The sequence below is a fragment of the Crinia signifera genome, chromosome 6, assembly GCF_055691185.1.
Source record: "Crinia signifera chromosome 6, ASM5569118v1, whole genome shotgun sequence".
Lineage (NCBI taxonomy): Eukaryota > Metazoa > Chordata > Amphibia > Anura > Myobatrachidae > Crinia > Crinia signifera.
Window position 1 is genome coordinate 45,432,795 of NC_139222.1, and position 72,089 is coordinate 45,504,883.

The 72,089-nt window shown below is 45.7% G+C and overlaps 2 protein-coding genes across 2 annotated transcripts; one reads left to right on the forward strand and one right to left on the reverse strand.

Annotated features, from left to right (window-relative positions):
* Nucleotides 1-12,403: 12,403 nt before the first annotated feature.
* On the forward strand, nucleotides 12,404-17,172 carry LRRC18 (leucine rich repeat containing 18). The gene is made up of 2 exons (XM_083145376.1): nucleotides 12,404-12,523; nucleotides 15,923-17,172. Exon 2 carries the CDS (start codon nucleotides 15,927-15,929, stop codon nucleotides 16,680-16,682), a length of 756 nt encoding a protein of 251 aa, XP_083001502.1. The 5' UTR covers nucleotides 12,404-12,523; nucleotides 15,923-15,926; the 3' UTR covers nucleotides 16,683-17,172.
* A 23,259-nt stretch (nucleotides 17,173-40,431) lies between these two features.
* LOC146006941 (uncharacterized) lies at nucleotides 40,432-42,487 on the reverse strand. Its single transcript, XM_083145377.1, has 2 exons — nucleotides 42,430-42,487; nucleotides 40,432-41,707 (listed from the first exon to the last, which is right to left on the reverse strand). The coding sequence occupies exon 2, from the start codon at nucleotides 41,704-41,706 to the stop codon at nucleotides 40,768-40,770; it is 939 nt and encodes a 312-aa protein (XP_083001503.1). The 5' UTR covers nucleotide 41,707; nucleotides 42,430-42,487; the 3' UTR covers nucleotides 40,432-40,767.
* Between the last annotated feature and the right edge of the window lie 29,602 nt (nucleotides 42,488-72,089).

Genomic DNA, 72,089 nt, shown 5'->3' on the forward strand with positions numbered 1-72,089 from the left:
GCTCAAAATTTTTCATTTTCACAAGGAATGAAGGAGAAAAAGCACCCCAAAATCTGTGCCCCAATATCTCCCAAGTATGGCAATGCCTCACATGTGACCAAAAAATACCAGTTGGGTGCATGGCAGGACTCAGAAGGGAAGGAGTGATTTTTGGATTTTGCGGCTCAGATTCTGGTGGAATGAATGGTGGGTGCTATGTGGCATTAGCAAGACCCCCGAAGCACGGTGAAATTATGAACCTAATATTCCATAGATGTGTGGTATATTTTAAAACACTCCTTTATACATAGGCCGGGTTTGTCGGGGCAAGTGTCACACTGGAAAATAGTTTGCTTTCTTATTCCCTTTTTATAGCAAACTTTGCACCTTTTTTGTGTCCTGCCCTTTTTTCCAGTGGAGGGGATTTCATCAGGAAAATGCTGCCCTGGTACAATACGGGGGCCAGTACTAGAAGTACTGGGGCCCTCTGCCTGCTGGTTCCCAAATATTAGGCCCTTTATGACTTCCTCTTGAAAGTGCATAAATGTCCCCCTCTGGCCGGTAGAACGGAATAGCACGTAAGCGTTATACAGTGCCATCTGGATGATATACACGGCCACCTTCTTGTACCAGATTTTTGTTTTCCGCAGGGCACTGTACGGCTTCAGTACCTGATCTGAAAGATCCACTCCGCCCATGTACCTATTGTAATCCAGGATACAATTAGGTTTTGAGGTGTGGGTACTGGTACCTCGTACAGGGACGGAGGTGGTACTGTCTCCGTGAATTGTTGTCAGTATAAGGACATCCCTCTTGTCCTTATATTTGACCAACAACATATTTTCGTTGCATATTCCCCTGCTTTCACCCCTTCTCATTACTTGGGCAATGTGCGTTTTTGGGAGGCCTCTTTGGTTCTTGCGCACAGTACCGCAAGCTGCTGTACCTCTTGAACCAAGGGCCTTAAACAGGGGGATGCTAGTGTAAAAGTTATCCACATAGAGGTGATAACCTTTATCCAGGAAGGGGTGCACTAAATCCCAGACAATTTTCCCACTAACACCTACGAGGGAGGGGGGGCATTCTGGCGGTTCAATTCTTGAATCCTTCCCTTCATAAACCCTAAACCTGTGGGTGTACCCTGAGGTGCTTTCACACAGTTTATACATTTTTATGCCATACCTTGCCCTCTTACTGGGAAGGTACTGGCGGAATTTAACCCTTCCTTTAAAATGTATAAGGGACTCGTCGATACAAATAAATTTTTCAGGGATGTACACCTCTTCAAATTTGGCACTGAAATAATCAATGACCGGCCTGACTTTGAATAGCCGGTCAAAGGTGGGATCATCTCTGGGTGGGCACTGTGCATTATCGGTGTAATGTATAAATTTAAGAATTGTCTCAAAACGAGTCCGGGGCATGGCCATACGGTAAAATGGGGTGCTGTACAGAACATCTGTACTCCAATATTGCCTAATTTCTGGCTTTTTTACTATGCCCATATGAAACACCAGACCCCAAAACGTCATCATCTCTACTGCATCTACAGGGGTCCACCTAGCAAATGATGACGTGGGGTTTTGAGCAATAAACTGCTGGGCATATAAATTAGTTTGGTCCACCATTAAATTTATAAAATCATCAGAGAAAAATAATTTGAAAAAGTCAATTTCTCTGAGACCTGTGGAATCAAATTGGATTCCTGGCATGGCCAAAAACTCAGGAACCTGGGGCTCAAAATTGTCTGGTGGTGGGGTCCATACGAGATCAATTGTTGGGGGGGGGTCTCAGCTGCTCTACGGGGGCGTCTTTGAGGGGGTCCCTCATCACCAGAGGAGGAAGAGGAGCTTAAGACGAATCCTTCAAATTCCCCGCTTGCATCACTGGCTGTGTCAGAGTCAGAAGCAAGCATGGCATATGCCTCCTCCACTGAATACATTCTCCTGGATGACTGGGAGGACATTTGGGAGGACATTTGGGAGGACATTTTTATTTTTGTGTTACTGGTAGTGAAATGTTTCAACACGTGTATAGTGTAGGGGGGGGGGTACAAACTTTATTTCAACCTGGGGGGAATGTAGTGTGTAATGTGTATGTAGTGCAGAAAAAAAAATACTTTATACCAAAAAAAAAAATTGAAGGGGTAAAAAAAAAAAAAAAATTGAAGGGGTTAAAAAAAAAAAATTGAAGGGGTTAAAAAAAAAAAAGGTCCTGCGCCAAAAATTGAGCACAGATGTTGGTCAGTAACGTCCGTCACTGAACAGCGCTCAAAGGCAACAGGAATTTGATCAAAAAAAAAAAAAAAAATAGATCAACCCTGTGCCGAAAAAGCTGATCAGTGATGTACGTCACTGATCGGCGTACAGTGGCCACAGGACACCCACAAAATCACAGTGTGTGTAAAAAAAAAATTAAAAAAAGACCCCACAGCACTCACAAAAAAAAAAAAGGTGATCAGTGATGCGACACTGATTACCAGTGAGTGACAGCAGGTGCACAACCTTTGGTGCAACTGACAGTGCAACTGGCAGCAACTGACAGGTATATATAAAAAAAAAAAACCTCTGCGCCCCCAAAAAGTTGCTGATCAGCACAGTTATACTGATCAGCGCAAAAGGGGGGGTAGCAGACACAGAATATACACTCTCTATCACTCTCTGTCACTATCTCTCTCTATCTCTCACTATCTCTCACTATCTATCACTCTAGGACACTGCAGCAGCAGCACTGACAGTTATATGTATAAAAAAAAACTGCACCCCCAAAAAGGGGGGGTAGCAGACACAAAATATACACTCTCTATCACTCTCTGTCACTATCTCTCTCTATCTCTCACTATCTATCACTATCTATCACTATCTATCACTCTATGACACTGCAGCAGCAGCACTGACAGTTATATATATAAAATAAAACCCCTGCACCCCCAAAAAGGGGGGGTAGCAGACACAAATCTCTCTATCTCTCTACCTCTCACTATCTATCACTATCTATCACTATCTATCACTGTATGACACTGCAGCAGCAGCACTGACAGTTATTTATATATAGAAAACCCCTGCACCCCCAAAAAGGGGGGTAGCAGACACAAAATATAGCTCTCTCTGTCACTATCTCTCTATCTCTCTCTATCTCTCTCTATCTCTCTCTATCTCTCTCTCTATCTCTCTATCACACTGCAGCAGCAGCAGGAAGTCACAAGAAGTCAGATCCAGGAAGCATCCAGCACGCTACAAGCAGTGAGCAGGTGATCAGGTAAGGTATTTGCAAGGATCAGGTAAGTATTAGCAAGGATCAGGTCGGTATTCACGGCAGACAGGCACGGTGACCGTTCTGCACGCTATTCCAGACCGGAATGGCGTCTGCAGCGCAGTCACCGTTAGTTTAAATGTCGCGCCTTGGCTGTGATTGGTCCGTGGGTCCCACGGACCAATCACAGCCTTGGGGGCAGGTGGGGTGAGGGTGGGGTGAGGTGTCATCGTCACCGATGACCCCCTCATGCCCCCTGACGCCCGGCGGTGATTGACACCTGTGTTACCGAGCGTCTGATTCGCTGGTAACACAGGAAAACGCTGTGAATGGCTGTTCACACTGAACAGCCAATCACAGCGATCGCCGACGGGGGGGCGGCATCGCAGCCCCCCCTGGGCATGCAGGGACATGTCTGCTGTCAGGGACAGCAGACATCGTCCCTCTGTCACTGCGTCTCGAGACGCAGTGACAGTTTAAAGTCATGACGTACATTTATGCCATGTGTCGGGAAGTACCTCCCGGCCATGACGTAAATGTACGTCAAATGTCGGGAAGGGGTTAAAGACCCGTTTTTTTTAAATGGGTCTTTAAACGGGAGAAGTCCCTTTCACATTGCAGTTTTAACACAGCATATTGCCGATTTTTAACTGCTTTAAAACGGTACCAGCTGCAATATGAAAGCTCCACACTCAATTTACCGGTTACAAAATACTGGTAATTTGAATCGTGTTAAAAGCAGGATCCTACACGTTTCAGAGCCGTTTTTCCTGCAGTCTGAATAGCTTAGAATTGGTATTTGCTACAAATGATAACCACACTTGATCCCCGCCCACAAGCAGGAAAAAAAACATTTAAAATTACATTGTATGGCTCTCTATGGGTGAAACAGGTTCAATCTGCAGGTACAAAAATGGTATTGAAACTGCAATATACCTTTACAACATGCAATATGAAAGGGGTTTAACTGGCTTTTGACCCGTTTTAAGACACGTTTACAAAAACGGGTTGAAAGCAGGTATTTGCAATGTGAAACCAGCTTAAGAGCCATAAAGACCCTTTCCCACTGCAGCTTTTAAACGGTAAATTACCATTTAAATGCCGTTTTTGGCACATTCACACTTACCCGTTTAAAAACCTGTTTAAACTGTAGTAAAAATGAGGGGGGGGGATTTAAAAAAAAAAAAACGGCGTGGGGTCCCCTCCACTGCCATAACCAGCACCAGGCTGAAAGAGCCGGGGCTGGTATTAAAAAATCAGGAAACATGACAAATAGGGCTTCCCTGATTTTTTAAAACCAGCCCCAGGCTCCAGGTCCGGGGCTGGTTCCCAAAATACGGGGGACAAAATGACTAGGGATCCCCCGTATTTTAAGAACCAGCCCCAGGCCAAATCAGCCAGCAGGGTAATGCCACAGCCGGGGGAGACTTTTTATACAAGTCCCCCCGGCCAAAGCATTCAGCCCTCTGACCGGTCAGCCTGGCCAGGGGCCCTGGGGGAGTGGGGACCCCCCCTCCAGGACTTACCTGAACAGGCTGAAGCCTGGTGCTGTCCCCGGTGACCCTGTGCGGTGGTGACCAGGCTGATTGAAGTGTAAAAAAAATAGAATAAAAACTATTCTCTTTTACTGGGGAACTATGAGTCCCAGCAAGCCTGTCGGGTATTTGTCGGGTTTCCTGATTTTTTAATACCAGCCCCGGCTCTTTCAGCCTGGTGCTGGTTACGGCAGTGGGGGGGGACCCCATGCCATTTTCTTTTAACGTGTAAAAGGGGAACCCCTTTCCCACTGCCGAAAAAACAGCTTTTAAAAGGGGAAAACTCTGCTTTTTACCCGTTTAAAAAAAAACTGGTATTTTTAACCGGGTAAAGCAACCTGGAGCTTTCCCACTGCAGCTCTACCCGTTAAAAAAGGCTAAAGAAATGGCAAGTTACCATTTAAGAGCTGCAGTGGGAAAGGGGTATTAGTAAGAGCTACTATACTTGGTAAAGTGCTGGGAAATGGTGCTGATGATTCAATGTAACTGCATCTATTGCTGTGTACACACGGGGGCAATAGGGGCTATAATCTCTGGGAATATGGTCGACCATATTGCCAGTGATTGGGAGTGTGCCCCGGCGATTTATGGCGCGCTCCCACTTTCTGCCCCATTGTAATCGCTGGTCGCAGGAGCTTGCTCCTGCGACCAGCTAATTACCACTGCGGCTCCCCCAGCAGAGGTTCCTTTTCATCAGCGACCATCTCTGGTCGCTTGATGAAAAGGAGACACTGAGCAATATATTGCTCAGCAATATATTGCAAGCAATATATTGCTAGCAATATATCTCCCCCCGTGTGTACGAGCCATATCTCTCATTCCTTTTTTCCCCAAAAATGTAACAGTGTAATGTGAGCTACTGCAGGTGAAATGAGGGAGATTGGTAGACTAATGAGGGAGAGAGCGAGATTCCTGCTATTTCAGGGAGTCTCCTGCAGAATGCAGGAGGGTAGGAAACTATGCTCCATAGACCTAAAGAGCCAAAAAGCTTTTCGTAGTTTGGCCCCATTAGTTTACACTGTCTTCAGAAGGCATTAATTGCTTTAAACCCATCTAGACTTATTTGCAGGAGAGAGATCATCTAATCCCTCTCAAGAAACCTCCAACTGGCAGCAGAAACTGATATTTGTGCATGCACAGTAAAGTAACAAGCAGGGGCAGTGGTCAGAGCTGTCCCTACAAGTTAACTTTTATATATAGCTAGAATATATTCATACAGAATTAATATCAGTTGCGATATGATTTGTTAATATTCGCCACACTGTAAATGACTATACTAGTAACAAAACTCACTTTAGCTGCTGCAACAAGAAAAAGTTTCAGTTGAGGGAACTATTTACCATCGGGAGAAGGCTCCTTAATCTAGCAATAACTTTTACCTATTTAATGAGCCTGAAAGGTGGTAAAGCATGGAGAAAACTACTGCAGGGCATGTAATGTCACAGTCTTCTGATTGCTATACAGGCTGAGTATGCCGTATCCAAAATGCTCGGGACCAGGAAAATTTTGGATAACGGATTATTCCGTATTTTGGAATATTTTAATATTTCAATGATGTAATTTGAAGTATCTTGCATGTATGCTGTATAAACACATACAATAAACACAAATATATTTTATTACCACATAAAATACACACAAATATATTTTATTTGTTCAAAAAACAAGGTTTCAAAACATGAAACAAAATGTGTGTACTATCTCAGATATTGAATTTGAATGCCAAGCATTCATTTTCTTGTACATATATAGTGCCAGTTACATATCATGTCCTCAGTAGTGCTGTTACATATGTCCCCAGTGAGTTTTTAGCTAAACAAATTTTTTTTCCACTTTCTGGAAAGTATGGTTTTCGGAATAATTCGGATACGGGATACTCAACCTGTATTGCAATAGCAGTTTGTGATACAATACAAAATATTTTATTTAAACAGACTATTTTTTCCCCCATTGAAACATATTTATTATTTTTCTTTTCTATTTTTAAATCATTTATTTCTGTTTAACCATTTATGCATAGTTGACGATTTATCGTCTGCTCTCTCTGAAGGATATCCTATTAGCTTCTTCCTGCCCCACAATGCACACTACAGCTCCCCGCCCCTCCTGTCCGGGAAGCCTCCTGGTGTGGCCGGACCCAGGGGCAGATTTATTAAGCTCGGTGAAGTGATAAACTGTCTGGTTTTTATCACCGGCCAATCAGCTCTTACCTGTGTAGTTATGTGCTTGGTTTGAAAAATGACAGGTAGGAACTGATTGGCCAGTGATAAAAACCAGACAGTTTATCACTTCACCGAGCTTAATAAATCTGCCCCTCAGTGACCTCCTCCTTCCTAGCAACAGCGACTTCACCTTCTGGGTGCATGGAGGAGGAGTTCGGGAGTCACTGCAGCCGTCAGCAGCAGGAGGCTTCTAGGCTTGTGAGGTGAGGGAGACCTAGAGGACCCACTCACCTGGCGCCAGTGGCTTCACCAAAGACAGTGCTTTTCAGAAGAGCTGTGCTTTGCGATACTAATAAAATATGTTAATTGCGATAATTGGCGGCATGTATCTTGCATTGTTAATACATGCCGCCCTTGGTCACTTTGGTCATTTTCATTTTTAGTACAGAAAGCATTCTAGCTTGAACACCAAAACATTACGATTCATTTTAATTGAATACACAATGGGATTTGAACTGTTACGTTGTGTGACTTCTGGATGGGAATACCAACACAAGTCTTCCAGCACAGTGCAGTTGTGATAGCATTCTTGTATTATGCTCTGTTCTAGTAAATTGCTCTGCATGTTTGGCGATTGCAGTCACAGTCCATGAATGAAGGACATGAGGCATTGGCATTAATTTAATACACAAACCAAGTGTTGAATGCTCAAATGCAAATGTGTTATTATTATAGGGTTATGCTTACTGCTCTAAATTACCCTCTACACACTACTGTCTGCTAGATGATTAATGATCTCTCCTAACACCCTGAGGGTTATGTAAGTACTCAATATGCTCTGTGAGGATGCTTGGTTAAGGCATATATCCATTCAGGTGGAGCATTCTAAAGACCCCCAGTGTACAGGCTCTAAAACAACATTGCTGTAAACTTCATTGTTTGTCTGCTTACCAGCTTATCCAATGTAGCAGGAATCCTCAAAATCCATTTCTAGTTTAGGTACTCTTTACCTAGAAGGGCGCCCATGATTTTGATCATAGGCATCGCAAGGTAAAAAATCGCGTTGGTCGCATCACATGCGACCAAAAAATCGCATGTGTGGCGAGCGCAGCGAGCCACCGTGCCCGAAGCGTGCCGAGCGCAGCGAGCCCCGCGAGGGGACGCGGATACCTGTGAAGCCCGCGAGGGGACGCAGATACCTGTGAAGGTATCCGCGTCCGCTCGTCACGCTTCGGGCTCCGTGGCTCGCTGCACTCGCCACACTTTCTATTCTCAACTCCACGCCGACGTGGATAGTGGGGGTATGAAAAGGTCGGAGGACGCGTACCGCCGCCCCTCGTGGGCTCGCTGCGCTCGCCACGCTTCGGGTTCACGTTGATCGTGGGGTGGCGTTAACAATTGGGGGGGCCCAGGGTGGCTATTTGGGGTCTGTGGGCCATTTAACATTGTTCCCTATGTTAAATCGGGTCAATTGACCCATTTAACATTGTTTCCTATGTAAAATCGCGGTAATCGCGTCGGTCGCATCGCATGCGATTTTTTGGCCGCATGCGCTGCGACCGACGCAATTTACATTTTAAAACGCATTTCTATGTAAAATCGCGGGCATCGCATCGGTCGCATCGCATGCCATTATAATGGCATGCGATGTACATGCAATGCCCGCGATGGGCGCCCTTCTAGGTAAAGAGTACCCTAGTTTATACAGTTCAGTATTTAAAATCTATACTGTAGTTCAGTGGGCATGATTTATTTCAAAAGTTTCAAAGCAATAGACAGGTGGTAGCATTTTTTTCTTTTTAAAATCCATAATACTAATTAATTAGCTTAGGTTCATGAAAATATGTTGGAAAAAAAATGTCTTTGTAATTTTGTTCCGTTTTGTATGCTGTCCATTTGCTATGTGAGCATAAGATACGATAGGGTATGGATTGTATGGTCAACCTAAAGATGGACTACAGTCATTAGGTCAACACCACTAGGTCGACATACTGCAAGGTCGACATGGGTCTAGGTCGCAACATGGGACAAGGTCGACAGGTCATTAGGTCGACACAAGCATTAGGTCAACATGGTCTAGGTCCACAGTCAAAGGTCGACATGGGGTTTTTCAGGGTTTTTTTTACCCAAATGTCGACACAGTCGACATGGACACAGGATTAAGTGCACTGCGTCCCCTCGCATGGCTCGCCATGCTTCGAGCACACTATTTTATTATCTCACCACACCCTAGTGCAGGGCTGGGCAACACCGGCCCTCCAGATGTTAGTGAACTACACATCCCAGGATGCTTTGCATTAGTTTTGCTATGTGGCCATGCTGAAACTGATGCAAGGCATGCTGGGATGTGTAGTTCACTAACATCTAGAGGGCCGGTGTTGCCCAGCCCTGCCCTAGTGGATGGTAGGGTGTGGTACTATATAGTCTTGCCTGCCAAGACTATTTTTCTAATCGATATACACTACACAGGTGTGCGCATTGGGGTCGGATCTGCATCGAATGTAGAAAAAACATTTGATTTTCTCTTCAATTTCTATTTGATTTTGCTTCTAGAATGCCTGCAGTTGGGCCTCCTCCTCTCTTGAAATGCCCCTGCTGCTCCTTATAGGTAGGGCCAACTCTACCATTAGGCAATTGGGGTGGGGATAAAGTGGGGGGCAGTAACTGAAGTTTTCACAGGGTGCAGAGAAACCTTGTGTTAAACACTGGTAGGTATTATCCACGGTGTATGTGCAAGTTTCACTAACCTCTGTAGAGTCTTCAGCCAAAGTACTCTGCTTCAGGTTCGCTGGTAATGGTGGAGAAATGAAAGTATTGGACCAGGCTTATGGATATTGTGAAAGGCCTCAAAGAGGTTGTTTTATTAAACTGGATAGGTTTGGAATGAATTAAGGAACATTGCCTGCAAGGCAGGACCATCGTGATATCAGGCAATACAATCACTACGCAAATATTATATTATATTAATATTATACATAATATTATATATTATGCAAATTAGCAAAAGTCACAGTAATTATTCCTGCAATATTCTGACTATGTGAATCGTCTTTATATATATATATATATATATATATATATATATATATATATATATATATATATATATATATATATATATATATATATATATATGGTGCCGCTGTGCACCGAAACGGCCGTCGTGTAAAGGTCTATGGTGGAGGAGGACTGGCTCTTGTTTACACTATGCTGCTACCGCTAAGTATTTAATATGCTTCTTGCTGGACTCCTCTTTTTGTCTTTTTGTCACTTTGCACTTTAAAAATTATGCCATAAAAACGTTTTTTCAAAAAATCTGATGTTGCTGGCTATCAGTTCTATATATATATATATATATATATATATATATATATATATATATATATATATATATATATTCCAAATAAGCAGAGATCACTCACCAGACTTCTTGATGCTGATAGCTTTAGGATTTATTCAAAACATCTCAGTGCAAACTTTGCACTGAGATGTTTTGAATAAATCCTAAAGCTATCAGCATCAAGAAGTCTGGTGAGTGATCTCTGCTTATTTGTAAAATATATATGGGATAATTCTGGATGGATTATTTCTGAGAAACTGGCACCCCAGCATTTGGAGAATGGATATAAATGATGTGCTGTGCAGCCTCTCTGTGGACTATATATATATATATATATATATATATATATATATATATATATATATATATATATATATATATATATATATATATATATATATATACAGTATATGTGAAAAAAGCCAGCACTCTGTTGCATGTAAGAAGTACTTGCCCCCGTGCCTTCCTCTGCTGCAGGCTGTTTCCAGGCTGGCAGAGCAGGCCCTAGCCTAAATGATGCCCTAGGCAAGATTTTGGCTGGTGCCCCCTAGCACCGCCACTAGTTCCACCACTGACCCTGCTCCCCTTTCCCAGCACCATCAACCCTCATCATAGCAGTCATCATTTTGGTGCCCCTACCCGCAATATTTCAAATAGAAACAGTGAACACATTCGGTGCGCAGCCCAAACAGGGGTGTGTTCTTGGGAAAAAAAGGGGGTGGTAGACTGCGCTTATTGATGACAGAGTGAGGAAAATTAAAAAAGTAATTTAATTGCACAATAACATGCTACAATGTAGACACATAAATTACAATAAACACAATATAAAAAGGGGGAGAAGGGGAAGGGAAAGGGATATAAAATGCTGCATCCACTGAATTAGTGATATCACCTTTGTATGTCCACAGTTCAATGTGTAACCGGAGGATGAGAGTGTCCTTTTAAGTATGGCCGCAGCGGTGCTCAGATGAAACTTCTTCCAGATTTAATAAGGGGGTTGCATGCCTCCCAATTGGAAATACGAAGTAGTGATGAGACGTCCGCGAGATGACTCTGGGTGGGTATTAGATAGGTTCTCACACACAGGACACGTGGCATCTAATAGCTCCAGCCAACTAGAACATTCTCCACACTGCAATGCTTCCAAGCAGCCTCCTCACACACAGGACACGTGGCATCTAATAGCTCCAGCCAACTAGAACATTCTCCACACTGCAATGCTTCCAAGCAGCCTCCTCACACACAGGACACGTGGCATCTAATAGCTCCAGCCAACTAGAACATTCTCCACACTGCAATGCTTCCAAGCAGCCTCCTCACACACAGGACACGTGGCATCTAATAGCTCCAGCCAACTAGAACATTCTCCACACTGCAATGCTTCCAAGCAGCCTCCCTCATCCAGCAGAAGCTTACAAGCTTTGCACGCCACTACTGCATCCGGCGGATACACTATTTCATATGCAGATACAGCCTCACTCACACACATAATATAGGCATGCTGCATATCATTTTAATCAGAAGAAGCTGCTGGTGCCCTTAGGTATTCCAAACGCCCTAGGCATTTGCCTAGTTTGCCTATGCCTAGGCAAATCACAAATCACCTCCCACTAATATCTGTAATAGCATCAGATCCATTTAAATGACTACTTTCATCTTTCACTTTCTATTAATAGATGCATAAGCATAAAACACTTAAATCATTCTGAATACCTGCTATGCAAATTTTTACTAAATACTCTATGCAATGAAATGAGACAATTTTCTAATATATTAACAAAAATCAGTACTACGCAATATAAGTTCAGTGTCAAAGTTCCTGGTCAAAAGTTCCAAGGTACCTGAGCTCAGGGTTTAGAATCCCAATGTAAGAAGGGATGGATATACATATACATGAAACCCTTGGACCTGCACTTAGTCCCTTAAACACACAAGGACGTGAATGTATTTCTGAAAAGCAGATGTTGTTGCTCTCTCTTTAACACTACCATGTAACAGGGGCGTAGGGAGGGTGGTTCCAGTGGAGCTTATGCTCCAGGCGCCAGAAAGTTCAAGGGGCGCTGTACAGCTCTGTGTCCTGTCTCTCTTCTCCTTGCTGCTGCGGCTGCTGTGAGCTGTAGATTCAGCTGCTGGCAGGCAGGGGGAGCACCTCTCAGGCTGATATTAAAAGTGAAACTTACACAGCCTGAGAGGGGAGAGAGAAACCGAGGAGCAGTCAGTGAGGAGCAGTCAGTGCCATGGCCAGCCTTTGTAAAGTGAGTGGGTGGGGGCTAAGGGGACAGCAGATATATGTGTTCACTGTGTTCCTGGCATGATATTCAGGGAAGGGGGGGGGGGGTGTTCTATTTTTGTGTGACTTATGTCTGCATTACTAGGGCAGACTCCCTGTGACAACTGTGTGGGGGGTACCTGGGGATGGGTTCACTTACATGTACATGTGACATGTCTGCCTATGAAGGGGGGCTGTGCTGGAGAGGGGTGACTCAGATCCCCCTCCAGCTAAGCCCCCCCCCACACACACACACACACCACCCCCCCCCCCCCCCCCTAATTTATAGGCAGAATATCAGACATATTCAGATTCTGAATATGTCTAACATGTTTGCCTATGCGGAGGGGGGGGGGGGGGTGGAGAAGGGAGGGAAAATTTTGGAAACCCCCTCTAAAAATCACAGACACAGCAGAGACACAGCAGACAAATGCTTGAAAGCCTGGCTTATGTGTGAAAGGGGTATACCCGGGTTTTTCCCGGATTTGAGGTGTAGTGTGAAAGGGGGTCTGTTACTAAAATCCCGGGAGTGACCTGGGTTGAAAATCCCGGGTAAACCTGGACAAAATCCCAGGTAGTATGTCTAAAAGGGGTATTAGTTAACCCCTGTTGTCCCTGCAGTTTGTGCTACAAAGCCTGTATCTGTGAGCTGCATGTTTCCAGTGATTTCTAGTCACTGACATGCTGGGACATGTAGTTCCACAGCTGTGGGGTGCCACACTTGCACCAGCCCTGCTTATAGGAAATATTTCACTCCCAGGATCCCTAGTGCTGTAATCACAAATCACATCACAAGTCTTTTTTCTGATCTTGAGGTATAGACACAGGGGTTATCTTAGATTGCCTGTGCAGGATTGGTAGGCCTGGCCCCAACGCTTCTGTTGTTTCCATGGTGCTCCTTGAAAGAGTTGTAAGAGGATAACTGTCAACTTGCACAGGCACCCCCTAATGCTGTGCAAACCCTAATGAACACCTCCCTGCAGCTGGCAATACTAGCAATATCTTTTACAGATTGAGCTGCTCTCATTTGAGCTGCTCCCTTCCCGCTGTCTGCCAGCTCTCGCCGTCTGCCAGAATGGGGCACGCACGCACAAGACACAAACGCATCCCATTCCCGGCAATGGGACACGCAAGCATGTGAGACGCTCACGCATCCCAATCCAGCCATCTAAAAGCTCTTGCCAACTATAGCGATATGGCAAGCTGGTGGAAAGGGGAGAGCGGCTCCATCTGTACCAAAAATTTTTGCTTTTTAGAACTATATTCCATTAAAAGAATAGTGGGACGCTTGGCAGCTGTGCAGTCTGCCTATACGTTATTACAGGGTTGTCTTCCCTCCCAGAATAGTGGGGAGGCTCCCGAAAATTGTGTCCCCCTCCCAGCATGGGTGGGGCTAAGGACGCAAGTCTTATCATGACGGCTAGATCAGGCCCTGCCCCCTGACATGATGTGGATAGTCTCCTCTCCAGGCTTCTCCTGGAGAGGGGACTTTAAAAGTAGGCAAGCCTGCATTAAGATCACCCTGCACCTTATCCACCCATTGAAATGTGTGCATTTCTGTAAAATCATCATAATGGGCTACAAAGAAAATGTGAACGCATCACAGATGGGCGTACACGGGGGTGTGCACACAAAATGTACGGTGCTACAACCACCTCGATCGGCGAACGCGCCGTGCATTTTGACCCAAAAACAGGCAGACGCCAAAGATAGCTCCAGACCACCCCTAGAGATACCGCATGAGAGCGGACGCCTGGGTCTGCTAATTACTCAATACACATACACCTGAATGTAATAAGCAATGCTGCAGGCTATTAAGTGAAAACCATGATTTCACTACCTGCAAGCCACACACATCCCTCAAACACATTGGAAGCTTATCTTTCTACACTTCTCTACATGTAAAGGATGGTTTTAATTTTAGGTAAGATTCATTCTTAGACAGGGCTGGGCAACACCAGCCCTCCAGATGTTGAGGAACTACACATCCCAGCATGCCTTGCATCAGTTTCAGCATGGCCACATAGCAAAACTAATGCAAAGCATCCTGGGATGTGTAGTTCATTAACATCTGGAGGGCCGGTGTTGCCCAGCCCTGTTCTAAGACCTGCTTATATATGTCATGGTAGTTATTTTATAACCATTTACACCCATTCAGAAAGTGTTTTTTTATACTTTAAAAAGCAGGACACTCAATTCACAGGAGTCGACATGTGTCAACTTTTTCACTGTAACACAAACATACCAGTTTTTTATGGCTAAGAGGGAGATCCATCCGTGCACGGTGGCGTACGCTCAAGTGTACGCCACTCCCCATTGTCGGTATTTGTGACCATCCGTGTGCGGCTGTTCTGTGGTCAGACTTTCGCTCACCGCGAGCGTACGGGAAACGTACAATGAAACGGACCATACGTACGTTTCACCGACCGAACCAGAATAAGGCCCATTATGTCCATGTCAACATTGTCCATCAACAACATTGTGTGGATGTGTTCATGTTGACAGAATGACTACATACTGTACATAACTGGCCTTTCTCATGTAAAATAAATAAGAAACAAAGCAATGAAGAAGGCAAGTCAGATGCTTGGTTGCATAGGGAGAGGTATCAGCAGTAGAAAGAAAGAAGTAATAATGCCACTGTATAGGTCATTGGAACGACCTCATCTAGAGTATTGTGTTCAGTTCTGGAGGCCATATCTCCAGAAGGATATAAATACATTAGAGACTGTACAAAGAAGGGCAACTAAAATGGTGCATGGCCTACATCACAAAACATACCAGGAAAGACTAAAATATCTTAATATGTATACTTTAGAGCAGAGAAGGGAAAGGGGGGACATGATAGAAACTTTCAAATATATCAAGGGCTTTAACAAGGTACAGGTGGGAGACATTCTTCACAGGAAGAGGAGCAGCAGAACACAAGGACATACACTGAAACTAGAGGGAGGAAGATTCAGGGGAAATTTGAGGAAGAATTACTTCACAGAAAGAGTAGTAGATAGCCTCCCATCAGAGGTGGTAGAGGAAAATACAGTAGTACAATTTAAACATGCTTGGGATAGGCATATTGATATCCTTACAAAAAAATAAGGATCAAATATGGTTTGAGGTAACATGTTTAAAAAAGGGGCAGACTAGATGGGCCAAGTGGTTCTTATCTGCCGTCAAATTCTATGTTTCTATAAGCTAATACAAATCTTGCAGATTAATTTTAGTCCTATCATTTATCATACATCTGTGCTTTAAAAAGATAAGAAAAGGTCTAGTTTTGATATTTGTTGTCCATTACACATCTCGTAGTCCTGTAATGTGTTAAACTGACTATTAGTGCAATGTATATATCCATTCTAATTCAAAATCTCTAAAATATTTGCAACAGGAAAATGGCTAAAAAGAAAGGTGGCCCCAAGGGCAAGAAAATAACACTCAAAGTGGCGAAGAACTCCATTAGGATAACATTAGATGGCAAGCGAAGACTGGACCTCTCTAAGATGGGCATTGCCGTTATACCGAAGTGCTTGTTGAAGCTATGTGACGTGGAAGAGTTAGACCTTAGTAGAAATTTAATACACAAGGTACCTGATTGGATACACCGTTTTAAGAATCTGCGCTGGCTTGACTTGCATACCAATCAAATAGATAAGGTTCCAGAATCCATTGGGCAACTCCAAAACCTCCTGTATCTCAATATTAGCAACAACAAGTTAACAGCAAATGGTGTCCCTATGGAACTGAGTCAGCTGAAGAACCTGCGCCAGCTTAACCTGGGTCTCAATACCATTGATGCTCTACCTTCTACAATAGGAGCCCTGAAAGAGCTCACAGAGGTGGGCCTTTTTGACAATCATTTGACTGCTGTACCCCCAAGCATACACAAATTGCCTAAACTGAAGAAATTGAACACGAAGCGAAACCCTATTCCACTCCCAGAAGATGAAATGGAGGCAGAGAAACAGGAGAGTATACAACGAATTAAAGACCTTTTTCTGGTGAATGAGAAAGATTTATGCAGTCCCTGCGCAACTAAGTGCCAGATGGACAGGAGCAAACTGAAGAATTTTCTAGATCTTTCGCTGAAACCTGCTTTCACAATGAAGCCAAACTCCACAGCCAGAATAAATCCAGTCGAGTTGAGATAACTATGGGTAAAACATCAATACTGTGCCTATGGAGCAAGAAGAAAGAAATACTAAATTACAGTTTGGAAACAGAGGGGAAAAAACAGTCATCTTGTTCACAAATGTGTCTTATGTTTTGCTCTAATGTATGCCATTATTTTTGATTGCTATATTTTATTCTGTGTGCAGTAAATAAATATCTACTTCTGCTTCCATTTCGTTTTATTGGTGCTCCGTGCAAAAAACTTGCAGTTAATAATGTTTTTTTTTTTATGTTTAGCACAGTGGTTCCCAAATTGTTTGCTGTGACATCCTGGGGTGCCTCAGGTCCGTTGCAGGGGTGCCTTTGATTGGTGGTCCAAGACTAATTGAAATGATTTATGGTTAATGTACAGTAATAGGCAAAAGCACTGCCAATCATAAAATATTTTGACAAACAGAAGAAAATCTTGTCCCTAGCCACATAATTAAACCTTAAGGGATGTACACATCGCCGTCGATATGAATTCGATATCTGAAGGGTCAGGTAAGCAGGCTGCTCCAGCCTGAGACTTTAAACAAGTCCCGGTCCAGCAGGGCAAGTGCTAGGGTGTCCAGCGCCCCCCTGCAAACTATAATTTTGCGCCTTCCCATTTTTTTTAAAAAGGCACACAAATAGGGCATGGTATCATAAGTAAGGCACATAGTGGTATAAAAGTACCACCAATTCAATTACACCAAACAGTAGCACAATGTTATTTATATTACACCGCATAAAGTGCCCCGATTCACATTACATCACATAGCAAAGTCCTTTCTTCACAAAGCCCAAAGTAGTGCCCCTCAAACATAATGCCCACAAGGGTGCCACTTAGACATGTAATGCACACAGTAGTATTGCTCCTTATACATGTCTCCCACAGTAGTGCCACTTAAACACATAGTGCACACAGTACTGCCCCTTACACATACGGTGCACAGTAAGATGTTGGGGAAAGAGAGGAGGGACAAATACTGGGTAGAGAGATAAAGAGGGAAGACAAATGCTGTGCAGAATGAGGGGTGGCAGATGCTGGGCAGAAACGGGGGGCAAATGCTGGTCAGATAGGGGAGGTTACAGATACTGGGCAGAGATGTGGGTCATATTCTGGACAGACAGAGAGGGGTGGCAGATTCTGAGCACAAAGATAGAGAGGGAGGACAAATTCTGTGGAGAAAGGAGGAGGACAGATGCTGGGCAAAAGAGAGGAGGGTACAGATGCTGGGCAGAGAGCAAGGTGGGACACGTGTTGTGCAGAGAGACAGAGGAACAAATGCTGGGCAGAAGGGGGGCAGGTGCTGGGTAAGGAGAGGGGGGACAGATGGTGGGTAAAGATAGGGGGACAGATGCTGGGCAGAAGGGAGGCAAATGCTGGGGAAAGAGAGGGGGGACAGATGCTGGGCAGAAGTGGGGCAGATGCAGGGCCAGGGTAACAGTGGGCCTGATGGAACTACAGCTCCAGGCCCACTCTCCAAATTTTTAAGCTGAGGGCCAGGGCTTTCCAACGAGCATGGCCCCGTGACGCTAGCCCCCGGGAACCAGAGATACTACCAGGCAAAGCTAGAACGTTTTCCCCATAATTTCAACCCCCACCCAGTTCCAATGGCTGCCGGTTCCCTCTCCGGCATCACAGAAGCTTGAGGTTGATCTCAGTCAAACCCAAATCGATTGGGCCTTCAATCTGATACAGGCTGGTCCATATGGGTTCATTGGTTCTAGAGATATCGAGGGTAAACTGATTTTTTCATTTCTGAAATTTAATTTCATGGCTGTTCATGTTGTTTGAGGACAGATTTCTCTGGAACCAAACGGCAACGGGACCAAAATCCCACATGTAAATGGGTCAGTTGGTTCCAAAGATAAAGCTGGTTGTTTAAAGGGGGGGGGGGGGGGTTCTCTCCCCCTCACACCAGAAAATGCAGGGACTAGGCTGGTGTAAAAGGGGCCAGCCCAGGAATGTCCCTGCATGATCCTGGGACCATATTCCCAAGTAAGTCCCTGCATTTTCTGGTGTGCAGGGGGTATAGTTTCAAATAGCCGGCACCTGCAGTGCTCTGAATACAACCAGGCAGCCCCCTGCTGTCTGCCCGACTGTCAATGGCTGTCATTTCTGCCTGGCAGTGGCTGTCCCCCAGTTACCGCAAGCATGCATTCCCCCTTGGCAATGAGCATGTAATCCCACATGGAAACTAGCATTGAACCCCTGGAAATGAGTGCGGAACCCCTGGCAATGAACATGTACGTAAACAGCACTTATGTAGCATAATTTTTATTAGGCATTATGGTGTTTGGCATAATACGGTGATGGGCATTATGGTGTGTGGCTTAACATGTAATAGGCATTATGGTGTAAATTTTTGCTCCTGTTTATGAAACATACTGTGCATTATTGCTCAATCTGTTTGGTATAGTGTGTATTTTGGCTCAATCCATGTGGCAAAATGTTAATTTTGCCTTAATCTGTGTGCCATAGTGTGAATTTTGGCTCAGTCGGTGTGAATTTTGGCTCATTCCATGTGGCATGAGGCAAGTACAGTATAAGCGGGTTAGTATTGTGTTGCATGATTTTTATTAGGTGCTGAATTGCTGTCTACCAAGTTTCATCTTTCAGTATTTTTTTTATGACTGGAGTGCCGCCTCACCCCACAAGTATTTTAGGACATTGGCATCCTGTGTGTGCACCTTTGGAGGGCACCCACCAGTATATCTCCCTGCATTTTTCCTATACAAGCCCCCTGCCTTTTCCAGGCATATATAATTAGTTTAAAGGATTTACACTAATAGAGACACACCCATGAGCAGACCACCCAAACAGAACACTGGTCAAGCCCCCCACATTATTAGGTGCTGGCCACAACCCCTATTATTGCGCATAATAGGCCATTGATAATTTTCAGCTCCAGGCCCATTTAGACCTTAGTCTGGCACTGTTGCCAGCCCATCAACCCCTTCAGGACCTGCCCAGAGAGACTGCCCCAGTTTCCACCTAATAGCACCCACAGTACTCCTGAAGCCCAGGCAGTGCATATCAGTCAGCAGTGGCCCCTTCTTGTCCCTACGTGTGCAGCAGCCACAGATAGCTCAGCCCATGTCACACAGTGCAAATTTCCCAGGTTTAATTCCTCACATTGGGGCAGATGTATTAAGCCTGGAGAAGAGATAAACTGGAGATAAAGTGGAGATAACTTGGAAGAGTTAACGCACCAGCCAATCAGCTGTGTTTGAAATATGACAGTTGAGATCTGATTGGCTGGTGCGTTATCTCCTTCCACTTTATCTCCAGTTTATCTCTTCACCAGGCTTAATACATCTGCCCCAGTGGGCCTTAATCACCTCCCACTACAAAGGCATGTTGCTCACAGAAGGCTGCAGGAAGAGGAAACCTTACAGCTAGCAGCACAGGAAGAGACAGGCACTGTTCAAGGAGGTATTGTATAGTCACAGCACCCTCCATTAGAAGCCTATGCTGTACATTACAAATGACTGCTCCATAGCACCACCATTACAAGTGCCTGTTTGGATTACAAATACCATGCACCATTTTGCTTCACTTCACGGTTTCATCTGGAAGACATTAACCGGCACATGGCTGAGGTAGCGCCACCTTGCGGACAATTACGATATTACCGCCTATTAGTGACAGTGTTACTTTGCTTAATATATTGAATTGTAATGTCTATATTTGAATGTTTGCAAATATATGTGCTTTGTGCCAGTGTTTGATAATAGGATTTACTGTATATGCCTTTGCAGTTACTGTTATTGAGTCCACAATAATAACCATACATCAGGGTTGCCTACTTTTTAAAAATCATTTCAGGGAGAAATAGAAAATCCAAGGGGCGGTCCTTGCATCACTAGGGGGTGGGCCTTGCATCGCTAGGGGGCGGGCCTTGCATCGCCTGGGGTCCCTACAGTATTTTGATAAGCATGCATCAAATTGGTAGTGGGGGCAGTGCTGGGAGAACAGGCAGAGGGCAAGGAATGAATAGTGTAGTGGGGACAGTGCTGGGAGACCAGTCAGAGGGGAGTCAGGGGGAGGGTAAGGAATGAGTAGTGGGGACAGTCTAGTGCTAGGAGATCAGGCAGAGGCATGGGCTGGCTAGCAAATTTCAGCGCAGGTGGGAGCACATAGAAGAACCCCCCACACACAAACACACACCCCAGTGCAGCCAGGATTTAAAAAAAGAGCTATCTATATCTATTCTAAGTTACTTGTAAAAGCAATGTTGTTCACTTGTAAAAGCAAGGCTGTTCAGCCCTTTTCCTTGCACCGCCCTCTGGCTCTCCCCTTGTACCCTGTTCAGGGCCGGCGCTACCCACTCAGCAGCTCCTGCAAAGCAGGGAGGCGCCATGCTGAAAAGGCGCTGTCTCCCTCCCTGCTCTGCTAAAGCTGCCTCAGCCCTCACTGTCACTGCCTCCTGCACGCCGCCCGCAGTGCCTGTCTGACAGCGTGCGGCAGTATGGAGAGGCTGAGCAGCTCCCTGCACCGCGCACACACTGTCCTCCTCCTGAGAACTGCCCCCTCTTCCTCACGGACACTTGCGCTGAGGCATGTAGCACTGTCTGTGAATGCCTGGATGACATGTCTTGTCCAGATCCTCCCCTTACCCATTGCTCCCTGTGCCTGTCAGCTTTTAATCCATCGACGGACAGGCAGCAGCACCGCCTCACCTTCCTTCCCTCTTCTCAGTGTGCTGTGCCAGTGCCACTGCCAGTCCTCAACACTCCGCCCCCTCTATCTCCTCCCCTCTTCTCCCATCTCCTCCTTCTCTCCCCTCCTTTCCCTCTCAGTCACGAGAGGGGTGTAATGTGCTGCACATACTTTTTGTACTGCTTTAGGATCGCATCCCATCGCACACACACATGCCGTGCGATGCGATCTAGCCCATAACGTGATTCTCGCAGTGTGTATGGGAACCTTTAGTGCCTGCAACATTTTGCGGACGCAGCATTGAGATGGTGTATGCATACATGTACATGCACCCGAGATCCTCAATAGGATTGGATGTTGCATATATTCCCACAATCGGGCTGCAGCTTGTTGCAATGGCAATGTGAAAGGGTGCAAAATGTATGGTTTGCAGGAGGGCGCCGGACACCTTAGCCCCGGCCCTGACCCTGTTATAGCTGCGGGGGTCCAAAAAGCGCAGCAATCACAGCAATCCTCTGTCTCCTGGGCGCAATATGCACAATAAGATAAGCCAGCCCCAGGACAGTGACATGCGGTACACTGCCCCCCTGCCCAGCCGCCTCTGCCTGAGAGGAGAGTCAGTAGTCAGGGGAGAGAGGCCGAGCAAGGAAGGCAGTAGTCGCGGGGACAGTGAATACACTTACCCCACCGACCCGGCATACACCTGCGCTGTTCAACTTCTTCCTCTCTCCTCAATTGCCGATGCAGCGTTATCGCGTCGGCGCCAGCGGCATATAGCGCATGCGCAGTTAATACAGCGCAAGCGAGGGGGCAGCTGCGGGGGAAAGGGACCCTCTTCCGGGAGTCCGTGAGACGTCCCAGTATTCCGGGAGTCTCAAGGACATTCCGGGAGAGTCGGCAACCATGCCATACATTGTGTTAATGATTATTGCATATAATTGACCTTAACAATATTTGGTTTGCAGAGGTGACTAGTGGTTTCCTGCATAATAAATATTGTTTGTCACAACATTCTCTCATGCACCCTGTTTTAACTTATTTTTCTTAACTTATGTTAATTTCCCTAGATGCTTTGCAACAGGTGTGTTGGTAATTGCTTTACCTTTAAAAGAATAGTTGCTGTGAGCACTAGACCAGATAGCATGCCTGTAATCAAACATTAATGTGATAGCTATGTTTATGTTAATAATTTTGAGCAATAGTGTTAGGACCTGCAGAAAAGTGGGGTCCTGTTAAAAGTATATATAAAAATATACACACAATATATTGATTTACATATGTGTCTCTGGAGTGCCGTCATTGCTTTTTGACTATATATATAACAATCTGTAATCCGGCACTCCCAAGGACCGTATCCCTCGCGGGTCCCGGTGCCCTCACGGAAATGGAAGCACAACAACGCTGAAGTTCGGCACTCAGAAAATGAAGACTGAGCAGGTATCTCAGTAACGTTTCAGTTTAATGTTAAAACTGTTTTCAAGCTGACATGCAAGTGTACAATGACTTATCTAAATACACAAACTTGCTGCCTCTCCTGACGCTGGAGCCCGCCTCCAGAGCGCACCGCCCATCGGTGTCATACCCGCTACTGCCAATGATCTTAATCCGTCGGCCCGGCGTCCCCATCAGGTGCTGTGTTCTTGTTGCTAAGCACACCAAAAAACACACCGTGTTTAGACAATTATATACAAACAAATTGAAAGACAATAGCACAAAAGATAATAATCGGTTACTAATATAACTAAGCCATACATATTAGGTTTACAAGAAACTACTTTCGTGTCAGAGACGACGCTAGGCCACGGGGCTGGGGGTATGGCTTAGTTTCATCTCTGACCCGAAAGTTCTTTGGGTGACCTGTTGCTGCTGATCCTCATGGCCAAGTGGAATATACTGCACCACTGATGCCAAGTGTAACTGGCGAATTGCTGACAACTGCCGCTGAGTGTAACCGCTCCTACAACTGTTGCATGTAGCACTGTCTGCGAATTAACTGTGATGTTTTAGTACCGCCATTTGTGGTACGTGATTCCTGTCTGCATTACTACCTATATGTGTGTTTTCAATAAAAGTTTTAAGACTTTTTCATGCACTATGGAGCGCTCTCTCTTATTGCTATTCTAGAAAATTCCTGTGGGATTCAGGACTGCCTCTGAGAGGTGTTGAGTGGAACTGCCAGGCAAAATTGGAAGCCTGTGTGCCATTTAATCAAAGTATTGGAGTTTGGCTATTCTACTCCCTACACACTACCTATTGGGACACTGGTTTGAACAAAGCAATTCCTATTATTGCGCACTGTTGTTTGTTCTCTCTCTCTTTTTATATATATATATATATATATATATATATATAAATATATATATATATACACATATATATATATATATATCAGGGAAGTGGGGGGTGATTGGGGTGCGCTACCTAGTATAGAAACTGTACCTCCCAATAAAACATTACAATTTCAAAACAGAATACACATTTCTGAAATAGTGTTCTTGTATTTGAGGATGTTCCCAATGAATAAGCTCAGTCCATCTCTGGGTAAATAGTTCTTTTATTGGTGAAGAAACTCGACGCGTTTCGTCTCTAAGACTTCATCAGGGGTAAGAACCAATGGGTGAGTGGATTTTGTGTGGCTGGTCCTATTTGAAGTTTCTGCTGATCACAGCTGATGCAAATAAAATAAATATCACCAAGTCCTTCTTGATGGGGCTCAATTAAATGGAAATTTCTGAGTTGAGAGTCTAGTGTAGGTTCTTATCAAGAACAATATCAGGACGCTCTCTCTGCAGTATCCTCCTCGCTCTGCATTCAAAATGAGAAACTCATTCTCATTTTGAATGCAGAGCGAGGAGGATACTGCAGAGAGAGCGTCCTGATATTGTTCTTGATAAGAACCTACACTAGACTCTCAACTCAGAAATTTCCATTTAATTGAGCCCCATCAAGAAGGACTTGGTGATATTTATTTTATTTGCATCAGCTGTGATCAGCAGAAACTTCAAATAGGACCAGCCACACAAAATCCACTCACCCATTGGTTCTTACCCCTGATGAAGTCTTAGAGACGAAACGCGTCGGGTTTCTTCACCAATAAAAGAACTATTTACCCAGAGATGGACTGAGCTTATTCATTGGGAACATCCTCAAATACAAGAACACTATTTCAGAAATGTGTATTCTGTTTTGAAATTGTAATGTTTTATTGGGAGGTACAGTTTCTATACTAGGTAGCGCACCCCAATCACCCCCCACTTCCCTGATTACTACACCATTCCTCACTAACAGGAGGAATTTTGGTGGTGCTGCACACACAACCCAGCGCAACTCAGAGTCAAAAACCCTTTCTTATATATATATATATATATATATATATATATATATACTAGAATATATATGTAGAATAGAATCCCAACACTCTCCCATCCATGCGGACTGTTTTTTTATTGTTCCTGTGCCCCCTTTGGCTAGAGAAGGAGCCTTGTGCAGTGGTCGAAGAAAGTGGCACTCTGGAGACTCAGTTGCAGGTGAAAAACAGGTGATTAAAATTACGTTTTTCACCTGCAACTGAGATTTGGCCAAATTGATATAATCAAGTATGATACCTTTTTATAGAGCACCACTAGTGCCCAAGTGTTATTCATTTTCAATTTGGGATATTATCCACCAGTTTACATTTGATACCAATTGCTAAGTCCAGCTACTGTAAGTAAATTATCAAGGGTCCCGTTTGGATCAATTACCTGTGTTAACTTCTGTTATACTATCTGTGGTAGCTGCAACATCACGTACTTCACATTAAGGTTAAATTGTATACCAATTTTGTAGGTACCTACCTTTTTCCACATCGAAAATTGTGTCCAGTGTGTTACATCTCAAAATTGGGTATGTAGTAAAAAAAAAAAAAAACTTCTTACACACCCTGAATATTTTCTTATCCACGTCTTACCATGCTCATACTGTATCCTTATTTATTTACCATCTGAATTTCACAGACCCTATTCGATATATTGTATATTTTAAGACATCAAACTTTTGGGATCAGCATACCGCATGCTCGGTATGTATCGTTATGAATTTATATTATTAAAAGTTTTTATTGGTACTTTACTATGTGATTCCACAATTAAGGCATTCTTTACCACCCACAGTTTACCCCTGATGAAGTCTTTTGAGACGAAACACGTAGGGTTTGGAGTTTAAGCCATGTTGTTTACCATCATGTGAACTGCAATCAAATGGATGTCAACATTTTTCACATTTTTAATAAAACAACTTAATTGATATCTGATCTGAATTGAATCTCGCCTGATTGAGAAATATTTGATCCTATGCTGATCTAATCTCTTAAAGGTGGTGGGATTTGATAGCACGTCAATAGGCGTAGATGTCACTTGCTCAGCATGCAGGTGGTATGTGATGCTAACCTGAAAATTCTCAGTGTGGTTGGAGGCTACCCCAGGAACTGCCCTGATGCTGATATCCTGCATCACTCTGGCCTTTGGGATCGTTTCCAGGAGTGCACCATGCAGAGGGCTGGTTACTTGGTAAGAACATTTGCACTTTATATACATGTGTTTGACTCTATCTATAGTGTAAGCAGAAAACATCTAAAAACTAGCCCAAACACCAGTATACTGGTTGGCTTATGCAGTGACTATTCCTTTAACTCATGTACATGTCAGTTATATGTCAAATGACATGTTGCTAAGGGCAACCAATGTGAATGGGCAAATTTTGAACTATTGAATTACACCAGATAGAGATAATTATGCTGATACAGCAGAATTTCGCAGGAATTTTGATATGTTAAATGTACTAAATCAAAGTGTTTACCCCCCCCCCCCCCCCAAATACAAAAAAAAAAAAACTTAATTTACATTATAATTTTTTATTTCAATGTCCCCATTGTTTTAGAGCAGGCATGTCCAACGTTGGCCCTCCAGATGTGTTGAAACTACACATCCCAGCATGCTTTGCAATAGTTTTAGCATTCTCTAATAGCAAAACTGTGGCAAAGCATGCTAGGATGTGTAGTTTCAAAACATCTGAAGGGCCAACGTTGGACATGCCTGTTTTAGAGGATTAAGGCCCATCACCTAATACATGCTGGATGGAGAGCCTCTCAGCCAGCTCAGGGAATTTCCAGATTCCCTGAGCTGGTGCAGGCTGGCGGAGAAGCACGCCACCTGATGAGGATGCATGAGCATCTCACATGTGTCCCCCATCAGCACAGCGCAGTATGGCAGTGGGCAGCTATTTTGCGTATCTCTTACAGACACGTTGGCACACAAAGGGTTATTGTTGAAAGAAAAAAGAGTGCATACTGCGCTTGGTGAGAAGCTCAATAATACCACTTTCACATTGCAAAAACCTGCTTTCAACCCGATTTTCTAAACGTGTCTTAAAACTGGTCAAAAGCCAGTTAAACCCCTTTCATATTGCATGATGTAAAGGTATATTGCAGTTTAAATACCGTTTTGTACCTTTCAGATTCAACCCGTTTCACCCATAGAAAGCCATACAATGTCATTTTAAATGTTTTTTTCCTGCTTGTGGGCGGGGATCAAGTGTGGTTATCATTTGTAGCAAATACCGATTCTGAGCTGTTCAGACTGCAGGGGAAACGGCTCAGAAACGTGTAGGATCCTGCTTTTAACTAGAGATGTGCACCGGCCACTTTTCGGGTTTTGGGTTTTGGGTTTTGGGTTCTGATTACCTTGAGGTTTTGGGTTCTAATGGGTTTTGGCAAAACACCTCCTAAGTGTTTTGTGTTTGGATTTATTTGGGTTTTGGGTTCTGATTTTTTTGTTAAAAAAAGCCTAAAAACAGCTAAAATGGCAGAATTTGGTGTTTTTTTTGCTCCTACGCTATATTGACCTCAATAACATTCATTTACACTCATTTCCAGTGTATTCTGAACACCTCACACCTCACAATATTGTTTTTATTGCCAAAGTTTGCACTGAGGTAGCTGGATAACTATGCTAAGCCACACAAGTGTGCGGCACAAACACGTGGCTCATGTAAGAGTGGCACTGCAGCGGCAGACATGATGGCAGTTTAAAAAAATAGGCCCATAAAAGATCTGGCTTGATCATGCACTGTTTACCATGTGCAGCCAAGGAGCGGTGGGCATTTTGTGCAGCACAGAGTTTGTCTGCAAGTGTGTAACTGTTTCGATCACTTTAACATCCAACAAGACCCCTATCTGGCTTGATTGTGATTATGATTATTTATAATTAATTTCATCTGATTTTTAATTTGGTGATTAGTAATATTATTCATTTATTATTTATTATTACCATTCGTCTCGTCAATCATTGCCTAATGGGTGGAGGGGAGGGGGCTAATCAATGACTAGGTGGCAGCTGGAAGAGTTCTATCTGGCTGCGACTTCTGTAACTCTATTGATCGCTAGGGTGGATTCAGGTGATCTGGCTCGCTAGGCGGGTGTTCCCTTTGCTCACTGCTTCACATGCGTCCCTCGTGAAGCTGTGCGCTCTGTCGAGGAGGATGTCCTTTGCCGGTAGAGAAGTACTGATCTTCTCTCAAGGTGTTACGACTCGTAGCTGCACTCCCCTGCTACAACCTCAAAACAAGCACCAAGACCCCTATCTGGCTTGATTGTGCACTGTTTACACAGTGCAGCCGAGGAGCAGTGGGCGATTGGTGCAGCAATCAATTACTCTCATTAGTGGAATGCAATCAGTTGTATGCATTTAAAAGACAAGTCCCTCATACGAATGACTCTCAGCAGTGGGCACCAGACCAGACAGGTTGATGAAGCAGTACTAGACACCACACGGTAGATAAGTCAGTACTAGGCACAAGACCGGTAGATAAGGCAGTACTAGGAAGTACTAGGCACCAGACGGTAGATACGGTAGTACTAGGCAGTGGGCACTAGACCAGACAGGTAGATGAGGCAGTATTAGTTGTGTGTGTATCTGTTTTGGTCAGTTTAATATTTAACAAGACCCCTATCTGGCTTGATTGTGATTATGATTGATTGATTATTAATTAATTTTTTGATGTGATTGATTCATGGTCGAAACCCCGTTTAACAACCTGGTTGATCCTGACCCTGATGTGCAGTTTGTCTCTGTGCTGAAAGGTCCCAATCTCAAATGGCAGCCCACTACAGGATACCCCCTGTGCCCCTGGAGTACCCCCAAAGAAGTTTAATTGCAGCCAATGCTGCTCAGAGGAAAACTGCAGGGATGTGAGGGGTTAAACAGCCCCAGCTCAGTCCACGTGCAGGGAGCCTGACACCCCACTGATTGGCTGCCCAGGGAGTGTGGCAGTCCACCCCTGGTGTACTCTTGTGCCCCCAAAGAGATTTTAATTGCAGCCAATGCTGCTCAGAGGAAAACCTCCTTTGCTTGTGGAAGCTGCAGGTCTGTGAGGGGTTAACAGACTCAGCTAGTGTCCTAGTGTCCCAGCTCCCCTGCACATGAGACAGGAAGCTGGGAGGTCAGAGGTGATCCCAGCAGCAGTGTGTGAGAGAGAGAGAAAGTGTGCAGAGGGTTGAAGAGCTTGTATCCTGAGCCAGGAAGCATGCAGACAGAGATGCTGTGCAGAGAGAAGCACACATCTGAGACCAGGCACTGGGAGCAAGGACCCAGCAGTTAATGACAGCCAGCACTGCTGACCAGAAGAAGGGGTGAGCAGCATGTGAAGGGAGATAGAGCCCAGTAGGAGTGACTGCAGAGACCTACAGCACGGAACTAGGCAGAGAGGGACATTGCCGCCCATCTGGGAGTCACCTAGAGGACCACACAGCACCCAAGACAGGCAGTGGCCAGCCAGGAGTCGTGACCAGCAGGAGCTGGCAACTGCAGCTGATTGTTCAGGTACTGGGGTGTTGGATACCCCCACTAACAGGACTGCCTGTTTGCCTCTGATACAGGAGATTGCCCTAAGGGATGGGAATCTGCCTGCCCCTCTTAGAGAGGATTTTTGATCACTTTTGTTATACATAAAAGTAGTGTGCACACTAAGTTATGGCCTAATCACCTTGTGAGGATTTCCTTCGCGGGACCGTTATTCAAATTCAGGAACTGTGTTGTTTTGCACCAGGGACTACCGCGCAGTGTATATAGGGTGCATAGCGCCACTTGGCGGACATGTTGTGACGTAATATTATTCTGTCATATTGTTATTGTTGTGATGTAATTTATTGCGTAATCGTTCTCTCTTTAATCTGGTCATTGATTAGTTATAGCTTTAATTACTGAATGATATAAAGTGACTGTTTTGCATAAGTACGTGAGTGTATTGCAGCAACCCATTTACATATCTCCTTTAAATAAATATTTGTTGCTGCTAGCCGTAGTAGCCTTGTCTTTTGTGGGTTCTCCTTGGGTTGTGCCATTCCCTGCCACAGGTTCTCCGGAAGAAGCCGTGAGGAATCCAGAAGCTGCAGCCGTAATCAGCTCCAGATTCAGGTACTATTTTGCACCACACCGTTACAGGGGCACTGGCACAGGAGCGCAAAAGGAGAGGTCAGAGGTGAAATAAAACTGTGCCGGAGGAGGGTTTGCAGCAGCGTGAGAGAGGATGACACGTGCTTAGAGAGAGAAGACAGGCTGGGCACCCTAAAGATCCACAGAGAGGAGAGCAGCAGAGTGCGCAGCCTGGAAGCGTGCAGAAGTGAGACCCGCTAGAGAGGAGAGAGCCGGGCAGCGTTTCCTCCTTTAAATAAATATTTGTTGCTGCTAGCCGTAGTAGCCTTGTCTTTTGTGGGTTCTCCTTGGGTTGTGCCATTCCCTGCCACAGGTTCTCCGGAAGAAGCCGTGAGGAATCCAGAAGCTGCCGCTGTAATCAGCTCCAGATTCAGGTACTATTTTGCACCACACCGTTACAGGGGCACTGGCACAGGAGCGCAAAAGGAGAGGTCAGAGGTGAAATGAAACTGTGCCGGAGGAGGGTTTGCAGCAGCGTGAGAGAGGATGACACGTGCTTAGAGAGAGAAGACAGGCTGGGCACCCTAAAGATCCACAGAGAGGAGAGCAGCAGAGTGCGCAGCCTGGAAGCATGCAGAAGTGAGACCCGCTAGAGAGGAGAGAGCCGGGCAGCGTTTCCTCCTTTAAATAAATATTTGTTGCTGCTAGCCGTAGTAGCCTTGTCTTTTGTGGGTTCTCCTTGGGTTGTGCCATTCCCTGCCACAGGTTCTCCGGAAGAAGCCGTGAGGAATCCAGAAGCTGCCGCCGTAATCAGCTCCAGATTCAGGTACTATTTTGCACCACACCGTTACAGGGGCACTGGCACAGGAGCGCAAAAGGAGAGGTCAGAGGTGAAATGAAACTGTGCCGGAGGAGGGTTTGCAGCAGCGTGAGAGAGGATGACACGTGCTTAGAGAGAGAAGACAGGCTGGGCACCCTAAAGATCCACAGAGAGGAGAGCAGCAGAGTGCGCAGCCTGGAAGCGTGCAGAAGTGAGACCCGCTAGAGAGGAGAGAGCCGGGCAGCGTTTCCTCCTTTAAATAAATATTTGTTGCTGCTAGCCGTAGTAGCCTTGTCTTTTGTGGGTTCTCCTTGGGTTGTGCCATTCCCTGCCACAGGTTCTCCGGAAGAAGCCGTGAGGAATCCAGAAGCTGCCGCCGTAATCAGCTCCAGATTCAGGTACTATTTTGCACCACACCGTTACAGGGGCACTGGCACAGGAGCGCAAAAGGAGAGGTCAGAGGTGAAATGAAACTGTGCCGGAGGAGGGTTTGCAGCAGCGTGAGAGAGGATGACACGTGCTTAGAGAGAGAAGACAGGCTGGGCACCCTAAAGATCCACAGAGAGGAGAGCAGCAGAGTGCGCAGCCTGGAAGCGTGCAGAAGTGAGACCCGCTAGAGAGGAGAGAGCCGGGCAGCGTTTCCTCCTTTAAATAAATATTTGTTGCTGCTAGCCGTAGTAGCCTTGTCTTTTGTGGGTTCTCCTTGGGTTGTGCCATTCCCTGCCACAGGTTCTCCGGAAGAAGCCGTGAGGAATCCAGAAGCTGCCGCCGTAATCAGCTCCAGATTTAGGTACTATTTTGCACCACACCGTTACAGGGGCACTGGCACAGGAGCGCAAAAGGAGAGGTCAGAGGTGAAATGAAACTGTGCCGGAGGAGGGTTTGCAGCAGCGTGAGAGAGGATGACACGTGCTTAGAGAGAGAAGACAGGCTGGGCACCCTAAAGATCCACAGAGAGGAGAGCAGCAGAGTGCGCAGCCTGGAAGCGTGCAGAAGTGAGACCCGCTAGAGAGGAGAGAGCCGGGCAGCGTTTCCTCCTTTAAATAAATATTTGTTGCTGCTAGCCGTAGTAGCCTTGTCTTTTGTGGGTTCTCCTTGGGTTGTGCCATTCCCTGCCACAGGTTCTCTGGAAGAAGCCGTGAGGAATCCAGAAGCTGCCGCCGTAATCAGCTCCAGATTCAGGTACTATTTTGCACCACACCGTTACAGGGGCACTGGCACAGGAGCGCAAAAGGAGAGGTCAGAGGTGAAATGAAACTGTGCCGGAGGAGGGTTTGCAGCAGCGTGAGAGAGGATGACACGTGCTTAGAGAGAGAAGACAGGCTGGGCACCCTAAAGATCCACAGAGAGGAGAGCAGCAGAGTGCGCAGCCTGGAAGCGTGCAGAAGTGAGACCCGCTAGAGAGGAGAGAGCCGGGCAGCGTTTCCTCCTTTAAATAAATATTTGTTGCTGCTAGCCGTAGTAGCCTTGTCTTTTGTGGGTTCTCCTTGGGTTGTGCCATTCCCTGCCACAGGTTCTCCGGAAGAAGCCGTGAGGAATCCAGAAGCTGCCGCCGTAATCAGCTCCAGATTCAGGTACTATTTTGCACCACACCGTTACAGGGGCACTGGCACAGGAGCGCAAAAGGAGAGGTCAGAGGTGAAATGAAACTGTGCCGGAGGAGGGTTTGCAGCAGCGTGAGAGAGGATGACACGTGCTTAGAGAGAGAAGACAGGCTGGGCACCCTAAAGATCCACAGAGAGGAGAGCAGCAGAGTGCGCAGCCTGGAAGCGTGCAGAAGTGAGACCCGCTAGAGAGGAGAGAACCGGGCAGCGTTTCCGTGCAGGAGACCCGGCGGTGATGGACAGCAGCGCACACAGAGAGAGCCAGCAGCCAGCATCATGAGGAAGGCAAGAGGGAGGCCCTGCAGAGTGCCAGCCGTGACACCAGGGAGACGCTACCGGCCGGAGCCGGCAAAAGCAGCAGAGTACAAGGGTGCCCTACCCCCACTCAGCCTGTACCCTTCCTGCCCCAGCCCTGACTCCCCCAAGTCAGGGAGATCACATTCTCACCCATGAAGATGGTGACACAATTTTAAAAGAGGACAGAGAACAATCTCATGCACATGAGACCACTGTGCTTGATACAAGACAGACCAGAGTCCACCTAAAGGTGTCGGCTAGTACAGCATCCCTAAAAGTCTCAAGGCTCCAAAAAAAATTAGGCAGTGAGCCCCTGACCAGACAGGTACAGCAGTATTAGGCAGTGAGCCCCAGATCAGACAGGTAGATACGGCAGTATTAGGCAGTGAGCCCCAGACCAGACGGTAGATATGGCAGTACTAGGCACCAGACAGGTAGATAAGACAGTAGTACTAGGCACAAGACAGGTAGATACGTCAGCAATACTAGTATTGTGCACCAGCAGAATTTATAATAATTAATTTTCTTATTAGGTACTGCTTGGCCGTGGCACTCAGTGGCAGACGTCAGTGCACAAGCAGCATGGAATTCTTTTTTACAGTCCCACACAGCACAAGTATTATTTTTATTTTTATCAAATTAGATATAGCAGCTGTGTGGTTGGAGGAATATGGCCGACGTGTCGCTGGATGAACTGATCAGGAAACGGGGAATGTCCGTGGGCACCGGGATGTACCGCAGGGTCAGTAACAGGGGAGGTATAGGAAACGTGAGATCCAGACTCCAACCATCTGTGAACAGTCGTCCATTTGCCACCAGTTTTCAGAGAACATTTGATGCTCGTCAGAAAATTGGTGTGACTGATGCACGCCAAAAACTAGGGATAAAAGATGCCCGTGAAAAGTTGGTGGCCAAAGATGCTCGCTTCCGCATAAGGGGTAAAGTGCAGGACGCCCGTGAAATGCTGAATTCGAATAAGCAACAGATCATGGCAGGAGACAAGCCTATCAAAATGATGGACGCTCGTGAAAAGATTACTTTAAGAGGACTGCTCCAACAGTGGTCGAAACCCCGTTTAACAACCTGGCTGATCCTGACCCTGATGTGCAGTTTGTCTCTGCGCTGAAAGATCCATATTTAAAAAAATGTGTGGCAGCCCACTACAGGATACCCCCTGTGCCCCTGTGCCCCAAAGAAGTTTAATTGCAGCCGCCCCCAAAGAAGTTTAAATGCAGCCTCCCCCAAAAAAGTTTAGCCGCCCAAAAAGATGTGTAACTAATTGTACCCAACTGGTCATCAAAAATAAATCAATCTTTATTGTGAAGACAAGGTATCAAGTGGCAAAGAAAAGGAAGCCAGTGATGAGAATTTTGTGAGCTGTGAAAGTATTATCAAGGAAACATAACTTTACTTAAGTTTTGAGGAAAGGCTTTATCGGACCATTTCATGAATAAAGAACAGTTGATGAAGAAATTAAAGAAGTATTCATCGTTCTTGTCATTAAATAAAAAGGAGAGAGATGCGAAGGTCAAATCATTACAAAGGTTATCTGATGAGGAAAAAGCAGTTCTCTCTAAAAGGCTATGCACATATGACAAATACTACAAAATGTTTGCAAATCAATTAAAAATTGAAAAGGGGGGCCAGAAGGTTTGTACAGCTTTATCTCCTAAAAAATTTCCAACAACTTGTTCCGAAGCAACTGTGTCTGTTAGTAGGTCAGCCTGTACAACTAACGGCAAAGAAAGTGACTATCTTCAAAACAAAAGGATTTTTGCCGCTTCAGAAACTGATCATGCTCAAGGTGAAGGCAGTCAGTGTACACCTCAGAATGCTAACCAAATACACAAAGTCCATGCAAAGATAAAGGATATTGTAAAAGAAAATTGCACTGACAAGTCTTCAACTTACAAAAACCAAGCTATGTATAAAACTGCAGTAACTGGAAAACTAAAAAAAACTTTAGCCGCCCACAAAGAACTTTAATTGCAGCCGCCCAGGCTTGATTCTGATTGATTGATTATGATAGATTGATTGATTATGATTGATTGATTATGATTGATTGATTATTAATTATGATGTGCCTGATCCTGACCCTGATGTGCATTAAAAATGACTCTCAGCAGTGGGCACCAGACCAGACAGGTAAAAAAAGGTTAGCCGCCCCAAAAAAGAAGTGTAATTGAGCCTTCCTGCCCCAGCCCTGAGTCCCCCAGGTCAGGGAGATCACATTCTCACCCATGAAGGTGCAGCAATCAAGTGGAATGCAAACAGTTGTATGCATTGAAAAGACAAGTCCCACATATGAATGACTCTCAGCAGTAGGAATAATGAATGGTGATGCAAGATGGAATTGTCCTTGGGCCCTCCCACCCACCCTTATGTTGCGAAAATAGGACATGCACACTTTAACAAACCAAACATTTCAGCGACAGGGCCTACAAAACTGTGGCTGAAATGATTGGTTTGTTTGGGCCCCCACAAAAAATAAAACAATTCATAATATCTCCCTGTATAAACTGGCTCTACAGTAACAAGATGTCATCGTCACTCATCATCATCATCATCATCATCCTCCTCCTCCTCTGATTCCTCGCCCCCTTCAGTGTGTACTTCCTCATTCTCAGAGATTATCAATTCGTCCCCGCTGGACTCCACAATCACAGGTCCAGTTATAATCTCTAGAGGCAATTCCTGCTCTTCATTGAATAAGTGATAATTCATTTTTATAAACATCATTTTCTCAACATTTTTCGGGAGCAACCTCCTTCGCCGCTCACTGACCAGGTTCCCCGCTGCACTGAATACTCTTTCGGAGTACACACTGGAGGGGGGACAACTCAGGTAAAATAGAGCCAGTTTGTACAGGGGTTTCCAAACTGCCTTTTTTTCCTGCCAGTACAGGTAAGGACTGTCTGACATGTCTACTTGGATGCTGTCACCAAAGTAATCATCCACCATTTTTTCAATGTTGACAGCATCCAATGCACCGACAGTAGACATGTCAGCAATCGTTGGCAGGTCCTTGAGTCCGGACCAGATGTCCAAACTCCCTCCTGCCTGCCCTGCATCCCCGCCAGCGGGTTGTGTGGGAAATCGCAGCTGTTTCCTCACAGGCACAGGTGTGGGAGAAAATGAAGGAGGAGCTGGGGCCATGTCACGGTCCCCGTCAGATGACAATCTCCTGACCAGCAGGTCTTTGCACCTTTGTAGACTTGTGTCCGCCGGAAACAGAGACACAACATACGCTTTAAACCGAGGATCGAGCACTGTGGCCAAAATGTATTCCTCTGACTTTAACAGACTGACCACCCTCGTATCCTGGCAAAGCGTATGGAGGGCTTCATCCACAATAGCGACATGCTTTGCGGAATCGCTCCGCTTTAGCTCCTCCCTCACTTTCTCCAGCTGCTTTTGTAACAGCCTGATCAGGGGAATCACCTGACTAATGCAGGCAGTGTCGGAACTGACTTCACGTGTGGCTACTTCAAACGGCTGGAGAACCTTGCACAACACGGAAATCAGCCTCCACTGCGCTTGAGTCAGGTGCAGCCCCGCTCCTCTGCCTATGTCGTAGGTGGCTGTGTAGGCTTGAATGGCCTTTTGCTGCTCCTCCATCCTCTGCAGCATATAGAGGGTGGAGTTCCAGCGCGTCACCACCTCTTGTTTCAGCTGATGGCAGGGCAGGTTGCGGAGTTTTTGCTCCCGCTCCAGCCTTCGGCAGGCTGTGGCAGAATGCCGAAAGTGTCCGCAAATTTTGCGTGCCACCGCAAGCATCTCCTGCACACTCCTGTCATTTTTTATGAAATGCTGCACCACCAAATTTATTGTGTGGGCAAAACATGGCACGTGCTGGAAATTGCCCATGTTTAATGCCCGCACAATGTTACTGGCGTTGTCCGACACCACAAATCCCCAGGAGAGTCTAAGGGGGGTAAGCCACAGGGAGATGATTTCCCTCAGTTTCTCTAAGAGGTTGTCGGCGTTGTGCCTCTTCTTGAAACCGGTGATACACAGCGTAGCCTGCCTAAGAAGGAGCTGGCATGCAGGAGATGCTGCTGCTGCTGCTGCTGCTGCTGCGGAAGGTGATGCATCTACCCAGTGGGCTGTCACAGTCATATAGTCCTTAGTTTGACCTGATCCACTTGTCCACATGTCTGTAGTTAAGTGTACAGTGGGTACAGACGCATTTTTCAGGGCACTGAGGACACTTTTTCTGACCTCACTGTACATCGCGGGTATCGCCTGCCTAGTGAAGTGGAATCTAGACGGGATTTGGTACCGGGGACACAATACCTGCATCAACCGTTTAAATCCCACTCCATTGATGGCGGACACCGGACGCACGTCTAACACCAACATAGCTGTCAAGGCCGCAGTTATCCGCTTTGCCATAGGATGACTGCTGTCGTATTTCATCCTCATGGAAAATGACTGTTGGACGGTCAATTGCTTAGTGAAAGACGTAGCGGTCTTACGACTTCCCCTCTGGGATGATGACTGACTTCCCCTCTGGGATGATGACTGACTTCCAGGAGCAGCAGCAGCAGCGGCAGTAGTAGTAGGCGTAGTGCTCCAGGATCCCCTGGAGGAATCTATGGAGTCATTCATGCAGGTGAGATGGACTGCAGGACTCCCCCCTATCCGGATCGAGGAGGAATTTGTCGAGGAGGGAGTTGGTGGTGTGCTTTTCAGGCATTTGGCTCCAAAAGGAGGACCAAGTGATTTAGGTGTCGCTGGACTGCTATCCGCACTTTCTGGACTAAACACTGAACCATGACGCGTCTTTAGGTGACGTTGAAGGGAGGTTGTCCCTAGGTGGGCAAGATCCTTACCCCTGCTTATTGGAGTTTTACATAAGCTACAAATGGCAATACTTTTGTTGTCCGGATGCGGATAAAAAAAATTCCAGACCGCAGAGGTGGATTTATTGGTCCTTTGTCCAGGCATGACGATGGACTTTTTCATCCCATGGACAACAACTTTTTCCCCCAAAGGTGCCTCATTCCACCCTGGTGCGTCATTTAAGCAAACCAAGTCTCCATCCTCCTCGACAACTTCCTCCTCAGTGCCAGCTACATCAATATCCTCCTCCTGGTGTACAACATCACCTTCACTGATAAAATCTGGAACTAGACTGTGGGTGATCCTTCCAGCATATGCAGAGGGCGTACTGCAAATGGTGGAAGGAGCCACCTCTTCACGTACAGTGATGGGAAGGTCCGGCATCACAACCACCGCCACCCTCGAACTCTCCGTGGGGATTTGGGATATGTCTTTAGAAGGATGAGTTTTTTCCAGATTTATTTTCGGAATTTTTTTCTGTTTTTTTTTTTCTGAAATTTTTTCAGACTTTTTTGAGTCGGTGTCAGCCTAACTCTCTTTGATTTCCTATTGGGCGGGGAGAGCGGAGGAGGAGGACTTTCCTCGTCATCTGAAGCTGCACCACTAGTCATGAAGTTAGGCCATGGCCTTAGCCGTTCCTTGCCACTCCGTGTCGTAAATGGCATATTGCCAAGTTTAAGTTTCTCTTCCAACGATTTACATTTAATATTTTTATTCCTTTTACGGAAGTTTGGTTTCAATTGTACATGCCCTCTGCTTTCACACTGGGCATCGGCCGTGGCAGACGACGTTGTTGGCATTTCATCGTCTATGTCATGACTAGTGGCAGCAGCTTCAGAACTATGAGGAAGTGCATCTTCATCTTTCCTTTGTTTGTTAACCTCCATATTTTGGATCTCCATTATTATTGTGGAGTTATGTCACAGAACAGAACCACTGGAGTGCAATTATATATGTCAGTGAGTATGCACCAGCAGGCAGTTATACAGATACAGCAGTATTAGGCAGTGAGCCACACACCAGACAGGTACGGCAGTATTAGGCAGAGAGCCCCAGACCAGACAGGTAGATAATGGTATACGGCAGTATTTAGGCAGTGAGCCCCAGACCAGAGGGTAGATACGGCAGTATTGGGCAGTGAGCCACACACCAGACAGGTACTGCAGTATTAGGCAGAGAGCCCCAGACCAGACAGGTAGATAATGGTATACGGCAGTATTTAGGCAGTGAGCCCCTGACCAGAGGGTAGATACGGCAGTATTGGGCAGTGAGCCACACACCAGACAGGTACTGCAGTATTAGGCAGAGAGCCCCAGACCAGACAGGTAGATAATGGTATACGGCAGTATTTAGGCAGTGAGCCCCTGACCAGAGGGTAGATACGGCAGTATTGGGCAGTGAGCCACACACCAGACAGGTACGGCAGTATTAGGCAGAGAGCCCCAGACCAGACGGTACATACGGCAGTATAGCCAGTGAGCCCCAGACCACAAAGGTAGAGATATACGGCAGTATTTAATTATTTATTAGGCAGGCAGTATTTAATTATTTATTAGCCAGTGAGCCCCAGACCAGACGGTACATACGGCAGTATAGCCAGTGAGCCCCAGACCACAAAGGTAGAGATATACGGCAGTATTTAATTATTTATTAGCCAGTGAGCCCCAGACCAGACGGTACATACGGCAGTATAGCCAGTGAGCCCCAGACCACAAAGGTAGATATATACGGCAGTATTTAATTATTTATTAGGCAGGCAGTATTTAATTAGGTACTTGTTTCCTAGCACGGCCACAATCGGGATTGGTCGCGGCTCTTATTTAGTGCACTTTAAGGGCCGCGATCACCCCCGACGGACGCGATTCTCTTGATTTTTTCCAATCTTGTGTATCGTGTACCATGCTTCAATTACCGCGACACGACCGACGCGATAATTGAAGATTTTCCTGAAATCGGGTGGATTACCAGATATCGGTCCCATCGGGAGCACTAAATGACAGGATTTATTGTCCCCGACGCGACCGACGCGATAATTGAAGCATTCACCGATATCGGGTGTTTTAACATATATCGGTCCCATCGGGAGCACTAAATGTCAGTATTCAATGCCCCCGACGCGACCGACGCGATTTTTTTATCAAAAGCAGCCATTTTATGGTTTTACATGGCTGCTTCCAATACAACCCCACATTTACACCCACATTTACAGGCTGCTTCCAATACAACCCCACATTTACACCCACATTTACAAGTTGCACCCTATTTTTAACTCCACCTCAACTATCGGTCCCATTGGGAGCTTTCTTTTATCGAAAGCAGCCATTTTATGGTTTTACATGGCTGCTTCCAATACAACCCCACATTTACACCCACATTTACAAGTTGCACCCTATCTTTAACTCCACCTCAACTATCGGTCCCATCGGGAGTACTGAATGTCAGTATTCAATGCCCCTGACGCGAGCGACGAAATGTTTTTTATTGCAAGCACCCATTTTTAATGTACACACTATTTAAAACTACACCTGAACTATCGGTCCCATCGGGAGCACTGAATGTCATTATTCAATGGCCCTGATGCGAGCGACGCAATGTTTTTTATTGCAAGCACCCATTTACAATTTACACACTATTTAAAACTACACCGGAACTATCGTTCCCATCGGGAGCACTGAATGTCATTATTCAATGGCCCTGATGCGAGCGACGCAATATTTTCTATTGCAAGCACCCATCTCATGGTTTCACATGACTGCTTCAAATTTAAACACACATTTACACCCTAAATAATAAATGACACGACACATGATAATAGATTTCAACACTTTTATTTAAAAGTTGATTTTTTTTTACGTTTTCTTTTTTGTAACGTATTGAACTACATTTTTTTTTTTTTCCTTTATTTTGTTTTTTACGGGAAAAAAATTGAAGAACAACATACAAAAAAATAAATAAATAAAAATATTATGTTTTTTTCTTTTTTTTTTTGTCTTTTTTTTTGTCTTTTTTGTATTTTTTAACAATATAACTGTCATTTTATTTATATTTTTTGTCATTTTTCTTTTTCATATTTTTTTTTCTTTTTTAACAATATTTCTTTCAGACACAAAATACAAACTCAGAAGAAGTTGATCGATCAGTACAAAGAGAATAGATGCCTGGCTATCACAACCAGGCAAATCGAAATGAGGCGTGGGAAGATCACGGCACACTCCAAAACAGTGCCCACTAATGCAAACAATCACATGAATCCAAAAGAAGTTACAAATATGCAGAACAGTGGTTAGTGAAGGAGCAAAACTAGTACAGCCATCGCAAAATTCAGGAAGACCGCACTGCAACGTTCACCAACCAAAATTGTAGTACATGACTAAAAACTTATTATTGTAGAGTACTCAGAAAGGAAGAGAAACAAGAACATTGCTGCCAAATTATAAATTAAAAGTCAAATTAGCCGAATTAATAATTTGAATAACGCTCTTCGCCTGGGGTGGGGGGCTGCACATTCCGCAATGCGGAGTACACAGCACCAGGCAAAGTCGAGGGATCAGTGGGAGGTGGCATAGGGGGTCCCGGCGCATAGTAAGGGGCAGGCGGAGGAGCAACCGGCGCACTGAACATGGGGGGGTGATGTGGGTGTGGGCATGGTGGCTGTCTGTGCGCATTGCGGCATGACGTTCCGTTGCAGTCAGCACAGATATCATCCTCTGCTGCCTGCAACATCAGGCCATACAGCACACGCTTAAAGTGGTGTTGGGTTGATCCTTTCCACTTTCGCATTTCTGCGCAGACATGATTCGTGAACATTTTGCAGTCATCTGAGGGATTGTTTACTGCTTCCTCCTTGTATGGGCAGCAATATTCCTGGCCGGTAGCAGCAGGTCTTGTCGCCCGTCTCCTTCTACGCCTCCTGGGGGGAGCTGATGAGGTGCTCGCCACCACAGGAGGCGCCACCTCCGACAACGACTCACCCTGCTGCGACGACTCAGAGGGAACTGCTACGTCAGCACTCTCCTGTGCAGTGGATGAAGAGTCTTCATCCGTAGCAGTTCCCTCTGCTTCCCTCCTTCCTTGCTCCTCCACAATAAAGAGCATACGGTCGTAGTACCACAACTTCGGCTGGTACACATCTGCAGGGTCAGTTCCTGAAGATCGCGACTGCTGGACCCGATTGTGCTCCTTCACCAGCACTGTCCGCATATTAGTGAACTTCTTTCGGACCCACGTGACGTTTGCATTAGGGACACGTCTCAAAGCGTAGGCCGAGATCTTCCCAAAGGCCTCATTCCTCTTTGCCTGGTTGTGAAAATCTATGTGATCTTTTCGCCACAGACATCTATTCTCTTTGTAGAGATCGATCAACTTCTTCATGATGTTTCTATCAACCTCACGGGCCATTCTGTAAAAAAAAAAAAAAAATTAGGTTTACACTATTAAAATGAACGCACTGCACTGTTATTCATTAACACACTACAAAAAAAATAAAAATGTTTACCTCAGTCAGTAGCAGGTGTAAAAAAAAAAAGAGTTTTAAACTAATTCCCTTAAACGGCCAAAAAAACACAATCAAACTGAAATACAATCCGCAAAAAAAAAAAAAAATGTATCTGAGATATTGATAGCATATGATATAATAAATGCAATTTACACCACATTTGACAACAGAAGTAATTATATATTTGTGTCCCTCCACCATACACACGCACCCGAAGCGTGGCGAGCGCAGCGAGCCCCGCGAGGGGACGCGGATACCTTCACAGGTAAGCGCGTCCCCTGGCGGGCTTCACAGGTGTCCACATCACCACGGACACCTGTGAAGCCCGCGAGAGGACGCGCTTACCTGTGAAGGTATCCGCGTCCCCTCGCGGGGCTCGCTGCGCTCGCCACGCTTCGGGCTCGGTGGCTCGCTGCGCTCGCCACACTATTATATTCTCAACTCCACGCCGACGTGGATAGTAGGGCATGAAAAGGTCGGAGGACGCGTACCGCCGCCCCTCGCGGGGCTCGCTGCGCTCGCCACGCTTCGGGTTCACGTGGATAGTGGGGCTGGTACACTGTGGAAAAAAGTCATTTTAGGTACATTAACAAATTATTTAGAAGCACAATTTAAGCACAACTTACATTATTCTGCTCAAAGATGGAATTGGCTTCCAAAATATTCAAAATTATTATTTTTCTGAATCACCGATAACCGCAACTGCAATTCCACAAAACAGATAAAAAAAACATCAATAATCAAAATGGAATGACATACAAATCCACCCCCACTATCCACGTGAACCCGAAGCGTGGCGAGCGCAGCGAGCCCCGCGAGGGGCGGCGGAACGCGTCCTCCGACCTTTTCATGCCCTACTATCCACGTCGGCGTGGAGTTGAGAATATAATAGTGTGGCGAGCGCAGCGAGCCACCGAGCCCGAAGCGTGGCGAGCGCAGCGAGCCCCGCGAGGGGACGCGGATACCTTCACAGGTAAGCGCGTCCTCTCGCAGGCTTCACAGGTGTTCGTGGTGATGTGGACACCTGTGAAGCCCGCCAGGGGACGCGCTTACCTGTGAAGGTATCCGCGTCCGCTCGCCACGCTTCGGGCTCGGTGGCTCGCTGCGCTCGCCACACTATTATATTCTCAACTCCACGCCGACGTGGATAGTAGGGCATGAAAAGGTCGGAGGACGCGTACCGCCGCCCCTCGCGGGGCTCGCTGCGCTCGCCACGCTTCGGGTTCACGTGGATAGTGGGGCTGGTACACTGTGAAAAAAAGTCATTTTAGGTACATTAACAAATTATTTAGAAGCACAATTTAAGCACAACTTACATTATTCTGCTCAAAGATGGAATTGGCTTCCAAAATATTCAAAATTATGATTTTTCTGAATCACCGATAACCGCAACTGCAATTCCACAAAACAGATAAAAAAAACATCAATAATCAAAATGGAATGACATACAAATCCACCCCCACTATCCACGTGAACCCGAAGCGTGGCGAGCGTAGCGAGCCCCGCGAGGGGCGGCGGTACGCGTCCTCCGACCTTTTCATGCCCTACTATCCACGTCGGCGTGGAGTTGAGAATATAATAGTGTGGCGAGCGCAGCGAGCCACCGAGCCCGAAGCGTGGCGAGCGCAGCGAGCCCCGCGAGGGGACGCGGATACCTTCACAGGTAAGCGCGTCCTCTCGCAGGCTTCACAGGTGTTCGTGGTGATGTGGACACCTGTGAAGCCCGCCAGGGGACGCGCTTACCTGTGAAGGTATCCGCGTCCCCTCGCGGGGCTCGCTGCGCTCGCCACGCTTCGGGCTCGGTGGCTCGCTGCGCTCGCCACACTATTATATTCTCAACTCCACGCCGACGTGGATAGTAGGGCATGAAAAGGTCGGAGGACGCGTACCGCCGCCCCTCGCGGGGCTCGCTGCGCTCGCCACGCTTCGGGTTCACGTGGATAGTGGGGCTGGTACACTGTGAAAAAAAGTCATTTTAGGTACATTAACAAATTATTTAGAAGCACAATTTAAGCACAACTTACATTATTCTGCTCAAAGATGGAATTGGCTTCCAAAATATTCAAAATTATGATTTTTCTGAATCACCGATAACCGCAACTGCAATTCCACAAAACAGTTAAAAAAAACATCAATAATCAAAATGGAATGACATACAAATCCACCCCCACTATCCACGTGAACCCGAAGCGTGGCGAGCGCAGCGAGCCCCGCGAGGGGCGGCGGTACGCGTCCTCCGACCTTTTCATGCCCTACTATCCACGTCGGCGTGGAGTTGAGAATATAATAGTGTGGCGAGCGCAGCGAGCCACCGAGCCCGAAGCGTGGCGAGCGCAGCGAGCCCCGCGAGGGGACGCGGATACCTTCACAGGTAAGCGCGTCCTCTCGCAGGCTTCACAGGTGTTCGTGGTGATGTGGACACCTGTGAAGCCCGCCAGGGGACGCGCTTACCTGTGAAGGTATCCGCGTCCCCTCGCGGGGCTCGCTACGCTCGCCACGCTTCGGGCTCGGTGGCTCGCTGCGCTCGCCACACTATTATATTCTCAACTCCACGCCGACGTGGATAGTAGGGCATGAAAAGGTCGGAGGACGCGTACCGCCGCCCCTCACGGGGCTCGCTGCGCTCGCCACGCTTCGGGTTCACGTGGATAGTGGGGCTGGTACACTGTGAAAAAAAGTCATTTTAGGTACATTAACAAATTATTTAGAAGCACAATTTAAGCACAACTTACATTATTCTGCTCAAAGATGGAATTGGCTTCCAAAATATTCAAAATTATGATTTTTCTGAATCACCGATAACCGCAACTGCAATTCCACAAAACAGATAAAAAAAACATCAATAATCAAAATGGAATGACATACAAATCCACCCCCACTATCCACGTGAACCCGAAGCGTGGCGAGCGCAGCGAGCCCCGCGAGGGGCGGCGGTACGCGTCCTCCGACCTTTTCATGCCCTACTATCCACGTCGGCGTGGAGTTGAGAATATAATAGTGTGGCGAGCGCAGCGAGCCACCGAGCCCGAAGCGTGGCGAGCGCAGCGAGCCCCGCGAGGGGACGCGGATACCTTCACAGGTAAGCGCGTCCTCTCGCGGGCTTCACAGGTGTCCGTGGTGATGTGGACACCTGTGAAGCCCGCCAGGGGACGCGCTTACCTGTGAAGGTATCCGCGTCCGCTCGCCACGCTTCGGGCTCGGTGGCTCGCTGCGCTTGCCACACTATTATATTCTCAACTCCACGCCGACGTGGATAGTAGGGCATGAAAAGGTCGGAGGACGCGTACCGCTGCACTCGCCGCGCTTCGGGTTCACGTGGATAGTGGGGGTGGTGTTAACAATTGTGGGGGCCATTTCACACTTCAATTACCAACCACTTTACATGCAAATTACTATAAAGTAGACACAGCATACTGCCTGCTGCACCATTTCAATAACAAGCACAACACACCTCAAACTGCTCTATTTAACAAATATGTACCAAGAAATCATTACAGTCTATGTCACCATGCATTACTATCAGAAACAACAGACTATTTTGTATGTATTATAACACACAGTACATCATTTCCAGGCACATGATATACATAAACCTGTGTAATCCATATTATCATTATTGCCTTGACACTAAAGTCATACACTTCATAAACTACTGCACATAAACACTTTATAGGTATTTAGATAAGCACTACCCCTTGAACATAAGCATTATCCACTCTATACAGCCAATGATAAACCTCTAATCCTCAAACAAATGATATATGAAGGACACATGTATAACCACAGTAAGCACCCCTACCCCTCCAAACCCCCCCCCCCACCCTCCTAAGCCTGTATATATTGTTCACAAACCCAAAGGCCCACCTATGCTCAGTAAGTCTGTAAATCTACTTACTGTTTTGTGCAGGGGCAGGGAGACAGACACAGCTGCTGCGTAGCGCTCACTGATTACCATCAAAATGGCTGCTGATGTCCTTCCCCAGAGTGCTTTTGGCGCGTTTTTTCCGGCAGGCAGAAAAATCGCGTCGGTCGGGCGGTGATGTTACGCTCACGACAATGCATAAGACCGACCGACGCGATATTTCTTTGTATATTGACGGTGTAGCGCGTTATACAGGGAGTTACTTCAAAATTGATCGGTCGCGTCGGTCGGAGCCATTGTAAAATGCTCCCGACGCGACGGACATGTTAAGAACAGTATTAAGCACTGTATAGTAGTGCTTATACTGATCGGTCGCGTCGGTCGGAGCCATTGTAAAATGCTCACGACGCGACGGACATGTTAAGAACAGTATTAAGCACTTTATAGTGCTTATACTGATCGGTCTTGTCGCTCGGAGCCGTTGTAAAACGGCCCCGACGCGACGGACATGTTAAGATCTTGATTAAGCACTATATAGTGCTTAATCAAGTACATGTCACGTCGGTCGGCAGCATTGAGCTGTTAAGCTCACAGTACATTGCGGCCGACGCGATATGCTTTTAAACATGTCAACATGTGTATCATGTTGACATGTCGACTAAACATGTCAACTTAAAGTTGAGCATGCTTAGTATGCTTAAAAAAAGTGGTTCTCTGTGTCCAAACCATGGTGAGGGCCCCAAGCCCCAGAAGCCTATGACAATTATAATGTTAATAACCCACACAGGCTTCTTGGGGTTTGCTGCGCTTACCACGATTTTAACTTAGTACTCCACTACACTCACCGCGCTCCAAAAATTATTTGGATAGTGGTGGTGTGACTCCATAGCATTCATCCATCACAAGTCATTCACCTGAGACAAGAAACAAAAGTGTTTTAAAAGCATTTTTGAAAATTTACTTTTGAATTGAAAATAGAAAAACTTCAATGGCAAACAAAACATATGACATCAGCATTAATGGGGGACACAGAAATGGGGGTAAATCTCAAGAGTCCTTGGGCAATAAAGTCAGGGCAATTAGTATGCGGGCAAAAGGATTCTCTTGTCCCAGGCTCTTCCGCCACATGAACTCCTCCAGATAGCTCTGGAGCATATGCCTGGCGGTGCCCCTGTGGCGTTTATTCCGCCACTTACATGCCCCCCACATCCGTTCAACATTCTGGGTATGTACCCCTGTTGTAGGGTCTACAAAGTTATAACGGTGATTGACCTGGGCATGTTCATATCCTGCAGCATTCAGCTGGGCTGTACTGTAGGCTCTCCAGCAATCAGTGTACACATGAGAGCCCGGCTCCACAAACTGCAGGATAGCTTGCATGAGGGTGTTGGCGTCCCGAGTGGCAACCTTGGTGGCGAAACATTGGCCAGTTTCTCTGCATATGCCACCAAATACCCATTGCTGGGGCAGTACTCGGCCAACATTGGCTTGCCTTTTGACGAAGAGGGTCTCATCCACCTCGACAATCATGCCGGGACCTCCGATCCGGCGCTGCGGCTGCGCCATGAGGTCCAGCAGGCAGGCCTCCCTCATATACTTGTTGTACAGGACAGCCGTCTTCTTAGAGAGGGACAAATTCTTCTCGCAGTAGTCAATGCTGGTATATTCCTGCACCCAGGAAAATATGAAGCGGACCAGCGTTGCGAAAGGCAAACGACAGCCAGGAAAGAACAGTCCTGCTCTCAGACTCCTCTTCAAACGGCAGTCCCTCACGTTACAGCGCCACATGGTCTCCTTCAAATTCAGCCGCATCGGATGACCATTGTCGCATGTAGCCTCTGATGGCAGCAGATGATGGCGCTGCAGAAACGCCACTGCCTCCTCCTCACTTGTAGGCAGTGAGAACATATTCACCTCAGCCATCTCAGAGGTCTTGAAATCACCCACAGAGCACTCCACAGCAGACCAATCCACAGCTCAGGACTAAAGATCAGCACGGCTCAGGGTCAGGATCAGCAGAAATCAATCGCAGAATAATCAGGATCAGCAATAATCCACTGGAACAGCAGCAATCCGCAGCACAAGGCTCACGAACAACAGCAAATAGTATTCAAAGCACAAGATCAATCAGGGAGATATCACCAGCAAAGGATCAATCAGCCAAGAAATCACCAGCAACTGAATACACGTCTCACTCCTACCGAGACAAACCCACAAAGGCAGTAGGGGAAAAAAGAACAGAAGGGGCTGTCAAAGTAAGGGGCCGGACTATCACAATAAATATTGACATTGATGCTGTAACTGAGCAGATTACAGAGGGAAGATTTCATATTGACATAGAAACACACACTCCAACACATTAAAACATATGTTACTAGGTAGATTTTATAGGGGGTCGGACTATATAGATTAATTGGGCCTATTAAAATGGGCCTAAACAGCGGGAAAATCGTTGGGCCAATGGGACAGATGAAAATCGTGTGCATCGTGAGCATTGGGGGGTTTAACTTAAACATGCGACGCGACCGACGCGATTTAATAGAGAGATCGTGAGAAAAGAAGTAAATCGGTAGTATCGCGTCGGTCGGGGGTACACAATTAAAAGGGCCACGACTCAATCAACAAGATGCCGATATGAAAACCGACGCGAAAAAAACACATCGTGAGCACATAACTATATCGGGGGTATCTTATCGGTCGGGAGCATCGTTACCATACAAAAAAACCACCGATGCGACGCGATGCTCAAGACTCTCAAGATTGATATCGGTGTGGCCGTGCTAGGAAACAAGTACCTTTAATTATTTATTAGCCAGTGAGCCCCAGACCAGACGGTACATACGGCAGTATAGCCAGTGAGCCCCAGACCACAAAGGTAGAGATATACGGCAGTATTTAATTATTTATTAGGCAGGCAGTATTTAATTATTTATTAGCCAGTGAGCCCCAGACCAGACGGTACATACGGCAGTATAGCCAGTGAGCCCCAGACCACAAAGGTAGAGATATACGGCAGTATTTAATTATTTATTAGCCAGTGAGCCCCAGACCAGACGGTACATACGGCAGTATAGCCAGTGAGCCCCAGACCACAAAGGTAGAGATATACGGCAGTATTTAATTATTTATTAGGCAGGCAGTATTTAATTATTTATTAGCCAGTGAGCCCCAGACCAGACGGTACATACGGCAGTATAGCCAGTGAGCCCCAGACCACAAAGGTAGAGATATACGGCAGTATTTAATTATTTATTAGCCAGTGAGCCCCAGACCAGACGGTACATACGGCAGTATAGCCAGTGAGCCCCAGACCACAAAGGTAGAGATATACGGCAGTATTTAATTATTTATTAGGCAGGCAGTATTTAATTGTTTATTAGCCAGTGAGCCCCAGACCAGACGGTACATACGGCAGTATAGCCAGTGAGCCCCAGACCACAAAGGTAGAGATATACTGTACGGCAGTATTTAATTATTTATTAGCCAGTGAGCCCCAGACCAGACGGTACATACGGCAGTATAGCCAGTGAGCCCCAGACCACAAAGGTAGAGATATACGGCAGTATTTAATTATTTATTAGGCAGGCAGTATTTAATTATTAGCCAGTGAGCCCCAGACCAGACGGTACATACGGCAGTATAGCCAGTGAGCCCCAGACCACAAAGGTAGAGATATACGGCAGTATTTAATTATTTATTAGGCAGGCAGTATTTAATTATTTATTAGCCAGTGAGCCCCAGACCAGACGGTACATACGGCAGTATAGCCAGTGAGCCCCAGACCACAAAGGTAGAGATATACGGCAGTATTTAATTATTTATTAGCCAGTGAGCCCCAGACCAGACGGTACATACGGCAGTATAGCCAGTGAGCCCCAGACCACAAAGGTAGAGATATACGGCAGTATTTAATTATTTATTAGGCAGGCAGTATTTAATTATTTATTAGCCAGTGAGCCCCAGACCAGACGGTACATACGGCAGTATAGCCAGTGAGCCCCAGACCACAAAGGTAGAGATATACTGTACGGCAGTATTTAATTATTTATTAGCCAGTGAGCCCCAGACCAGACGGTACATACGGCAGTATAGCCAGTGAGCCCCAGACCACAAAGGTAGAGATATACGGCAGTATTTAATTATTTATTAGGCAGGCAGTATTTAATTATTAGCCAGTGAGCCCCAGACCAGACGGTACATACGGCAGTATAGCCAGTGAGCCCCAGACCACAAAGGTAGAGATATACGGCAGTATTTAATTATTTATTAGCCAGTGAGCCCCAGACCAGACGGTACATACGGCAGTATAGCCAGTGAGCCCCAGACCACAAAGGTAGAGATATACGGCAGTATTTAATTATTTATTAGCCAGTGAGCCCCAGACCAGACGGTACATATGGCAGTATAGCCAGTGAGCCCCAGACCACAAAGGTAGAGATATACGGCAGTATTTAATTATTTATTAGGCAGGCAGTATTTAATTATTTATTAGCCAGTGAGCCCCAGACCAGACGGTACATACGGCAGTATAGCCAGTGAGCCCCAGACCACAGACCGCCAGACTGGCAGATTCAGTGCAGGCAGCAGTGCAGCACCAGTGGACTATATATATTTATATTTAATATAATTAATAATTATATATATAATAATGGCACAGCACAGCACCAGATGTATGCCCCAGCACAGAGGAGACAGTAGTACTACAGGCAGGTACACAGGTAGACTGTTCTTCTAAGCAGAGGAGAACATAGTATAGTACACAGCAGCACTGAGGGAGACAGCCTTAGCAAATAAAATAATTAATTACAGCACAGCTCACCAGAGGTAGACCGCACAGAGGAGACAGTAGTACTACAAGTACACAGTTAGACTGTTGTCCTAAGCTGAGAACAGAGTACACAGCAGCACTGAGGGAGACAGCCCCAGCAAATAAAATAATCAATTACAGGCAGCACAGCACACCAGAGGTAGACCGCACAGAGGAGACAGTAGTACTACAAGTACACAGTTAGACTACTACACAGCAACACTGAGAGACAGAACCAGCGATTGCAAAAGCTCAAGCTCAAGTTTAAGCCCCAGCAGCAGCACCAACACACCCTCTCCCAACCCACTACTTGACTGGAGTGAAGATGGCGGGGCGCGGCAGCTGCTTATAAAGCCTCGCGAAATCCGACGCCGGGAGATGACGTTCTAATCACGCGGACGGACCGAGTCAGGCGGGAATCTCCGAGCGCTGCTCGGAATCGGGCTCGGAATGATGACGTCCGTGGGGGCTCGGATCTCTGAAATCCGAGCCCGCACATCTCTACTTTTAACACGTGTCAAAATACCGGTTTTCTGTAACCGGTAAATTGACAATGTAGCTTTCACATTGCAGCTGGAACCGTTTTAAAGCACTAAAAAAACGGCAATATACCGTGTTACAGCTGCAATGTGAAAGGGGTATAAGTGATTCAAGTAAAAGGAGAAATGAGCACTTGTATATGTGTGTGTGTGAGGTTACAGTATAAAATGCAACATGTGGCATTCCATTAAAATTTATGGGAAGAAATATATCACCTTGAATGAAATGTTTACAACTCCTTTGTGGAGTATTTTGTGGGGTTAGATGATCTGCCATGGTGGGATGTTATTGGGGTAAACATTACAGGCCCTTATGATGAATACAAATGTTTGCTTGGCAACTTTCACTCCAATTTTGACAAATTCACTTGGCACTCAAAGGGTGCATTTCTTGTTAGTTTAGTACATTTATTATTATTTAAAACACTTTAGGGTACTTGTTTCCTAGCACGGCCACACCGATTCTAATCTGGGGCATCGCAGGTAAAAAAATCAAATCGGTCGCATCGCATGCGTGCTAAAAAATCGCATGCGATGGTCCCGACGCGATGCCCCCGATTTCCCATAGGGAACAATGTTAAATGCCTCAATTTACCCAAATAAACAGGGAACAATGTTAAATGGTCCAGAAACCCCCAAAAACACCCCAGAACAGTGAAATGGCCCCCCAAAATTAGTTAACGCCACCCCACGATCAACGTGAACCCGAAGCGTGGCGAGCCCGCGAGGGGCGGCGGTACGCGTCCTCCGACCTTTTCATACCCCCACTATCCACGTCGGCGTGGGGTTGAGAATAGAATAGTGTGGCGAGCGCAGCGAGCCACTGAGCCCGAAGCGTGGCGAGCGCAGCGAGCCCCGCGAGGGGACGCGGATACCTTCACAGTTATACGCGTCCCCTCGCGGGCTTCACAGGTGTCCGTGGCTGCGCTCGCCACGCTTCGGGCTCGGTGGCTCGCTGCGCTCGCCACACTATTCTATTCTCAACTCCACGCCGACGTGGATAGTGGGGGTATGAAAAGGTCGGAGGACGCGTACCGCTGCGCTCGCCACGCTTCGGGTTCACGTTGATCGTGGGGTGGCGTTAACTAATTTTGGGGGGCCATTTCACTGTTCAGGGGTGTTTTGGGGGGTTTCTGGACCATTTAACATTGTTCCCTGTTGATTTGGGTAAATTGAGCCATTTAACATTGTTCCCTATGGGAAATCGGGGGCATCGCGTCGGGACCATTTAATGCTTATTTAGCCGCATGCGACGCGACCGACGCGATTTTTTAACTTTTCAATGCATTTCAATGGGAAATCGGGTCCATCGCATTCCACTATTAAGGGCACAAGATCAATGCGATTGTGGCCGTGCTAGGAAACAAGTACCCACTTTAGTAATATACAGAAAACATTTCCATTCCTGTTAGCAATAAGGATTTTTGAAGTTACCTAACACTTTAATTTCTTATCTACTAAGATGGTCATTTAAATCACCAATGACATTATGTAATTTTGTAGACTAAATTAGATGGAGCCATATAATATTAAATCAATATTTTGACCTCCACATAGTTCACAGGCTAAATTAAGGTCTGTTTCCCTGTGTCTAGCACTGTGAGATCCCTGACACTCCCCCAGCTGTCTATAGTACTTTGCAAATTTACATTTTAATTAGATCTCAGGAAGTCAAAGAGATCCTAGGCAGCTCAGCACAATGTCAACTCCTGTGTGTGCTGTCACTAATGAACTTAATTAGATGATTACCAGTTTTCATTACCCTTCATGTACGGTTATGGAGCTGACAGACAGGACAAAACTAGCATGTGCTCGATCAAGCTGTTCTTTGTACACCCTAAGATAGTTATAGTACAACCCTTTAACATCTGTAAAAATAAAGGGAGCTGATTTATTTAATATTCTGTTCTAAAAATGACTTAAAAACTGACAAGATGACCTAATGTACCCATACGTTAAGTCTTGTTGATACCATGAATGAGTTGGAACATTAGCAATAGATGACTTTTTTAAATTACTTATTCAAAGTTAAGCAAAGAAAAGCAATCAATGCATTATTTGATCAATCAAATACTGTAATTTTGGTTGATCTTGGGACAATACAGAGGTCATGTTGCCCATAGCAACCAAAGAGATTGGGTGAAATTTAATAGGATGAGAGATTCAGAAAGTGAGAGATTTGGTAATAAATTTCCAGGTTTTTTTTAAAGCAGCAATCATTAAAGCTTTGAACACACGGGCAATAATCGCTGGCAATATGGTTGCTGAGCTACCATATTGCCAGCGATTGGAGGGTGCACCGGCGATAAATTGCTGGGTGCACGCTCTCGTTTTCAGCCCCTAGTGTGACATATATCCATTGTCCAGTGTGACGACATATATCCTGTGTCCAGTGTGACTATATATATCCATTGTCCAGTGTGACATCTAACCATTGTGTGACGGCATATATCCTGTGTCCAGCGTGACATATATCCATTGTCCAGTGTGACGACATATATCCTGTGTCCAGTGTGACGACATATATCCTGTGTCCAGTGTGACTATATATATCCAGTGTCCAGTGTGACATCTAACCATTGTGTGACGGCATATATCCTGTGTCCAGCGTGACATATATCCATTGTCCAGCGTGACATATATCCTGTGTCCAGTGTGACGACATATATCCAGTGTCCAGTGTGACATATCCTGTGTCCAGTGTGATGACATATATCCAGTGTCCAGTGTGATGGCATATATATCTAGTGTCCAGTGTGACGGACTACATCCAGTGTCCAGTGTGACGGCATATTATCCAGTGTCCAGTGTAACGGGCTGTGTCCAGGGGCAGTGTCCAGTGACCAGGGGCAGTGTCCAGTGTCACAGGCTGTGTCCAGTGTAAAAAATAAGAAAAATTAATAAAAGTATTAAAATAAAAACAAATTTTTGGAGGATGATGGAGGAGGAAATAGTGGGAGATCAGCAACCTGATAGAAGTACTGAAGCTGCTACCACCAGCAAGGCCGATTGTCAAAGGCCTAGAGGCCATGTAAAAGCAAAGCAGAAATCTCATTTTACAATGGTCCATAAAAAAGAGAAAAATAAAATTGGCAATATGCCGTTCACCACACGCAGTGGGAAGGAAAGGCTATGGCCTTGGCCTATGTTTCTGGCTGATGGTACAGCGTCTCAGAAGAATGATGGTAGCACTTCTGCTACTACAAAAAAAAAGGATTCAGTACGAAATCCCAGCGGTCGGGATCCCGGCGTTCAAAATCCAGACGCCGGAAACCCGACCGCCGAAATCCCGACAAGGGGGGGACGTGGATCGCCCCCCCCCCCCCCCCCCCCCTTGCAGGCTCGCTGTGCTCGCCACGCAGCGGGCCCGGTGCCTCGCTACGCTCGGCACGCTTATTTATTCTCCCTCCAGGGGTGTCGTGGACACTCACGGAGGGAGAAAGTGTCAGGATTTCGGCTGTCGGGATTCTGAACGCCGGGATCCCGACCGCCGGGATTTTAACTGCATCCCAAAAAAAAGAATGAAAGTTTTTAAGACAAAGGCGAGTTCACAAATGTCACAAATCCCAAAGGAGAGTCTAAGTGTGTCCGCGGATGCCATATGTGAGCCGGACCTATCAAATACTGTTTGTGAAGAGGAGGTTCATTCCACCATTTGCATGCCCTCTGCAAGTGTGTGCAAGAGCATCCCCAGTCAAGATTTTGACCTGGTTATTGAGGATGCTTCTGAGGAATTGGATGAGGATGTGGATTCTGTTGGTGAAGCTGGCACACAGAGGGATTCGGATGATGACGATGTTGAGGATGATGTTGTTTGTTTTAAGGCACCGACGGAGACAGTTGTTGTCCGGGGTATGGAAAAGCCCATTGTCATGCCAGGGCAAAAGACCAAAAAATCCACCTCGTATGTTTGGAATTATTTCTATCCAAATCTGGACAACAACTGTCAAGCCGTGTGTAGCATTTGCAAAGCTATTGTAAGTAGAGGTAAGGACGTGCAGCACCTTGGGATATACTCACTGTTACGTCATTTGCAGCGCATCCATCAGAAGTTTTTGTCAAAAGAAACTGTGAACAAACATGTAGCAGCCTGCCCAGCGTCACCGTCCTGCTCCCCTTTCTCTGTTAAATCCAAGGACCTGCAATCTCCTCAAACACCTGCATCATCCACATCCTCAGAGATTATGGGATTGGGAAGTAGTCCTGCACCCAATGTCATGATCCTGACTGAATCCTCTCCTATCCTGGATTCCTCAGAAGCATCCTTAACAGCTACACCTGTTGCTTCTGCTGCTGCTGCTTCCAGGAAGGGGACCAGGAATGCTAGTCCTGATCACTTAGCCAAACAACTGACTGTAAAACAATCCTTTGCAAGGGGGATGAAGTAAGTACAGCGTATTACCGACGCCATAACAACTATGTTGGTATTAGATGTGCGTCCAGTATCCGCAATTAATTCTGTGGGTTTTACCCAGTTGCTAGAAATCCTGTGTCCCCGTTACCAAATTCCATCTAGGTTCCACTTCTCCAGGAAGGCAATACCCAGAATGTACACGGACATTAAAAAAAGCATTGTTACTGTCCTTAAAAATGCCTCTGTACCCACTGTCCACTTAACCACGGATATGTGGACAAGCGGAACAGGGCAAACAAAAGACTACATGTCTATGACTGCTCACAGGGTGGATGTATTGCAACAGCAGCAGCAGCAGCAGCAGCAGCAACATCATCTCCCATTGTTATTCAGAGGCAGGCTACACTGTGTATCAGTTCAGAGGCAGGCTACACTGTGTATCAGGCAGGCTACATTGTGTATCAGGTTTCAGTAAAAGGCACACAGCGGAAAACCTCCTAGAAAAACTACGGGAAGTCATTGCGCAATGGCTTACCCCACTTGGACTCTTCTCGGGATTTGTGGACAATGCCACCAATATTGTGAGTGCATTACATGTGGGCAAATTCCAACATGTCTGATGTTTTGCTCACACTGTAAATTTGGTGGTGCACCATTTTTTGAAAAAGGACAGGGGTGTTCAAGAGACAGTTGATGTTGTCAGTTGTTCAGAAAATTTGTGGACATTTTCGCCATTCTGCAAGTGCGTGCAGGAGATTGCAAGACTTGCAAGAAAAGCTAAATTTGCCCTGCCATCAGCTGAAGCAAGAGGTGGTCACAAGGTGGAATTCCACCCTCTATATGCTTCAGCAGATGGAGGAGCAGCAAAAGGCCATCCAAACCTACACCTCGACCTATGACATAGGGAGAGGAACGGGAATGCACCTGAGTCAAGCTCAGTGGAGAATAATTTCCGTGGTGTGTAAGATCATGCAGCCCTTTGAGGCTGCTAAACGCGAAGTTAGTTCTGACACTGCCAGCTTGAGCCAGGTCATTCCCTTGATAGGCCTTTTGCAAAACCAGTTGGCAAAATTGAAGGAGGTCAATCTGCCAAATATGTAGGACTACTGGATCACGCTATTAGTTCACTTAGCAAGGATCCAAGGGACGTCGATCTCTTACAATTAGATCATTATAGTTTGGCGCAGTGGTCGAAGTGGAAATTTTGAAGTGGGGGTATGGAAATTTTGAAGTGGGGGTATGGAAAAGTAAAGAGTGAATATAGTGCGCACCTTCGGACACCCCCCTGTCCATCAACGTCCCCTGCCAGACTGCCCCGTTGTACAGGGGTATTACAAAAGCACAATATGTGCTGCTGAGTGATCAGAGAGCATCCTGAGGGTGGAAAAAAACTTTTTTTTTTATCTTCAGATTAAAGTGGGGGTATGCCATACCCCCGTATACCGCCCCACTTCGACCACTGGTTTGGCGACAATACTGGATCCTAGGTTTAAGTCTTACATTGTGTCTTTGTTACCAATGGGAACAAATCTGCAGAGGTGCAAAGACCTCTTGCTCCAAAAATTGTCAGCTGAAGCGGAAAGTGGCAGGCACACAACTTCTCCTTCAATTTCTACCACTGGGGTTGCGAGGAAAAAGCAAAATTTTCCTAAGAGACCCACTGCAATTCAGTCCGGAAATATATTTGACATCTGGTCCGGACTGAAGGAGCTTCCTAGCATAATGGACATGTCGACTGCTACTGACAATGATGCTATCACAATTGAAAGAATGGTGGATGACTACTTTGCCGATAGCATCGAAATAGGTATGTCAGATTGTCGATTCCATTATTGGCAAGAAAAAAAGGCAATGTGGCGTCCTTTGCACAAACTGGCTTTGCTTTACTTAAGTTGTCCACCCTCCAGTGTATATTCTGAGAGAGTCTTCAGCGCAGCTGGGAACCTTGTTAGCGATCGACGTAGGAGGTTACTTCCACAAAACGTGGAGAAGATGATGTTCATAAAAATGAATTTCAAATTCCACGAACTGGACCTCCTTCACCAGCACTTACATTCTCCTAATACAAACAGTCCTCCTGTATTGGTTGATTCCAGCGATGACGAATTAATTGTGTGTGAAGAAGAGGATGAGGCTGAGGAATCTGATGCTGAGGATGACATCTTGTAAAGCCAGTTTGTGCAATGCCCATTGCCATTTATTTTTCGTGGGGGCCCAAACAGACCAATCATTTAAGCCACATTTGACAGTCCCTGCCGCTGAATTCCCTGTCGCTGAAATGATTGGTTTGTTAAACTGTGCATGTCCTGTATACAACATAAGGGTGGATGGGAGGGCCCAAGGACAATGTCATCTTGCACCTCTTTCTGCGTCGTTTTGTTGTCTGTAGCCAAATTAGGCTGTAGTGTCCTAATTTTTTTTACCTCTTTGATGGATGAATGGTGGGGATATGGGTGATTTCTCTCTCCACATCATCCATTATGGATGAAAATATGTCCTCATGGACACCCAAGGTCTCATCCATTCCTATTGTACTTCTTTTTTGGATGGGATGTCCAGGATGGATGGCTGGGTGGGAGGGCCCCAGCAAATCTTTTTCTTGCACCTCTTTCTGCATCATTTGTTGGCTGTTTGTAGCGTCCTGATTTTTTAGCTCTTTGATGGATGAATGGTAGGGAGATGCGTGATTTCTCTCTCCACATCATCTATTATGGATGAAAATATGTCCTCATGGACATCCATGGTCTCATCCATTCCTATCGTACTTCTTTTTTGGATGGGATGTCCCAGATGGATGGATGGCTGGGTGGGAGGGCCCCAGCAATTCTTTTACTTGCACCTCTTTCTGCGTCATTTGTTGGCTCTTTGTAGCGTCATAAATTTTAAATCTTTGATGGATGAATGGTAGGGAGATGGGTGATTTCTCTCTTCACATCATCCATTATGGATGAAAATAAGTCCTCATGGACATCCATGGTCTCATCAATTTCTATTGTACTTCTTTTTTGGATGGGATGTCCCGGATGGATGGCTGGGTGGCAGGGCCCCATCAATTCTTTTACTTGCATCTCTTTCTGCGTCATTTGTTGGCTCTTTGTAGCGTCATAAATTTTAAATCTTTGATGGATGAATGGTGGGGAGATGGGTGATTTCTCTCTCCACATCATCCATTATGAATGAAAATATGTCCTCATGGACATTCATGGTCTCATCCATTCCTATCGTACTTCTTTTTTGGATGGGATGTCCCGGATGGATGGCTGGGTGGCAGGGCCCCAGCAATTATTTTACTTGCATCTCTTTCTGCGTCATTTGTTGGCTCTTTGTAGCATCATAAATTTTAAATCTTTAATGGATGAATGGTGGGGAGATGGGTGATTTCTCTCTCCACATCATCCATTATGGATGAAAATATGTCCTCATGGACATCCATGGTCTCCTCCATTCCTATTGTACTTCTTTTTTGGATGGGATGTCCAGGATGGATGGCTGGGTGGGAGGGCCCCAGCAAATCTTTTTCTTGCACCTCTTTCTGCATCATTTGTTGGCTGTTTGTAGCGTCCTTATTTTTTACCTCTTTGATGGATGAATGGTGGGGAGATGGGTGTTTTCTCTCTCCACATCTTCCATTATGGATGAAAATATGTCCTCATGGACATCCATGGTCTCATTCATTCCTATCGTACTTCTTTTTTGGATGGGATGTCCCGGATGGATGGCTGGGTGGCAGGGCCCCAGCAATTCTTTTACTTGCACCTCTTTCTGCGTCATTTGTTGGCTCTTTGTAGCCTCATAAATTTTAAATCTTTGATGGATGAATGGTGGGGAGATGGGTGATTTCTCTCTCCACATCATCCATTATGGATGAAAATATGTCCTCGTGGACATCCATGGTCTCATCCATTCCTATCGTACTTCTTTTTTGGATGGAATGTCCAGGATGGATGGCTGGGTGGGAGGGCCCCAGCAAATCTTTTTCTTGCACCTCTTTCTGCATCATTTGTTGGCTGTTTGTAGCGTCCTGATTTTTTACCTCTTTGATGGATGAATGGTGAGGAGATGGGTGATTTCTCTCTCCACATCATCCATTATGGATGAAAATATGTCCTCATGGACATCCATGGTCTCCTCCATTCCTATTGTACTTCTTTTTTTGGATGGGATATCCCAGATGGATGGCTGGGTGGGAGAGCCCCAGCAAATCTTTTTCTTGCTCTTTTTTCGTCTTTTTTTGGCTCTTTGGAGCAATAAATATTTTTTGGGGATATGATGGATGAATGGTGGGGAGAGGAAGTCCAAACAGCTGGGGATGGTCATCCAATTAGACAGAGTGTGCGGCTTTGGGAGGGACACACGTGAAGTTGTGAAGTGGTGAGGGAGGTAAGGGAACATCTTATTAAATTTCACCCATTATCAGGGGTTAAAGTGGGGGGGAACTGGGTGGAACTGAGTTCCACCACCTCTAATAGTAGGGGGAACTGAGTTCCCCCTCTACCACAGCCCTGAACAGTAATTCCAACAGAAAAGCCTGTCCCAGTGGCTTCTTCTTCTGGCACGGTGTATGTAAAGTAAAGATGAACAACTCTGTACATTATGTGTACAAGGGGTATTACTGTGTTATTTAATATGAATCAAGGGCAACACATGCAGTTGTAATGTGTTATACCATTATCCCTTTATGAGTTGTAGGACACAAATTCCATGGCTCTGATCTAGGCTCTGCCCAAAGGAAGGGGGGGAGGTGGTGGTGGTTTCGGTGTTATGCGGTTCCACCACCTCTCCAGAACCACTTTAAGCTCTGCCCATTATGTCTATCATTTCTCTATTGCATCCACGAAAATGAAAGACAAAATCTGATTTGTATTCAGTCTTGCTGTTGCTGGGCCTGCCCCTTTCCACTACAAACTATTGTACTGTGCTTATAAATATGAAGCCCTGTACACATGCATCGATTTTTCCCGATTTTCGATTCGATTTTGCTTATAGAATCCTAAACGAAATCGAATAGTTTTTGTGTCACTTTAGATCTGCATTCGATTAGATGCGCGCTCCCGTTTTCACAAAATCGAACAGAAAAATCTACTGTGCAGCCAAGGAAATATCGAATTCGATCTAGTAAATCGAATGTGTACAATGTACCATGAATGTATATCGAATTCGATATTGAATTCGATATCTAATGCAGAAGTACAGATCTAATGCCAAATCGAATGGGAAGATCTCATGCCAGATCTAATAGAAAATCGAATCTAACGTGGAATCAAAAGCAAATCGATGGTGTGTGTACGGGCCTTGAGTCTGCAGTGTGAATTTGGGTTATATGCACTAAGCTACAAAAGTGATAAAATGGAGAGTGATAAACAGCCAACCAAACAGCTCCTGCCTGACATTTTTCAAACACAGCCTGTGACATGGCAGGTGTGAGCTGATTGGCTGGCTGTTTATCACCCTCCATTTTATCACTTTTAAAGCATAGTGCATTCTGACCCTTTGTCATTTATAAAAAAAAAAAAAAGCTGCTGTTTTTATGATTTGTACAGTACATTCAATAAAGCCCAGTAGGTCATGTGCCCCGCTGCATTTATAAATATAAGCACTGCAAGTCCACCATGTGAAATTGTCATTTGTGTAAAAAAAAAAAAAAGCTTCTTTTTTTTTGTGCAACTTGTACATTCAAAAAAGCTGTGGTTGTCGTGGCCCACTGTATTAATGAATAGAAGCACTATGAGTCTGAAATGTACATTTGTCCTTCATGGAAAAATAGAATACCCCAAAAATATTTTATTTAAAAAAAAACTTGTGTGTATTTAATAAACTCCAGTACTTGCCATACACTGCTGGTTTAATAAATATAAGCACTGAGTCAATATGAATCATGATTATTCAATAGAGGAGTAAGAGAAGCACCCAAGTACTAGCGCTGTGGCTGCTGCCAGTCATGATGATTGTGATATTAGTATGTTGTTCTTTACATCAACTAAAGCCAGTGCTCAAGGGCATTGATGGCTTAAAAATGGCATCTGAAATCAAAACAAGTGCAGTAGCACTTTATTTGTAGCGTCCTAATTTTTTTAACTCTTTGATGGATGAATGGTGGGGAGATGGGTGATTTCTCTCTCCACATAATCTATTCTGGATGAAAATATGTCCTAATGGACATCCATGGTCTCATCCATTCCCATCGTACTTCTTTTTTGGTTGGGATGTCCCAGATGGATGGCTGGGTGGCAGGGCCCCAGCAATTCTTTTTCTTGCACCTCTTTCTGCGTCATTTGTTGGCTCTTTGTAGCGTCATACATTTTAAATCTTTGATGGATGAATGGAGGGGAGATGGGTGATTTCTCTCTCCACATCATCCATTATGGATGAAAATATGTCCTCATGGACATCCATGGTCTCATCCATTCCTATCGTACTTCTTTTTTGTATGGGATGTCCCAGATGGATGGCTGGGTGGCAGGGCCCCAGCAATTCTTTTACTTGCACCTCTTTCTGCGTCATTTGTTGGCTCTTTGTAGCGTCATAAATTTTAAATCTTTAATTGATGAATGGTGGGGAGGTGGGTGGTTTCTCTCTCCACATCATCCATTATGGATGAAAATATGTCCTAATGGAGATCCATGGTCTCATCCATTCCTATCGTACTTCTTTTTTGGATGGGATGTCCCGGAAGGATGGCTGGGTGGCAGGGCCCCAGCAATTTTTTTACTTGCACCTCTTTCTGCGTCATTTGTTGGCTCTTTGTAGCGTCATAAATTTTAAATCTTTGATGGATGAATGGTGGGGAGATGGGTGATTTCTCTCTCCACATCATCCATTATGGATGAAAATATGTCCTCATGGACATCCATGGTCTCATCCATTCCTATTATACTTATTTTTTGGATGGGATGTACAGGATGGATGGCTGGGTGGGAGGGCCCCAGCAAATCTTTTTCTTGCACCTCTTTCTGCATCATTTGTTGGCTGTTTGTAGCGTCCTTATTTTTTACCTCTTTGATGGATGAATGGTTAGGAGATGGGTGTTTTCTCTCTCCACATCATCCATTATGGATGAAAATATGTCCTCATGGACATCCATGGTCTCATCCATTCCTATCGTACTTCTTTTTTTGGATGGGATGTCCCGGATGGATGGCTGGGTGGGAGAGCCCCAGCAAATCTTTTTCTTGCTCTTTTTACGTCTTTTTTTGGCTCTTTGGAGCAATAAATATTTTTTGGGGATATGATGGATGAATGGTGGGGAGAGGAAGTCCAAACAGCTGGGGATGGTCATCCAATTAGACCGAGTGTGCGGACACACGTGAAGTTGTGAAGTGGTGAGGAGGTAAGGGAACATCTTATTAAATTTCACCCATTATGTCTATCATTTCTCTATTGCATCCACGAAAATGAAAGACAGAATCTGATTTGTATTCAGTCTTGCTGTTGCTGGGCCTGCCCCTTTCCACTACAAACTATTGTACTGTGCTTATAAATATGAAGCCCTGTACACATGCATCGATTTTTCCCAATTTTCGATTCGATTTTGCTTATAGAACCCTAAACGAAATCGAATAGTTTTTGTGTCACTTTAGATCTGCATTCGATTAGATGCGCGCTCCCGTTTTCACAAAATCGAACAGAAAAATCGACTGTGCAGCCAAGGAAATATCGAATTTAATCTAGTAAATCGAATGTGTACAATGTACCATGAATGTATATCGAATTCGATATTGAATTAGATATCTAATGCAGAAGTACAGATCTAATGCCAAATCGAATGGGAAGATCTCATGCCAGATCTAATAGAAAATCGAATCTAACGTGGAATCAAAAGCAAATCGATGTGTGTGTACGGGCCTTGAGTCTGCAGTGTGAATTTGGGTTATATGCACTAAGCTACAAAAGTGATAAAATGGAGAGTGATAAACAGCCAACCAAACAGCTCCTGCCTGACATTTTTCAAACACAGCCCGTGACATGGCAGGTGGGAGCTGATTGGCTGGCTGTTTATCACCCTCCATTTTATCACTTTTAAAGCATAGTGCATCTGACCCTTTGTCATATATAAAAAAAATAAAAAGCTGCTGTTTTTACAATTTGTACAGTACATTCAATAAAGCCCAGTAGGTCATGTGCCCCACTGCATTTATAAATATAAGCACTGCAAGTCCACCATGTGAAATTGTCATTTGTGTAAAAAAAAAAAAAAGCTTCTTTTTTTTTGTGCAACTTGTACATTCAAAAAAGCCTAGTGTTTGTCGTGGCCCACTGTATTAATGAATAGAAGCACTATGAGTCTGAAATATACATTTGTCCTTCATGGAAAAATAGAATACCCCAAAAATATTTTATTTAAAAAAAAACTTGTGTGTATTTAATAAACTCCAGTACTTGCCATACACTGCTGGTTTAATAAATATAAGCACTGAGTCAATATGAATCATTATTCAATAGAGGAGTAAGAGAAGCACCCAAGTACTAGCGCTGTGGCTGCTGCCAGTCATGATGATTGTGATATTAGTATGTTGTTCTTAACATCAACTAAAGCCAGTGCTCAAGGGCATTGATGGCTTAAAAATGGCATCTGAAATCAAAACAAGTGCAGTAGCACTTTATATTTTTTTTTTTTGTATAATCAGTTTTTATTGAATATTGAGAGAAATAACAGGGGGTTCAAACATTGAGACATTGAATTATGCGAAAAGTCTGCTTATCTCAGTTGCAACTTATCATACAGTTGCCAACAGTACACAATCGTATAAATACTCTTAATGAGGTCCTCAAAGGTCTATGAAGTCATTTGAGTGTAATGGTTTGAGGCACAGAAAGAAGATTGAGATGTGGGTATTCGCATTAGTGCAGACAGATTGGTGTGCCTGAGGTTAGGGGGGGAGAGATACCGGGTGGGAGGGGGAGTAAGGGAAAAAAAAAAGATGAGGATAAAGATGGGGGGGGGAGGGGACTGACTTTTCCCGAATATAGAATAATAGAGGAAAGTTGAAGCTAATATAGTTCGAACTGTATCCAACTAATTTACCTACAAATAGAATCTTTGTATTCCTGTGAAGATTTATAGTCCAGCCAGGGAAGCCATATGGCTGCAAACTCTGAGTATCTGTCCACTGATGATAGTAAAACGTCCTCCATGGACATGTAATGGTCAATTTTGGTGAACCAGGATTTGCGTGTGGAAGGGATCGTGGATTTCCACAGGACTGGTATGGCTGCTCTCGCAGCGTTGCTAAGGTGTCTGAGCAATGAGGATTTGTAAGAGGGGTGGGGGATAGGTTCAATAGCCAGAAGGCGGGAGTTGTGGGAAGGGAGATGTGGAGTATTTTTTGTGAGGTCTCAATAACATCGGTCCAAAAGCGAGTAATTAGTGGGCATTCCCACCATATGTGTAGGAGAGTTCCGGTGGCCCTCCCGCACCTCCAGCAACCCGCCGAAATGTTTGGGTTCATGGAGTGTAAGATAGATGGGTGTCTGTACCAACGCATAATTATTTTGTATTGGGTTTCCCTTGTTTGGATGCAGACAGAACTGGCGTGGGCTTTAAGGAAGATGGTTTCCCATTCTTTGTTAGAGATGGTTAGGCCTGGATCCCGTTCCCAGGCTCGGGTGAATGATGAGGATGTATCGTTATTTGAGTTTTGAAGGAGTTTGTATAACAGTGAGATTGTGTGGGTGGGGTCGCATGTAGCTACGCAGTATTTCGAAGGAAGTCAGTTCTCGGGAGGCTAGTGTGGTTCTAGAGCTTGTTTGCAGGAAGTGACGAACCTGAAGGAACTTCCAGAAATCCCTAGAGGGGATTTCCCATTTTGCCTGTATGTCTGAAAACGAGCGCATCCCCGAGCCAACCATCACCTGACCTACTCTAAAAAGTCCCTCTAGTGCCCATTTGGAGAAATCGGGGATGTTCAACCCCGGTTGGAAGTCTGGGTTATACAGAAAGGAGGTCATTGGGCCAAATACGGAAGAAATGAAGGGGTTACACCATTGAGATTTCCAAATAGCTAAGGTAGGGGGGATAGTCGGGTGGGAAGATGGAGGTTTAGGAAGCTTAGGAAGCCAGGGGAATATTTCTGGGTATTGATGGACACAGACTCCTTCTAGTTCCACCCATTGTTTGTTGCTCCGACTTCTAGTCCAGTCTAGTACCCTGTTTAAATGTATGGCATGATAGTAATTTTTTATGTCTGGTAGCTGAAATCCCCCTTTTTGGGTACTTCTCATCAGAACTTCCCGTCTAATTCTGGGTTTTATACGAAACCATATAAATTGTTGGTTCAGGATTCGGATAGTTTTAAACCAAATCTCTGGAACAGAGATAGGTAGGGTCTGAAGTATGTAGAGCAATTTAGGTAGGGAGTTCATTTTGGTGACGTTACTTCTGCCTAGCCAGGATAGCTGTTTGTTATGCCATCTACTATAGTCTGCTCGGAGGGATTTAAGTAGGGGCTGGTAGTTTAAAGAGTATAATCGGGTTAGATCGCTGGGTAGGTTAATACCTAAGTATGTTATGTGGGAGGGTTGCCATGTGAATGATAAATCACTCTTCAGTTGGGGGATCGCCGTGGGGGGTACTGAGATGTTAAGGATACTTGTTTTGGACATGTTAACTTTGAAGTTGGAGATGGCGCTAAAGCGATCCAGCTCGTGTACAAAGTGAGGGAGTGATGTCTCTGGGTGTGTAATTATTGCCAGTAGGTCGTCGGCAAATAGTGCCAACTTGTAGTCCGCCTCTCCGACTCGTATACCGGAGATGCATTTGTTCAGTCTTATGGCTCTCGCCAGGGCCTCCATACATAGGACAAAAATTAACGGCGAGAGGGGTCAGCCCTGCCTTGTTCCATTACTAATAGGGAAGGGATCGGAGAGGAAGCCATTTGTTCTTACTCTCACTGTGGGCATGTGGTATAGGGCCAGGATTCTATGGAGTGCTTGTGTACCCAAGCCGATATGCTCCAGCACAGACCTCATAAAACTCCAACTGACCCTGTTGAAGGCCTTCTCTGCATCAGTAGAGACCAAAATAGTGGGGATCCGATGTTGAGAGGCGAGATTGATCAGGTTAAGGACCTTGGTGGTATTGTCCTTCGCTTCACGGCCAGGAACAAATCCCACCTGGTCGTTGTGGATCAATGCAGGGAGAAGTTTGTTTAGCCTATTCGCCATCAGTTTAGCATATAGCTTAACATTGATGTTTAAGAGAGATATGGGTCTATAGCTGGAGCATACCGATGGGTCTTTTCCGGGTTTTGGAATGACCGTTATGTGGGCCTCTAGTGACTGTTTAGAGAAGTGAGAATGAGAGAGATGGCGTTGAAAGCATGGAGCAGTTTGGGCGCTAAGAGGTCTTTAAATGTTTTGTAATATATAGCTGTGAAGCCGTCTGGGCCTGGGCTTTTCCCAGAGGGCATGGAGGAGATAGCTAATTCTAATTCTAACTGGGAAAAGGGTTTATCTATAGGATCTCTATCAGGAAGGGGTAAAGTAGGGAAAGCTACTGATAATAAGTATTCTTTGGTCTGAAGAACTTTGTGCAAATGGTCTGTTTGGGTGGGGTGTTCATGAAGGTTATAAAGTGAGGAGTAATAGCTTTGGAAACATGCTGCAATCTCCGGGGTTTTGAAGCAGAACGAGTTTGCATCCTTTTTTATCGCATTGATAAAAGAGGCAGACCTTTGGGCTTTAAGGGCTTGTACGAGAAGACGACCCGGTTTGTTGCCCCACTGGTAATATCTACTTTTACATTTGTGAATTTCTAATTTGGTGCGTTCGGTGAGAATTCTATTCAAGTTAGAACGGGCTTCAACTAGTTCTGCATGTGTCAGTGTTGGATTTGTGCATGGTTTCAAGGTCGTGAATAGTATTCAGTAGTGCCACTAGTCTCTCAGATTTTTGTTTCTTAGTGTATGTGCCCAACTGTATCAGTTTGCCCCTTATGAAGCATTTGTGTGCCTCCCATAAAGTTATTGCGGATATGTCCGCAGTGTCGTTCAGACTGAAGTAGTCTGAGAGCGCTTTGTCTATTTCTGATTTGCAGTATGTGTCTTGCAGTAAAGATTCATTAAGCCTCCATGTCCACTGGCCGGGGGCGTGTTGGGGGGTCGCTAGGGTCATTGAGATAGGAGCATGGTCCGACCAGGTAATGGAGCCCACAGATGCATCTAGAAGCATAGGTAGGTGTCTATGGCTTATGAATAAATAATCCAGATGGGAGTAAGTCTGGTGGGGATGGGAGTAGAACGAGTAGTCCCTGCCGGTGGGATTCAGGACTCCAGGAGTCAGCCAACTGGAGGTCATGAAGGATCTTGTGGACTTTTTGATATTTTGGGTGGAGAACCGCTGGGAACTAGTGGATGTGTCTATGACTGGGTCTAGGGTCCAATTAAGGTCTCCACCCACAACTACCGTGCCCTCGAAAAGGGAGTCTAAACGTGTGATATATGATTGAAAAAATGAATACTGGTCATGATTGGGGGCATAGACTACTACGAATGTGTAAGGCTGTGAAGAGATCTTACATTTGATAAGGAGGATTCTGCCCGGGACTATTTTCTGTACCGAAATATCGAAAAGCTGAAGGTTTTTAGAGAACAGAATTGCTACTCCTTTAGATTTGCTGTTGGGCGTGTTGCAATAGTAGGCAAGGGGGAAACGGCGGTTAGAGATTGACGGGTTTTGGGAAGACAGTCTAAAGTGGGTTTCTTGGATCATGGCGTTGTACGCCCTTTCAGCCCAGAGGGTCCTGAGTAGGCTAGAACGCTTCTCTGGGGTATTAAGCCCTTTAGCGTTGATCGAAAGGATCTTAAGTTTACCTGATGTAGTCATGTGTGGTGAGAAGTGGTGGTATTTTCGCGGTTTCGGGAAAGGTCAGGTGGACGGGGGAGAATGAGAAAGAGGGGGAAACACAGAGGAAAGGTGTATATGAAAACATACTAAACAACAAAAATACTAATGAAAAAACTCACGCTGTGGGGCGACTGGCGGTAAGGCTTGCCAGCGACCCAGAAGGCAGTATAGCCTAGGGCGGGTATGGGGTGAGGGAGTCACCGCTATAAGCAAATTATATAATACAGTCAGAAAAATATTAAAGTGAATGCAGTCAAGTGAGACCTTCTATAAAAATAGTCTATGCAAATTACGTTTGTAAAGGTACTAAAAAACATAAGTAAACTATGTCCCTCTAATTAGGGACGCATGGGGGAAGTGTGTAACGACAAGTAAACAGTTAACTCAATAAGTAAATATAATGGTATAATCACCAGTCCCGGTTATGGGCTGAGTGTTAAAGACAGTCCCAATAGAGATATCTTCGCAGGTATTCAAGTGGGGCTGGCATCTGGGGATGTGGAATCCTGGCCTTGTTTCTTCTTGGCGTAGCGCACTTCTTGCCAGGGCTGAGCTTTCTCTGGCCGTCGAAGAGGGGGGAGTTCAAGGTGTGTGAATTCCCAGTTGGGTATATCAAGATTAGGGAGGCCCAGTGCAGTTTTGAGGGGAGGTCAGAGAAGGAATTCAGGGAGTGCAGTTTCCCACCTGAGGTCACCTGGAGGTTGAAGGGGAAGCCCCATTTATATTTCAATTGCCGCTTACAAAGTTCTGAAGTAAGGGGTCTTAGTGCCTTCCGCTGTTGAAGGGTGTGCCAAGATAGATCTTGATAGATTTGTACTGTGGAGCCGTTGAAGTTCACACCATCTAATTGACGAATTTTGCGGACGATATTCTCTTTTTGTGAGTAATAGTGTAAATGACAGATCACATCCTGCGGGCGGTCTGATGGGGAGCCTCGGGGTCTAAGTGCACGATGTGCTCTGTCTAGTATATTTCCAGAGGGGTAATTTTCTAGTATCTCGTTGAATATCTTAGTGAGGGCATCTGGTAAGCTTTCCTGGGTGATATCTTCAGGGAGACCCCGAATGCGAAGGTTGTTTCTTCTCCCCCTGTTGTGCAAGTCCGTCAGGTGCATTTGAAGAGGGCGAATCTCTGCGGATTGGGCGGAGATAATTTCTGATAGAGAATTGCAAAAGGCTTTTTTTTCATCTTGTCGTACTTCCAGGGTGGATGTGCGATGTGAAAGTTGGGACAAGTCTTGTCTGATGGTGGCTATTTCTTGGCGAATGGTATGTTGAATGTCTTGCTTCGTTGGTAGAGTCTTCGTGTAAGACAGGGCATCTCTGATAGCTCCGCCAACAGCAATGAGGCCTGGGTAGTCGTGGGGGGGCAGGCGACGCGGGGGTTGGTGATTCATCTGCTTGTCTGGAGGGAGTGGACTGCAGGAACGGTCTCATATCTGTCTGAGACATGTTTTCTTTAGGGAGAGGGGTAGTACCTTTCTGAGAAGCTTTTTTTATTCATAATTAGCTTGCATATGCAATGAAGAAAGTTCTTGGGTCTGGGAGGGTGGTCTCAGACTGCGATTGCGATCATATTAAAGCAGCATTATTACATCGATCGGTGACTCCCAGGGGCCTGGCTTCAGAAAAGCATCTTCAAATGAGATGATACATGTTTAGAGGGGGCCTTCCATGTCTTCCATCTAGGCGCAGAATCTGCATTTATTTGCCATAGACTGCGGGTTGTAGGGTGCTCTCCTGACACATCAGTCGGGGGAGATGTGCGGTGTCGGCCTAGTCTGCAAGTTTTGGTTGAATACACTGAGAGTAGTTTTATTTAGCCGACACTAGGGGGCAGTCATGTATAACAAATGGGATCAGTACAAGCTGAGGGGAATTCAGCACTCAGAAGATAGAGTGTATGTTACATTCGCAGCAATATTATTGGAGACAAGATCCCTAAGCACTCCTATATTCAAAAGGTGCTGGGAGTGGGGCTGTGAGCAGGGCCGGCAACAGAAATCTTGGGGCCCCATACATTGATATTTGTGGGGGTCCCCCACCCCTTAAGCACTAGTAGTTGTGTGGAGCAGGGAGGGATGGTGGGCATATTGGTGGCAAGAAGTCCCATTTAATAGCTGCCCCTAGTGCAGACAGTCTCACTTCTGAACTGACAGCTACTACACATTATGCCACACACCGTAATGCCTACTACACAGTCTACCACACACCGTAATGCCCATTACACATTATGCCACACACTATAATGCTCATTACCTATTTTTCCACACACTATGAAGTCAATGACATATTTTGCCACACACCATAATGCCAATTACACATTAGGAGGCACGCCATAATGCCCATTACATATTATGCCACACGTCATAATGCCCATTACACATTAGGCCACACACCATAACGACCATTACATATTATACCACATGCCATAATGCCCATTACATATTATGCCACATAAGAGGCACTTACCTACAGGCTCTTTGCCAGGGGTTGCATGCTCTTTGCCAGAGGTTTCTTGCTCAGTGCCAGGGGGGTTACATGCTCGGTGCCAGGGGGGTTACCCTTGCCTGGGTTTTATGTTCCTTGCCATGGGGGAGTAATACTTGTTGCCATGGGGGAGTACATGTTCATTGCCCAGTGGGAATTACCCATTCAATGACCGGGGAGGATTACATGCTTGTTGCCAGATGAGTTAAATGCTTGTTGCCGGGGGGGGGGGGGCATTAAAGGTTTGCTCCCAGGGGAATTTACATGCTTTATGCTCAGGGGTAACCTGTGCACCAGAGGGGCCCCAAATTCAGCCACGCGTCCCTTCATTCAGCGTGCCTTCATTCAGCTACCCGGCACTAGACTAAAGTGGGCGGCTGGCACTTGATATCCCCCCAACACACATACCATATATCCCCCCCACACACACACGTACTGTATATGCACACCCCACACACACGCATACCATGTATGCACACATACTGTATATGCACACCCCCCACACACACACACGCATACCATATATCCACACATACTGTATATGCACACCCCACACACACGCACTGTATATGCACCCCCAAACACACATACCATATATCCCCCCCACACAAACACACACACACACACGTGCTGTATATGCATTCCGCAAACAAAGATACACATTCAGAATTCTGCCCTCGTACAGCACTGTGGAGAATGTGTGCGCAACATGCCATTATGTGGCCGCCGATCTGCTCACCAATACTGTGGCCGCCGATCCTCTCCTCTCAGATGCCTTAGCCCCTGCTTGCTTGGCCTCGGCGCTGATCCTGTCAGCCGCCCCAGCCCCTGCGTGCCTGCCTGCAGTGCGGCTCCGATCCTCTCAGCCACCTCAGGCTCAGTCCCTGCTTGTCTGGCTACAGCGCCGCAGCGCCGATCCACTCACCCCCTCAGCCGCCGGCCTGGGACTCGGGAATCTTTTCTGGCTGCAGCCGGAGCAGCTTCTGGTTTACAGATCAGCAAGCCTGCCTGTCAGCCGGCCATGGGGTTGCACTCAAGTCGGCCCGCCAAGGGGTGTGTTGGACCAGCCCACCGGGAACCAATCCGCCCCTGGTATCCTGTCAGGATGGGATAGGGACAGCTCGTCACCCCAGGGCAATTGGTTTAGGGAAACAGGTCTAAAACACACAGGCATGTGGATTTATGGTAGCAGGGGGTGTGGGAGCTGCAGAGCCACTACTTCCTAGGTTTGTAGAGCCCCAGGAGCTGTAATATATGCGGTCCAGGGAGGACAGGATCCCGATGGGGGGTCAGCGGGGAATGATTGTCCGAAGGATTTGGGAGAGGTGGCACTTTGGGTCTCGACCCTGGAGGCTTATATCACATGGGGCTGCTGTTCCCAATATAGCGGTGGTG

Coding starts and splice junctions, on each gene's coding strand:
- LRRC18 (XM_083145376.1), top strand. CDS start 15,927: ATGGCTAAAAAGAAAGGTGGCCCCAAGGGCAAGAAAATAACACTCAAA.
- LOC146006941 (XM_083145377.1), bottom strand. CDS start 41,706: ATGGCCCGTGAGGTTGATAGAAACATCATGAAGAAGTTGATCGATCTC.